The following is a 64879-nucleotide window of genomic DNA, read 5'->3' on the forward strand; positions in this document are numbered from 1 at the left end:
GTGATGTCCCGTTGCCTGGAAGCGGTCCGGGTCTGGATGGGGAGAAACAGGCTTCGTCTCAATCCTGCCAAGATTGAGTGGCTGTGCATACCGGCATCTCGGGTCAACCAGACTATTCCATCTCTAACAATGGGGGGGTGAGGTGTTACCCCCCCGTTGATAGGGCTCGCAACGTGGGCGTCCTCCTGGATTCACGGCTCAATTTTGAAGATCATATAGGAGCCGTGACCAGGGGGGCTTTTGCCCAGGTTCGCCTGGTGCGCCAGTTGCGACCCTACCTGGACCGAGATGCCCTATGCACAGTCACTCATGCGCTTGTGACCTCCCGTTTAGACTACTGCAACGCTCTCTACATGGGGCTGCCCTTGAGGACCACCCGGAGGCTTCAGCTGGTGCAGAATGCGGCTGCGCGAGTCGTGATGGGGGTCTCCCGATACTCACATGTAACACCTCTACTCCGCGAGCTGCATTGGCTTCTGGTTGCCCTTCGGGTGAGATTCAAGGTGCTGGTGATGACCTATAAAGCCCTAAATGGCGAGGGTCCGGGATATCTGAGGGAACACCTGCTACCAGCATCAAGCTCCCTTCGTCCAGTGCGCTCCCACAGGGAGGGTCTTCTCAGGGTGCCGCCGGTTAAAGATTGCCGGCGGGTAACACCCAGGGGTAGGGCCTTTTCAGTGGGCGCGCCTGCCCTTTGGAACTAGCTGCCCGTGGAGCTTAGGACTGCCCCCGACCTCCGTTCATTCCGCCGGGACCTGAAGACCTGGCTCTTCGAGCTCTCTGGCCCAGGCTGAGAATTTTTAATTTTAACTGGGGTTTTTATTTTCTCTCAGGGTTTCATTTAATCTTTTTTAAATTGTTTTAACTTTTGTATTGATTTTCTTTTAAACATCCTGTAAACTGCCCTGAGTCCTTCGGGAAAGGGCGGTATATATATATATATATATATATATATATATATATATATATATATATATATATATATATATATATATATATATATATATATATATATATATATATATATATATATATATATATATATATATATATATATATATATATATATATATATATATATATATATATATATATATATATATATATATATATATATATATATATATATATATAAATATTGTATGAACTCTATCACTAGTTGCACTTGGTCATCATCACATCAGTGGTAGGTGAAATGAAGTGTACAAATGATAGAAAAAATAAGGTAGCTTTTCTTAGCATTTTGCTGTTGCACCCAAACAATGGGTGGGTCATACAGAATTGTATTAGGCAGGCTTGTGTGCCCTGGATTTCTTGCTCTTGTGCCCAACAACATTAATTTGAGAAGATTCTTTCTCGTTCCTGCAGAATCAAAGCGTCTAAGAAGAGCTCTCTTCCATCCTTCGCTTCCTCCGCCCCGTTTCTTATAATTAACCGGTTGTCCCAATTCGAAGGAGACAATCGCACCTCCCTTTGTTCCACTTTCTTCTGTCTCTTTAAACCAGAAAGCGACCGCGCTGCCTCTCCACCTATGCATTTTTTCCGCCACACTTAACATGGCCGTTTCGGCGCTTCATTTATTTATTTTTTTCCCCTCCCTCCGTGGGCAAAAAAGGAGGAACCTATTCTCAATACTCCCATTTCTACAGCAGTTTTTTAAACAGCAGCGGCGAAAGCCAATGGAAGAAAGGAAGGGCCTCTTTGTACCCAATGGGAAGCAACGGCATGGGTGGAGTAAGGCTCTTGGGGTACGCTCGTTCCCGGCCAGACTCACAGTAGTTGGGTGAAGTTGGCTGGGGAGCGGGGGGTGGGGGGGAATGGAGCGGAGGCTCTTCGGTGCAATGGCTTTGCTCCTCTTCCAGGCCTTGCCCGAAGCGATGCCGGCGAGCACGGAGCCTGCGCAGGTAAGACGGGTGTAACGAGGAGGGGGAAATCGGGGTTCAGGCCGGGAGGTGAGAAGAGCGAAGGGCAGGGCATAGAGGCTGGAAGGGGGTCGGGTCGGGTAGGAACAAGAGCGGAAGGCAGGGCGAGGGCAGCGGAAACCGAGGCCAGGCCTCTGCCCGCATGGGAGTTGCATTTCGCTGGGAGCCTTTAGAAACCGGATTTGGGTCCGCTCGAAAAAGACCTCCGAAGCTTGGAAAGAACTACTTGATTCAGAAAGCGTGATAGTGGCTGGATATGAAATTTCCAGCTTATAGGAAGCGTTGTATTATCTCAGGCGTACAGGATCTGAAATGCAAACCAGGCTGTAGTTGGGCAACGTTAAGTGCAGCACCTCGTCGTCATGATAGGTTGGAACAAAGTCGGCTCTAAACTAAAAACTACCGCAGCGTTTCCCAACCTTAGGAACTTGAAGATGCGTGGACTTCAACTCCCAGAATTCCCCAGCCAGCTATGCTGGCTGGGGAATTCTGGGAGTTGAAGTCCACGCATCTTCAAGTTCCTAAGGTTGGAAAACGCTGAACTAGCGGACTTCATTTCAGCCTAGCGTTTTGGATAAACCTATTGTTTTTGGGTAGCTGACGGTTCAGTGCTTTGAATAAATTAGGAAGACGTTAACCCGGGCCAAATCTATGGTAGAAACGCATATTTTCACGATTGTTTGTGATTCGGCTTGTAGATGGTGGTTTCTGGTTTAATATGCTTCTGAGTCCATACTCGTATATGTGGTAAACTAAGGATTGAGGAAGCTGTGGTTTAGCATAATGCGTGGGAGCAACTACTGTTGCAATAAAATGGTAGACCAAATTGTGATCGTTGGGAATCAATATGTTGTGTAAATGATAATAGAATTAATTAGTAAACTTATGATTCACTAAACTCTGGACGGCATGTGTGAACTGTACTACTGGTGTGTATGCGTGCACATAAAACAGGTGCGATCTCTGCAATCCTCCTTAACTGGGAAGAAATTGTGTCAAAAGTGATGCTGTTTAATTATTATTTTTGCAAAGCTTCATCTTTAGCTTTGTGTGAAGAAGTCAAGAACTCACAACTGCTACTATAAAAATGTGATTATTAAATAAGAGAAAAATGATTTCTCAATCTTCATTTGATTCAAGAGAAAGAAAGCTGGTATTTGTGTGGTGCTGTTGGTTTTTGCCAGATTCTAGAATCTAGATCATGAATACTGACTTTACTGCTGTTGTATTTCCCGTTACCCCAGTAGGGAAGCACTCTAGGTTCTAGTTATCTTCAGTTATCTTTGATCTTTCCTCAAAGAGGAAGGGCATGGGATAATTGAAGCTCCTAAGTGCTGGCAACTGGTCTGTATGACTTCCAAGTACCACAATTTTTGACTTCTGGTAATAGGAGGGGCTTATTTGTGGACAGTCTAGGCTTCCATATTTTCTCTTACTTTGTTTTTTTTTCTTTCCTTCCCCTCCTTTTTTTCCTTTCCCTTTTAAATGTACACATACCATTCTGTGTTTTGCTATTTCTTTGTTGTAATTAATTGGGCCATAAATACTAGCAGGGCTTCAGCAAATAATAGACTTAATATAAGGTGCCACACTTTACATTGATGTAATATTTTATAAATTCTAATATGCAGTTTTATAGTTATCTATCTTAGTTATTTATAGTATTTAGATTATTATAAAAATTAAACTTTAGATAATTTATAGGATTCTCTTGTGTTTTAATTCCTGTACTCTGTAATTTTATGTTCATTTTATCTTTACCTTATTCCATGGATATAATTTCTTTTTATTTCTATTTAGAGTAATTGTTATTACAATATTTATATTAGCCTGTGACTTATAATGACTAAAAATGATTGGTTGTGGACAGCCAGCTACACCAATATGTTGGAAATTCCCTATCTGGAACTTGTATACTAAACTTTTGAAAAAAGAACAGTTAATGTCCTTGTGTTGGTCTCATTAACTTGGCAAACAAATTTGTACACATTGGTAAAGAATTCTATCACTTTCAGTCTCCTAGACTATTGTTTTTGTGTAGGCTCCCATTTTGAGGGGAGAAGATTATTTAAACAGCACATATATTGTCATAAATTGTTTTTATGTAGTATTTTGCATTTAGGTGGAGAAATAATGTGCCTTTGCCTATGCTTCCTTCTTGTGAAGCTGATTCTCATTCAATTTGTCATTGCCCTCATTTTCTAAAATAATATATGAAATTGTGTGAACCCTAACCCTGAATAAAACTAATTATTTTATTAAGGCTAGGATGAGGCAACAAATATACTACTTAAAATAATTAGGTTTTTATCTACAGTCAGATTAAAGCCATGGTATAGTTTTGCATTTTTTTAAAATAACATTTTATTGTTTGAATATAATAAATTATAGTAAAGGTAAAGGTTCCCCCACACAAGCGTGCTAGTCGTTTCCAACTCTAGGGGCTGGTGCTCATCTCCGTTTCAAAGCCGAAGAGCCAGCGCTTGTCCGAGGACGTCTTCGTGGTCATGTGGCCGGCATGACTAGACGCCAAAGGCGCACGGAACGCTGTTACCTTCCCACCGTAGTGGTCCCTATTTTTCTACTTGCATTTTTACGTGCTTTCGAACTGCTAGGTTGACAGAAGCTGGGACGAGTAACAGGAGCTCACTCTGCTACGCGGCATTCGACCCGCCAAACTGCCGACCTTCTGATCGACAAGCTCAGCGTCCTAACCCACTGAGCCACTGCGTCCCTACATAATAAATTATAAAAGTGAATATTTAGTTTTTCATACAGTAATACTTTAATTCTGATGTAGTTGCTCCCGTTCCATGTACATTTTTAAAACTGATATTTGCCCTTCACATCAGAAACATTCAGAGTGGGATCAGGTTCTGACAGTGATTCAGCTTTGGGTATATAAATCATAAGGCCTGTGGATGCAAACCTGGGGCAATGTCAGAACTCAATCAGGGTCTTGTTTGGACAAGCCTTCTTATCTAAGGCAGAGTGAGAATGAGTTTGGGCAATGGAGAAATGGCGTATGCACACACAGCCAGATCTTTTGTCAAATCATTATCCAGATTTTCTTCTTTGCTTTGTTTAGCCTAGCTTGTATCTAGGTTGTCCAGGTAGAGCAGGAGTGTATTTTGATAAGACTCTGGCTTTGCATGCTCAGTTGGGCAGATAAAGCTGGAGCTCTGTCAGATCTCACTTCTACTTTGCCTTGACAAGTTGACTGTCAGTTATTCTACATTAAATTCTACTTTACACACACATCAACCCACCTTTTGAATTTGGAACCCCAAGAGTTTGAGGAATCCTGTTATAAGAGAGAGAACTACAAGGACCAGACCTTCCTAACTGCAAATTCTGTACTTTAAATGCTGCAAATAATATATATGTCTCCTTCATGTGACATGTATTTTACTTTAGACTATAAGCCAGACCTAAGTATAAAACAGGGACGCGGTGGCTCAGTGGGTTAGGACGCTGAACTTGTTGACCGGAAGGTCGGCAGTTTGGCAGGTCGAATCCCGAGTGCCGCGTAGCAGAGTGAGCGCCTGTTACTCGTCCCAGCTTCTGCCAACCTAGCAGTTCGAAAGCACGTCAAAATGCAAGTAGAAAAATAGGGACCACTACGGTGGGAAGGTAACAGCGTTCCGTGCGCCTTTGGCGTCTAGTCATGCCGGCCACATGACCACGGAGACGTCCTCGGACAAGCGCTGGCTCTTTGGCTATGAAACGGAGATGAGCACCGGCCCCTAGAGTCGGAAACGACTAGCACGCATGTGCGGGGGAACCTTTACCTTTACCTTTAAGTATAAAACACTCCATGAAAAGATCTATGGAAGAAATAGTAATGTAAAAATTTGTGTCACATCCAGAAAGAATAATTTTGAGACTAAGTTTCCATAGTTTTGTAATCAGATGTATAATGCATACAAGCGAAATAACACAATTCTTTCCTGAATGAGTGAATGCATGCAACAGATGAAAATCTCCAGAAATAGTAGAAACGTATTCTTCCTTAGGCATTTTATCTTTAGGTTGATATCCTTAAACTATAAGTCTGGGGATAGAGAAGCTTGAGAACTAGTATCAAACTTGTTAATTACAGCTATCTCATCTAAATAATGACTATATCACAAAAAGTCAAATGTATTTTAAACTAGTGGTGCTATTCATTACAACACTTAAATTATTTCTGGTGAATTACTGTTTTGCACATATTTAACTTGTTCAGGTTTAATTCTTTCCCAGGTCTTTAATTTGCACTAAGCTTTTTTTTGTCTGAGCGTATTTTTTGGAAAAGAATGACTCCCAAGACAGAATCAGAAAAAGGAGTTGTCTCTTTATAACTTGCAAACATACACACATTTTGAAGGAACTGTATGACTATTGTTTTCATGGCTAAGGTATGGTTTCTGGTTGCTAAGAGCAAGGTACTATTTCACTTCAACTGGTAATTCTTTTACCTTGGGAAAATTGTATACTTATTCACCTTTACAATTACCTTCTGCATTGGGTATTAAACTCTTGTTAAAGAACATTCATTTTTCAGTTATAGTACTTGGATTTTTTTATTGGCAGACTGAATCCAAAATATTTTTAATATTGTAAGTAGAAGGTGCAACTACAACTCTGATATTTACTGAAAAATAAATTCTGATTTTCTTAAAAACAAAAATATTGGGATGATTCCTGCGTTTTCTGAGTGTTATTTAGTGATCCACTATTACAGAAATTTTGAGAAAACTAAAGAAATGCAATTTAATTTGGATTTCTCTCTTTGTGATCTTATTTAGCCACTGCCTCAATTTGCTTATTGCATTAAGCTAATGGATCTCAAAATCTGTAGTGCTGCAATCCCTGTAAAATAATACTGACAATATTTGTATGTATATGAATAATACAGTATTGGAATTTTATGTGGAATTTTTACACTGTATTCTAGAAGCGTCAGATGCCATATGGCCAGGCATGATAGAATCTGAAGTTTTCTCCTTATTTGGAAGCAAGCTGGTTGGAGTGCTGTGGAAGCCTCACTGCTAAGAAGGCCAGATGGTCACAGGTAGCATATCAGATAGCAAGAAATCCCTGAGAAGATTCTTGGCAATGGCAAAAGCAGCTAAGAAAGCACACTGGTTTACCTGCAGCTACCCAGCATGTTGAAGTTGGTGCTGTGTTATCTTCCCAGTTCTGAAGTGTACTTGTCTTGGTCCTGTTTCCCATTGTGTATGACATGAGTTCCTTCCCTCTTGATTTTCCTAGGAATTGGAACTACGTGGGTGCTGTCTTCTCACATGTGTACAATCTTTCTGACTAGCCAGAAATTCTCACGCTGCTCAAATTTTTCACAACCCATTGTGATTAACAGTTTGCAGATTAATGGACTAAGAATATAGTGTGTTTTATATGGCTTTAGTTTAGCGTAATGAGGGAACCCAGCCAATTTTGGTTTAGTCATCAAAACATGGTTAAATGTAACCAGGCTTAAAGTGAAATGTTAAACCTGTCAATATAATTGAAAGTTCAATTATATGCATGATGTAAAAGTTTGCTGTGTTTAAAATATGGGGGATGCTTTTGAATTATTTGGAAGTAAAAGAAGACTTTTACTTAAGACTTTTCTTAAAAGTCACAAAAAGCCACATGCTATATATTTGGAATAACAAAATAATTAATGAAAGACAGTTTTATAGTGAGTCATGTCCCCAAATCAAGTTTCTTGATGGATATGAAAATCATATTGGGAAAGTTGCTGCTAAACTGAAAGATAAAAAGGACAAGTATAAGAAGTGGAAAGAGGGGCACATAACTAAGGCAGAATATCAGCAAACAGCCCGTGCCTGCAAAGATGAAGTGAGGGAAGCTAAGGCTCAAAATGAACTAAGGCTTGCAACCAAAGTCAAAAATAACAAAAAAAGCTTCTTTCAACATATAAAAAACAAGAAAAAAGTTAAGGAAATGATTGGTCCATTAGTGGGGGAAAGTGGCAAGAAGGTGACAAGCAACAGGGAGAAAGCATAACTATTTAACTCGTTTTTTGCATCTGTCTTTACACAAAGGGAAAAAACAGTCCAACCTACCAAAACCAGTGCCATAAAAAACAATAGAAACGCAAGTTAAGATAGGCAAGAAAATGGTAAGTGAGCACCTGTCCAGCCTAGACGAGTTCAAATCACCAGGACCAGATGGATTACACCCCAAGGTTCTCAAGGAACTGGCAGACGTAATCTCAGAACCACTGAACTATATTTTTCAAAGATCCTGGAGCAACTGGGGAACTACCAGAGGACTGGAAGAGAGCTGATGTAGTTCCCATCTTCAAAAAAGGGAAAAAAATAGATCCAGGAAACTACAGATCTATCAGCCTGACCTCAATACCTGGGAAGATTCTGGAAAAGATAATCAAACAACAAATCAGCAAACACCTTGATGCGAACAAAGTTATCACTAAAAGCCAACATGGGTTTGTCAAAAACAGATCGTGCCAGACAAACCTTATTGCATTCTTTGACCAGGTGACAAAACTAGTGGACCAGAGGAATGCTGTAGATATAATAAATAAATAAAATAAATTTACTTGGATTTCAGTAAGGCATTTGATAAAGTAGATCACAACCTACTACTTGATAAGATAGAAAAATGTGGGTTAGATAGCATCACCACCAGATGGATTCGTAGCTGGCTGACAGGCCATACTCAGCGTGTGGTCCTCAATGGAACTGCATCTACATGGAAGGAAGTGTGTAGTGGGGTGCCCCAGGGCTCTGTTCTGGGCCCAGTGCTCTTCAACATCTTCATCAATGATTTGGATGAGGGGATAGATGGGGAACTCATCAAATTTGCAGATGACACCAAGGTGGCAGGAATAGCCAGTACTCCAGAAGATAGGCGTAAGATACAGGAGGATCTGGACAGACTCGAACACTGGGCACTATCTAACAAAATGAAATTCAATTGTGAAAAAGTAAGGTTCTGCATTTAGGCAGGAAAAATCAAATGCACAGGTATAGTATAGGTGGTACCTTGCTCGATAGTGGTAACTGTGAGAGGGATCTTGGAGTCCTAGTGGACAATCACTTAAATATGAGCCAGCAGTGTGCTGCAGCTGCCAAAAAAGCCAACACAGTGCTAGGCTGCATTAACAGGGATAGAAACAAGATCACGTGAAGTACTAATACCACTTTACAATGCCTTGGTAAGGCCACACCTGGAATATTGCATCCAGTTTTGGTCACCACGATGTAAAAAAGATGTCGAGACTCTAGAAAGAGTACAGAGAAGAGCAACAAAGATGATTGGGGGACTGGAGGCTAAAACATACAGATTGTTGGGGGCAATTAAGCTGACTTTGTAATAATGCCGCTTGGGGTGTGTGTGAAAGCCCTAATAAGCAGGCATATACATAGAATGAAGGCTACTGCTAAGCTTGTAAGCCGCCCTGAGTCTTCGGAGAAGGGCGGGATATAAATGGAATTAAAATAAAATAAAATAAATATAGGGAACGGTTGCTGGAATTGGGTATGTGTAGTTTAATGAAGAGAAGGGTGAGGGGTGACATGATAGCAGTGTTCCAATATCTCAGGGGCCGCCACAAAGAAGAGGGAGCCAGGCTGTTTTCCAGAGCACCTGAGAGCAGGACAAGAAGCAATGGATGGAAACTAGTCAAGGAGAGAAGCAACCTAGAACTAAGGAGAAATTTCCTGACAGTTAGAACAATTAACCAGTGGAACAACCTGCCTCCAGAAGTTGTGAATGCTCCAACACTGGAAGTTTTTAAGAAGAGACTGGACAGCCATTTGTCTCAAATGGTATAGGGTTTCCTGCCTTAGCAGGGGGTTGGACTAGATGACCTCCAAGGTCCCTTCCTCCTCCTCCTCCTCCTCCTCATTATTATTTTTATTATTATTATATCAAAGGATAGATTATGATTTTGTGATCCTGTCTTGTAGATAATGGGATTCTATCAATCTGTATACTGCTAAAACTCATCTGTTTGTAACTTTTAATTGCAAAATCAATGCATCATAGGGTGACAATTTTTGCAGTACTTCAAATGTGCTAACTTACAGAATGCATCCAAAATCCTGAATTCATGACTCCAGTAGAATTGAAATTTGACAAATTTTTAAAAACATTTTAAGGTATAAAAATTATAAAACATTTTATAACATAAAACTTCTGATGTTTGTGCTATACAGTTCAACATGAGCTATTTTTAAGGCAGATTTATCTCTGAACTTATAAGAACCTTTCTAGTGAAGACAGTATACTAGAAGCTCTCCCATTGTTGTTGTTATGTGTCTGGCTCTTTTCAGTCCTGTGGGAAGCTGGCAGCAATTGAAGATTTGCAGGTATATGGTAAAGAAATATTTTTGAAACACTGATACAGCAGGTCATATGTTGTCTAGTGCCTGATAATGCTGCTTCTCAATCTGAACATGGGCAAACAACTGATGATGATTTTTCATTATCATAGAGATTTTAGTTGATTTTCTTTTGATTTGTACACATTTTCAATAGCAGTTAACATTTTTCTCCTGGAATTGGAGAACCAGGATTTCCTTTGACTCACTTACATAAGATAACCTTTTATTCTCATGTGAGCACATATTAAAAATGAAATTCTGTTGCCTGCTCTCAGAAGAAAGTATATATCTACCCATACTCATACATAGCACACTCATACACATGCTATATACATATATACATTTATGAGCCTTGGTGGAGCAGTGGGCTAATGCCTCCTTAAGTAACACCAGCTGCCTGCAATTAGTGCAGGTTCGCATCCCACCAGGCTCAAGGTTGACTCAGCCTTCCATCCTTCTGAGGTAGGTAAAATGAGGACCCAGATTGTTGGGGGCAATTAAGCTGACTTTGTAATAATGCCGCTTGGAGGGGGTGTATGAAAGCCCTAATAAGCAGGCAATATACATAGAATGAAGGCTACTGCTAAGCTTGTAAGCCGCCCTGAGTCTTCGGAGAAGGGCGGGATATAAATGGAATTAAAATAATATATATATATACCTACACACATGCATACATATATATATTAATCACTGTCCATTTTGAATACATAGCAGAAAGAGGAAACTTGAGAGTTCACAAGGTAGATACTATGGAACAAATAGTATATGGAACAAAACTGAGTGAATCTAGATGTTCTGCTTTGGATACCACAAAGCCTCCTCCCAGAAAGTAACAAGGAAAATAGGTCATGAAGAGGATGCGTAGCATCCCAGACAATGGACCCTGCTCAAGCATTGCTTATATGTCTATATATCTTCTTCATCTATAAAAAGACCTTTTTGACTGGTTGGAAACCAGAGTCCACCATGTTGCAAACACAGTCTCCAAGGGAATAGATAATATTTTCTTGGCAAACAGGGCCAAATAAGAAATTTTTCTTAATTAATTAGAAGCAGTTGGCTCTCCTTTTGCTTCTGGGGCATGTGAGTCCAATAAATGCCTAACAATCAGTGAGCTACTGTATGCTTGAAATTTTTAATGATTTATTCGCAAGACTAGGTGAGAGCCTGAACATTTGTATTAAAATTAGTTCTTAGTCACAGCCTATTCCTCCTTTTTGAAGATCTGCACCATGTTTGAGACTTGCTTATTGCTAAATGAGAAAACAAAGATATTTTGATAGATGAGTTACAGTTACAGATAGATGAGTTATGAGTTTTGATAGTCTTTGACTTACAACTCGTCATTTAGTAACTGTTCCAAGGTACTTATAACCTGGCTTTGAAGTTAGGATGACCTGTGGTTATATAACCACATTTTGGGTGTTTGACAACCAAGCTGCATTTGTGGCTGTTTGTAGCATCCTTCCACATGATCATAATTTATAGTGTTTTTGCTGAAAACCAATGTTTACTTCCAGTTTTCTGCAAAAATGACCCCTAGCAAACGGGTTCACTTAGTGACCACAGTGTTCACTTAATGACTTCCCCCAAAAAAGTTGTAAAAACAGATCCAGTCACAGCTCCTGCTTTACAGTTGTCACAATTTAAGATTCTAATGAACTGGCTCCATATGGTTGTAAATTGAGTACCTGTATTCCATACATTGATGCAACCTAAGATAAAATTTTCTGTGTGCTTGTGTTTTTTAGCCATAATAGAATGTTATGGAAGATACAATGTGTAAGTAGCTCTAAGTAATTTAGATGTGGAGTGTCTTTTGTGTAATTACTGTACTATTTTTTTACCTATTTAGATATTCAGTGTTATGAATTAGATGGAAAATATTGACAATTGTGTCTTCCCATTTTATATGTGACAAAGAATATGAGTTACAGTAATATTAAAGCAGAAGGAGTGAATCTTGTTTAACTCTGGTTTTCAGCACTTGATTTAGGTAGAAATCCTAATAGCAGAACGTTTTACTTTCTACATTCTCCCTGAATTAATTTGAACATACTAGGCAAACAAAATATTCTACTTAAAAATTCCTGCAAAATGTAGCAGTTATATCTGTATATGTTTCCTTTACCAGAAGATATAACAAAAAATCCCTCTGAGTAGAGCAGAAAAAAATATTTTTTGAGTAATTGCAAATGTCAGCATTATTTTGGCAAATAAAACAGTTTTGACAGATGCAGCAATACTTAATCATAACCCAGTAGCTGAATGGCAGGAAACTAGCATAGAGTTTCCCAAAGTTAGCTCCATTTGATAGTATTGGAATCAAGGGATGTTTCTTTACAGATAAATATATTTATACTTGCTTACTTATAAATGCAGTTGTGAGATATATACATTATGCTGTTTCCTTTTTCCAATCAGATATTTAACTTAGTTGGAATTCCCTTTTTTCACTTCTCTTTTGTTACATCATGCTTTTTTTTTAGTTTTCCTGTAACTAAAGCAACTTTTGAGAATCCATTGCCCCCAAAAGTAGTTTATTTAACAATTCAATTTTAACAACTATTCAATTTCAATTATTCAGCTCAATTTTTTTACATAAAAGTATTCCAGTTATTGAGTTAATTGCTTCTGCTTTTTGTTGGTTCTTGCACATTTGGTCATGTCCAATCTTGCAAACAAAACTGGGTCAGAGCAAGTTAGCCTTGAAATGCCAGTATCCAGCAGGTGGCATTCTTCAGACTGAATATTGAATTCTGTACTTAATGTCTAGCATTTATTATCATTATAAAATGAAACTACATCAGGCTATTTACAGAAGTCTGTTTTTAAAAATGAAAGGAATCCCACCCACCCCCTTTGTGTTATGACATTTAAGTCTCGCCTTTCAGTGTTAACATTCCCAATCCAAGGGAACTATGGATTATGCAAAAGAAAGTGAAATGGTATATTTCTAATTTTAATCAGAGATAGCCTGGTGAGCTCCAGTTCCCAGCAGTCCCAACCAGCAAGGACAGTATGAAGAATTTAAGAGTTTAGAAGCCAGATTGTATATCTTTTTCTAGGCCTGACATATATATCACACTTAAGTTTTTAATATAGTATGTTATGCAATCTTAGCAAGTGTAGTTCATAAACCATTGTGTATGATTAGGATGTTGCTTGAATCCAACCAAGCTGAAAAACAGTTCATTTGTAGGACTGCTCTAATCTGATAGAAAACATAGATGGCCTCAAGCTGACAGTGTACTAATGCTACTACTCTCCTGATTGATGTTGAGACTTTCAAGTTAATATCTTAACCGAGATTACCTAACAGATTTGAAGAGTACATCTGTTATAGCTGGTATAACCGTGGTCCAGACTAGAATGTAGTCTTCAGAAGTGAATCAAGTTAATCTGGCATTTCCTATGCTGAGAAACCAAGCCTCAGTACCAGCCCTGAAAAAACCGGGCACAGAGTGTATTAATCTCAAATGTGATACAGGCCTGGAACTGGAAACAAAAGACCCGATGTCTTTAAGAATGTAAATATCAATAGATGCACTCCAGATGTTAAACCAATGAACCACTGATCCTTGGCCGCGAAAGCTCCTGAGGATAGTTGAAACTTTGTAAAATCACATAATAGCTAAATCAAGAGTAATTCCTAAGTGGCATCCGAGTGGATATTTTTTTGTGTGTTCTCTTAATTCATTTTATCTTTTTCTTGCCGCCTTGCCGCTTCTTTTGCTGCTGTTTTGATGGGTATGATCGGGCTCAGTTTGCTCTGTGCATACTCTGGCCCCTTCAGCTGCTGTTAAATGTTCATATGCTGCTTGAGCCTTGTTCACCGATGCTGTGTACCCACTCTTCTCAGTTGTTTCAGTGCTCATTTCTGGTTCAATGAGAGTACTGTGGTTACCAGAGCAGCTGCCATTCTAGGTATCTTTCGGTTCTTTGAAAGCGCCATCGACATCTTTCTTGCCAACTTCTACAAGGAACAAGGAAAAAACTACCAATTTTTTCTTTTGTAATATTATTCATTGCAGCTTTCCTTGGACACTTTCATGTCACCAGAGGATGGAGTTGGCAAGCATCCACTGTTTTTCTCTGAACTGTAGAGGTACGGTTGAAAGGTGGGAAGGGTATCTTTTGAGTAGGTGGGAAGGGTATCTTTCGGAAAGAAAGGAAGCTTCTTCATCCTGCCTTCTCATTGCATTTAAGTTAACCCTTTCCTTTATTTTATTCTACTTTATTGTTTTGCCCAGTCAAGGTTATATGTTTATTTGGTATTTGACATATCCTGCCTTCAGGAGCTCCAGGTGGTGCAGATGCTTCTCCCACCTGTTTTTTCCTCACCAGAGCAACCTTGTGGAGTATATTGGACTAAGAGAAAAAGACTGGCCCAATATTGCCCAGTGAGCTTCTCTGATTGAGTGAGGACGAAACCTCAGATTTCCCTGCTCCTAGTGTAGCAACTTTAAATACTATGCCAGGCTACCTGTCATAACAGCTTTGGGCTCCTCTGGGCTAAAGCATAACAAAATTAAAATTATTTTTTTGGGGGGAAAAAAACCAACTGTGACAAGTTTGATGCGTATATTGATTGCCACACTGATTTAATAGCTTTCACTTCCCATTGAGAATGCGAGAAATCGTTTGAGATAAGAATTCCTTGTAAATAACTTCCTCACTATTTACGCCACAAAACAGAAGTCCCCAGGGGTTTTTTTGGCTAGAAGCTATCCCAGTTTGAATAGATTTAAAACTAAATGAATGCCGTCAAGTAGGCTGTTTATTTCAATGTAGCAAGCTGAATTTATCTACTAGACAAACTTTTACATTTTTGGAAAACTCCCAGGGACACAGTGATCTACTATAAACAAAAATAAGCATCTCACCATGTTTTAGAAATCGTAACATGTGGGGTCAAGAATCCCACAGCGTGAAGTATATCTTGTAGGCAGTAGCAGTTAATTCCAGGCAACAAATACTCTTTTCTCATAGGAACTTAGCCTAGAAAAGAGATTTGGAGACTGAATTTGTTCTGAAGGGAGCAGACTTATCGTTTTGAAAATTTCACATTAAACTGTGATAATTTTCCCCTCCAGGTTCCTGTAGACTCAATTTCATTGAGGGCCACATCAGCATTGCGGTTGCCCTCAGGGGGCCGGGTGGGTGTGGCCTGGATGGGCATGGCCTACTGGGGGCATGTCTAAAGTGCATATGGCCTACTGGGTGGGCGTGGCCAGCTCTACATTGTTCGCATCAAGGGTGCCTATGGGGGCCTGGGCAGGAGTGGGACAGATCTGAGGGTCTCTGGCAGGAGGAGGGTCTCTGGGCCAGGGCCAAGGCAGTGGGAGCCGTTCCCTCACTGTTTCCAGGATGGCTTCGCGGGCCGCATGAAACCACTTCATGGGCCAGATCTGGCCCCCGGGCCTTGTGTTTGACATGTCTGCTGTAGTTGATGATGAATTGAAGATACAGGAGACTTGATAAAACTCAGTTTTCTACCATTGTGTCCTTAATGACACTGATCCTGGCCCCATGTTTTTTTATTTATTTTTTTAAAAATGAAGTTATTCATTTAGCAGATAGTATACAATGACAAGGAAATTGATACGTGCTAGACAAACAATGCGCTTCAGACAGCCTAAATTGCTAGATCATTCTGTTCAACGCTTGCACACCTATCCTTAGTGCACCGCAGGGGGCAAACTAGCTTACACTAGCTGAGTTGCAGTACTCAGGTTGCTGGCTCTTCTGGGCTCTTCCACCAGCCTCACCTCGCCTCGCAATGCCTCGCATCTGGTTAGGTCCAGCGCTGGCTTCTCTCCATACACATGAACGCAACCCTGTACTTTTTTGAAAGCGCAGGTCTAACCAGTTGCTTAATGACTGTTTGAAGTTAGGATGGACTTTAAAAAAAGCTACTTATAACTTATCCTGAAAGTTACAATTGTTGCGCCATTACCACCACCACCACCACTCCAAAATCACGTGACCACATTTCAGGCTCAGGTGACTGGCCCACATTTACAACTGGTTGCAGTATACTGCAGACACATGGGTCCCAATTGGTGACATTTTTTGCCATCTTCCTCCAGAAAGCAACAAATAAAGCCTATTGGAAATGCTGAATTTGCTTAACAACTATGTGATATATTCGTTTAAGTTTACTGTGACTATCAGTATCCTGAAGAGCAAAACTTAAGTGAGATTTTAGCTCTAGGTGCTTGAAGCATGGGGTGTTTGGAATCAGCCTGGCAAGGGCTGCTTTGCAGAGGGACAGTGGCAGGCAGCCTTCTGTTCTCAAGCTGGGTGAAAAAGATCCATCCCAAAATGAATCCCAACAGACCGTTTTCAGTCAGCCATCAGGAAGCAGAGAGACGCCTGTGACAGTGGTTTGCAAGCTTCCCTGCCAGCTTCCCTGTTGATTTTCTGAGGATGCTGGCTGGGAAGATTGCAAATAGCAATCACGTGATCACAGAGTGGTTGGAAACTTGTCATAAGTGCAAACCAATTGCCAAGAGACCAAATCACAATAATGTGACTACAAGGGGAACCGATAATCAGAATGTAAAATCTGGGTTGTAAGTATCCTGAGTTAGGCCCATCATACTTTTGCACAGTCACTAAGCCACCAGTCTTTAGTCGAGGACTACCTGTAAGCTGGGATGAGTGAATTTAAAATTCTTAATAATTTACAAAAGTATATTGCAGAAACTTTTAAGTAATTCATAGTAGTTTTCTGATCATGCTTAGTGGGGCCTTGTTTATTGGGAAATAGCAACATTCCTGCTGCCTCATGATCTTTTAAATCTCTGCAATGAATCATGTAACTGTATCTTTAAACAGCAATGGTATATTACTGGAAATTGTGACTAATGACTGTGTCAAAAATATAGAACTTTGTTTAAAAAAGATGTCAGCAATTGAACTTCTGCAATTGGTAGAGAATATTCGTTTACGTAAGTCTGAAAGGACTCTGAGTGGTATATAAAGTTGAATCTGAATAATGTTAAAACCAAAAAATAATCATAAGCAAACATAACCCCCAAATAATATATTTTAATGGGTAGTGCAATAAATTATTTTCTTTTTAAATGTTTGCTTTAATCAAAATATGCACCCACAGAAATCTTGAATAATATATGTGCCTTTCTCCATATCCTCATGTACAAATATGTTTTATTTTATTTGATGCATAGAGAACAATTGTCAGAAAATTCTAAAAAAATCATAAGTAAGCATTAATGGTGATGTTTTAAACTTTTCTCAAGGAGACTGTAAAATAAAATTAAGAGAACATTTAGTAACAAAGATATACTTCTAGTCAATAGTTTTCTTATGTACATTATCTAGGGCTTTTTTTTCTCATTGAACGCTCAGAACGGCGTTCCGGCACAAAAAAGCTGCCTCTATTGGCTTTGGAAAGCCTATTGCAGTCTTGGCTCTTTTTTATGACTCATGGACTTCAACTCCCAGAAATCCTGAGCCAGCCACGCTGAGGGGAAAGAGAGAGGTTTCCAAGCTGAGCCATGCTGGCTCAGGAATTCTGGGAGTTGAAGTCCTTGAGTCATAAAAGAGCCAAGTTTGCCTACCCTGCAGTAGATGACATTGAAATTATTTACAAGGTTACTTCTTTAGGAACTAAACTTTTAGAATCTAAAACAGCTAATTCAAAAAAGCCAACAGAAAAGAACCTCACATTTTTCATCTGCTTCTGTCTTTTTGAAGGTAAAATTAGATAACAAAATAATATATTTCCTATGTTAACATCTCTTCAATGAAATCAATAAATAAGGAAAGAAATGAGAAACATTTTTCTCAATGTAATATGTCTAATTTAGCTTTTGCTAGAAAAAAAATAGTATCTTTTGTAAATACTCGTGAAAATATTTTGAATTTATAAACATCTATTACAACTAAACTACTTTAAACAATTCTTAAGAACGAAATATTCTTAATTTGGACTTTACTTTTACTGTTTGGACTGTTGTGTGTTTTGAAAAATAGATTATTTAGAATCTAGTTATGTTGCACTTCAGTCTTTAAATAATTAACCTAGTATATATAACAATATATGATGTTTTCCATGGTGAGCTTAACATCAATAACAACATTTATTAAAAAGGCTAAAATAATTTCTGGTGGTATTATCTGTACATTAAAATTTTGTTTAGTCACAATCTTTCACTTTTCACATTCTGAGCAAGCAGTAGTCATGTATCCTAGCAAAAAAATGTTACATATGTGCATAAGCATGGTCAGTAGTATATGCCTTTTTAAAAATATCAAACATGCAAAGAAACAAAAATAAGTCCAAAATATCTGTATTACATCCAGAAATGCCAACTTTGCAACCAATATTTCTCATCCATAACTATGGCCCCCTAAGGATACCTGCATACATGCAATGCTTCTCTGGGATCAGTAACGCAGCAGGGATTGCTTTTTCCTTCCAATAACATATACCTAAAAACAGTTTATTGCATTTGGCAATTGTACTTAAAAAAAATCTCATTGTCAACTAATATAATTCATTTAATTTGAAATAAAGTGAAAAATTGATTTAAATTGTTTTATTAAAACAAATTAATGGCAATTCTTTTATAAGAAGTTGCTTCAAACAAAATGGGTTTGACATGCCTGCTCTAGATAGCTGAATGCTCCAAAATAAATTCTAGACCAGGCCTGTACGTGTATCCTACCAAGCACCCTTGGACAGAGCACAGACTTTTTTAAAAATAATAATAATAATAAAATCACCACCACTGGCCTGAAAATCATGTTGCCTAGTGCCTCCATAGCTTACCATGACCACGAGATGCTCCTCTAGTCACCAAATCATTGATTAGCCCACCAGCATTCTTTTGCAGACCACAAAGATTTTTAATTTATCAGTATGGGCCTTTCCCTTCTACAAGTTGCACAGACCTCTTCTAGATTTTCCTCTTGCCTTTCCGAGTTAACTCCTTGGTCTGTCACTGAGCAAGAATTGACTTTGTAGGGAAGCATATTATCATTTGATGCATATTTAACATATGTTCTACCTTTATTTACCGATTATATAATATTTGTATGCAATCCACATGGCGAGGTTTGGGGCAACTTACAACAGAAAAAAATATATTTTTAAAATCAGAAGATTAAAACATAAATGCATGGCTTTTTTTCTCGTGGAACTCTCAGAATGGCATTCTGGCACATTTTTTGCACACACACAAAAAAGCTTTTGCACAAGCTATGCTACTCCCTCTATTGGCTTTGAAAAACCGATAGGAATTGCTGCTGAGCACGCCAAAAGACCTGGCCGGCAAACGTTGCACCGGCAAGTTGTCTGCAGCGAAGGCGAGTTGGCAGGAACTTTGCATTACTCCCTGCTGCCCAACTACACCATCTCAACTAGGTAAGTAAGAGAGGACAAGGAGTGGGAGGTGGATTCTGTGGAGTCCATGTGCACTCCTTCCTTGTGTTCACCCATGACAGCCAGGCTGGTGGCCTACCCAGTGCTGGACCTGCGCCACCATCGCCTCGCCCTGCACGCCTAAGTGGCCGCCTGCACAGCCCCGCCATATAGAGCGGGCCCTGCTGCTCCCACAGCACCAGCCGCACCGGCTCCGGCCCCAGGGAAAAGCCCTCCACCAACACCCCTCGCAACCGTGACTGCAGCAGCGCCACCACCCCCCGCCTCCTGCACCCGCCAAGATGAGAGTTCTGGCACCTTTTTTTTTTTAGAAAAAAAGCTCTGACATTATCAAACGTTCATAGAAAATTTTATGTTTTTGAACATCATACAACTGAGTTTGAAGTAAAATCATATACAAATGATGAACGTGTTATTGCTAAAATGTATAAACTTTTGTTGAAATAGGAGATAGAAGAAAAGTGAAAGAATGTATGATAAAATAGGCTAACAATTGACTAAAATATATACAAATAGATCACTGGGAAAATATGTAATTGCAAATATCAAAATTTACATTATGTTCTAGTGTTAAAGAGATTTTTTTATAAAATAATGTACTGTTTGTATTTGTAACCAGAAAAATTTGTTTGAATATATGAAAGGAAATGTAAACATGAAAAGACATTTTATCAGGTCTGATGCAAAAAAGCCAAAAAAAAACTTTGGATAGAAATAAATACATTAATTCAGAAGATTTTTAAAGACTCATGCACAGTTGAAACCAGACTTTTCTTTTGGAATCATTGAACAGACACCTAGAAAAAGCATGGGACTTGTGTTTATACATGAAAACTGTAACAAGATTATTATACAATATACAAATTAGGTGGAGAATTGTGTTTTAATATATTGTGCAAGGGGCGGAGATTTCAGATTCCAGCTTGTTGTCAAGTTTCCCACGTATGGGCTTTTCAAGTGACTCTGAGGCATTGTTAACCTTAAAAGTCCTTTATTAGCCTAATACACCGGCAAATGCTTGCTCAAAGGAAGCTGGAATATGAAATCTCCGCCCCTTGCACAATATATTAAAACACAATTCTCCACCTTTCTAATTTTGTCATTAATCATATTCTCCAATTAATTTAAAGAATTTCCCTTCCGTTAGAAAACCTGCCAAGGTCTTATCTTCTTTAGTTAGAGATGGCCTTGAAGGTGCAATCCTACTCATCCCCCCTCCCAACCTTAAACTAAATCTCTTAAAGCAATACACAAGTTTAACATGAAATGGCTACTTCTTCATCTCTTGTCAAGCAATAACATTCGATGTTAGCAGCGTTGACACAGTGCAGTGGTTGATAAAAATGGTTGATAAAAATGATGTAACTTGCAGAGATGGCAAAATTAACTTCCTTGATTAGAGAAAAGTCAATGTCTACATTTATGGTTGATTAGAAACCCCTGTTAGGTTTTTTTGTATGAAGCAAAATGCACATGACTAGTGGTTTTGATTATTAAAAAAATGTATAATAGAAAAAAATGAACTTTTTTGTAATTATAAAGGGAGTCAAATTATATTTGCTGCAAAGGAAATTGTAAGCTTTCTTACTTTTGGCACTTTTGTTTCGTTGAAAGAAAAATCAGGTCCAATTCTAAGCTAGGAGTAAATAAAATGGAGGCTAAGACGCTGGAAATAAAAATGGAAGCTGTTTAGGAAAGAAGGTTAATTGATGAGCAGAACCAGCAACAGCATGTGTTTCTGGAATAGTTGACCAAATGGAGTTGAGAAGTGGGCTTTGTATTTGAGGTGACTGTTCAGTGCAGTGTATTTTGACCTGAGCTTGAGTGTACCCTTTTGGTATTCTAATGGTGGTGGGTTAATCCTATTATGTCCTAAAGATCATGTCCTGTCCTTGGAGCTGGGTGGGGGAATGTAGATTTTAGGAGTCCTTGTTTTTCTAATCCCTTCAGCTCCAGCCTTCCTGGCCTCAGTCTTCCTGAATGGATTATCAAATCTGCATTTCTAAAAGCTAGCCTCCTCAGTTTCTGTTTGAGGCAGAGACTAGGGCTGGTTTCTGCCTCCCTTAAGATTTTTTCCTCTATTTCTCTTTCATGGGAAATATTCTATCCTGCCTTTTTTTAATATTCCCTAAAATAATTCGTTCTCCTGGGGGGTAGGGTGTTCTGACTCCCTGCAGTCTTTTTCTCATTTTCTTTGTTTTTTCTGTATTAGTTTGTGTTAATTTTTATGTTCTTTTAATTTTGGGAGGATAAAAGTTACAGAAAAAAGAGAATACATTACTTTAAATACAGAATTAAGCTGCCTCAAATTTGGTCTGGAGATAAGACTGTGTTATGGGGCCATGCTCTTTAAAATTGTTATTGGGAGGGGGTCTTCATGTCTTCCTGCTAAGGGAATGTTGATACACCTTGTATATCCATTAGATTAGTATCTTAAACTTTTTTCAACCAAGTTTATACTTCATGATTTATTCATGTTTTTAAGTAAACTAAACTACCGTACTTAAATCAAGACCTGAAATTGAAAAACAATATAAGAGGGAACTTCCCATACTCTGGTTAAAATGTATTCTGTATTTCTAGACTTGGGAGTTGTGAGGCTTCTAGACCAGTATATGACAGGCAAGAACAGCTGTTGGTTTAAGAGAAGCACAAAAATATTGCTACACCTCTGCTTTAAAGGCTCAGCAGAGTTAAATTTAGATCACTTTCATATCTATACTGCTTTGAAATTTGATGTATTCTGTTGCTAATGCAAACACTGTTTTATTCATATAAAATAGAGAAGAACTTGAAATAGATTTAGAATTTTCTTTTGAATAATTTATATCACTCCTGATGAAAATAGTGAACGGGGTGTTTTTATTTATTCAGCAGTGTATTGAAAAACAGAAGTCTTGCTGTATTTGAACCCATGACTTAATCATTGAGCATTGAATCTAGTTCAGAGGTAGCCTTGTCATGCTCACTCTTCTACTAATCTCCAAGCATCCATGTCTGTTTTCATTATTCTAGTATGCTTTCAAATTTTTAAAAAAGGGGGATACTCATTTATGTCAGTGCAAATCCATTTCCTCTGTCAAGCGCTGCAGAATCGGAGGGGGTTGCAACATGGGGAAAGGGTTAATCTTTTCGTTCATACAATTTTCCTTCCCCCTCCCCAGTTTGTTCTTACACAGCAAGTAAGCTCACTAGGGGGGAAAAACCTGTGAGCATATTGATGTTTCCATAGGTCACTTCACCACATAGTGTGAAGGAAGAAAAGAGGATTGGCTGGAGTGAAATAAGTGTATTTTATGTCATTTTAAAAACACTACTTGGGCACTTCGGTTTTCCAGTGTCCTGTAGTATTAGTATGAACATCACATATCCCTCTCCTTTTTGAGAGACATATTACTACACAGTACTCCAAATTTCATTTTGATACATTTTAAAAAGCATGCTTGAAAGGCTTATTTAAAAAAAATCCACATTTATTATTTTTGTGTTGATTTTGATGGAACAGATCTTCTATTGAAAATTAAATAAATGAAAAATATTAATAATTAGAAAATTCCATACAAATTTTATGCAAATCTGTATCCTTGAGGGTTTTATTTAGAATTCTATTGACATCCTTGTGAATTTCTGTTGGCATTACCAGTCAGGCTAATATATAGAGAATATATCGTGTGTCCCCAAAAATAAGACCTGGTATATTTTTTTGCCTCCAAAAGAGGCACCAGGTCTTACTTTCAGGGGATGTCTTACCCGCTTACCTTAGGACCGGTGCAGTCAGGCCTCCCACACCCCTGTTGCACTGCTGCTCTGGTCCTTCTCTGGCTGCTTGCAGCTGCACGTCCCGTGGCGCATCGTGCCACTCATGCCACAAGACCGTGTGGCTCATGCCAGTTGCGTTGCTGCCGCCACTTGCAACATGAGGCCACAAGGCTCATCGCGCTGCTACTGCTGTTTGCGATAGGAGGCTGCGTAGCTGCTGCCACCACTTGCTAGCAGGTGCAGTTGGCAGGACAAGCCTCACGGCCTCCTGCTGTGAGTGGCAATACCGGCTCGATTACTGCAGCTTCTTGCTGTGACTGGCAGCAGCAGCAGCGCGATGCACCATGTGTCATGCAGCTGCAAGCAGCCGCAGAAGAACTTGGGCAACAGTGCGACAGGTGTCAGGGCGTGTCCCCTACCCCACAGCTTGATTTTTACGCGTGCGCCTCGCCCCCAAAATCCCTAGTTTTGGGGTAGGGCTTATATTGGGTGTATGTGTAAAAATCAAACTAGGGCTTATTTTTGGGCAAACACAGTAGTATATGTATGCGAAGAGGTTTGTTAGTACTTAAACAGCATTCCTAAAATTCTGCAAAAAATTAACAGAGCCAGTTTTTCTAAAACTGTATTATGCTTTCCTCCTTCTCACTCAGTCATTCAGTTCAGGGGCATTTTTTCTAGCATAATTTTTTGCCACAATATAGACTTTAGCTTGCAGGTAGCTTTTGAAATTGGGCTGAAAGCTTCAGACTGTCCACTCCAGGTTCGATATGATTTAAGATATATTTCTTTATCAGCTACCTTGAGCATCAGATGGCCAGCTAGGCCCCAAAATTGTGTTTCCACTTTTCTGCCTCAAGCCCTAGATGTCAGGGTAGAGAGCATTGTTGTTTTTAATATTTCTGGTTTTGGTAAAACTGTTTCCAGGTGTTCTAGAGAATAGATATATATTTTCATGATGTATTGGTCCTGAAAACATGTTCCAGGTTGTTCAAATATTACTTTCCTTTAAAAATAATGAGAGAGAAAAGTCATTTTGAGTAGTCATTAATACTTAATCCAAGCATTTGGTTTTAAATGTTTTTCATTTCCTAAGTACTGTGTATTTTTTCTAGGTAGTAGGCCTCTTTGAATTGTTAATCAGCAGCTGTCTAAAGAGTTTGTTTTTTTTCCCCTGGGCAGTGCTGCTAGTGATGTCACTTCCCCCTTGGCAAACGGAGGATAGCTCTGTTGTTTCTGAAATTGGTTTCTGGGAGGGGAAAGAGAGAGAGTGAGAGCGTGTCATGTCCTGGGACCCTGTTTATTTAACATTCCCAGCTAAGGAAAACCCTACTTTAAAAAAGATTGTGCATGCAGTCTTTCTGTATCAGATGAAGAAATGAGTATGCGGTTTTTGAAATTTCTTTGTTTACACTCTTAGCTTGGATTATGAGTTTGCAAAATGCCTTTCCTTTTGGGCCTGCGACAGGTAACTTGTTTTTGGATTCTTGTTTTTTACTGGTTAGGCGTGGAGAATAAGAAGTTTTGCTGGTTTTTAAAGCTACCGGGCTTCCTTGTCAAGTGAGTTGCCGATTCAAAATTCACTTTGATCATATTTCCAGTGGGTGTGTTAGAGAGGAAAAAGATATTTATGTCACAACACTGAAAAATCCTGAAGATTGAAAAACTTTTTTTAAGAATCAGAGTCAGCATAAAAATGTGTTCTCCCTTTCAAATATTTCTAAATCTCTTCTAAATTTGAGTTGTTTGTAAGATTTTGTTTACAGTTTTCCTGTAAATAAAACAAAAATTACTTTCAGAGTTAAGGTATGCTTTTAAAATATTTGTGAAGTTTGTCTTTTTAAAATACCAAATTAATTGATTCCTAGTCGGCATCGAACACTGCCAGCTTACTCTTCTTGATGCAGAATTTTGTAGAGTAAATTTAGTAAATGACAGCTTAGGAATTATCCTGTCCTTTAATTAATATTGCTCATTTGTTGTAAAAACAGTAATGATTCTTGCATATTTCATTTAACCTGTATTTATTTTGTAAAAAAAAATAAATCAAGTGATGTTTGATGTGGTGAACCTTAAATGTTTTGTTATCTAAAATATTTACTACCAGCAAATTATTTGATAAAAATTTATAGATGCCTAGTTTTTAAAACACAAATAATTAAAGTAAGAATTATCTGTTCTTCTGCAAGGATTACCTGAAGCATGGCATTCACATTGTTTTTAAATTATTTATACTATTTTCTGTAAAAATAAGATTATGGAAATTTTAATATGGTAATGACAGACCATTTTGTATTACATATTAAGTCTTGTATCAGCAAATTAGATCCCTAGAAAATATATGGGAGATAAACTTGGTGACCTCTGAATACTTTCATATCAGATGCACCTCCTAAAAGGAAATGTGGATACCTTCTGCTTATGTGTTCTGTTCAGTTCTATTACTGGTAAAAAAGATTCAATATCTGAAACAAGTTTACTTGCCTATTTTTGGTGTTTCTGCATTTAATTTTATTGTGTGGCTTAATATTTGCACCAGCTTTTTGTTCACTAAATCTTGCAGCTTTTTACCAGAAATCTAGGTAAATTTGCTGTATTACCCAGCAGCTTTGTACATATTTTCCCCTCCTTGTTCTTTGTGCTCTATTCGTCCACCTTTTTTTCTAACTATGTAGTTATATTTCTTATTCTGTTCTTTTTTATTGTTTATTTTATTGCCCTATTTCCTTATTTCTGTTCATACTCATTTCATTTCTTCCTTTTGATTGTTGTAAGCCACTTAGAGTAGCCCCATGGCAAGATAGGCAGCAAATAAATTTAACAAATAACAAGTGGTCCCTATTTTTCTACTTGCATTTTTACATGGTTTCGAACTGCTAGGTTGGCAGAAGCTGGGACGAGTAACAGGCGCTCACTCTATTACGCGGCACTCGGGCGTCCTAACCCACTGAGCCACCACGTCCCTTAGAAGAGAATTAGACATCCCCAAATGCCTAAGTGTTATTGGAAATAACTAAGTTTCAACAAAGCAGATAGAGCTGCAGTCAAAAGGACTAACAAGAAAGTGACCAGATATAATGCATTTTCTTTTACAATTTTTTTCTCAAGATATCTTCAGATTTATTTAGCAATGTAATACTAATTTAATTTCTTAACCCGAAAAAGCTATTGATATATAGTGTAAAGCAAGTGATGCTAGGGGTTTTTGTTCTTTTTTTTTACAATTTCAGTCAGTTCTTGTGCTTTATGAGATCAGCCATTAGGTTGTTAAAAATATGTAAACTTGCTAAATTAATGTTTTACTGAAATATGTGATATGTTCTCTTTATCTGAAATTGGGAAATAGAGTAGGCCAATAGGAACAGTTATATTTTAGTAGTGTTTCATTAGCTAATATTTAATACGTAACACTAAAGCTTTTATTTCTCATCTAAACGACATCATACACAAATTCTTTTATTAAACAGAGGCAGGTAATTTTCTCAGTTTTTAAAAGGTTCTCTGCTGCCAGTATCCCAGAGGTGGCAAGAGGCAAGGGAGTAATGCAGTGATTTAACTAATGGGTTTTTGTTCTTTATGTCATTTGGCATCTTAAACCAGCCAAGCGCCAGTTAACTAGTGATTAAAATTTGAGAAAGGAAAGTAAAAATATTTCCAGCTAAAAATGGGCCATTTGCTATAGAACCTGAATACTGCTTTTCTGGGAAGCCCTGGAGGTTACAGAAAAGGGCCTCCAGGGTGCACGTATTACCCATTTCTGAACCAAGGTTCAACAGAAACCTGATCCTGCTTTTTTTAAAAGGAAAGTACAATTGAATGTGAAAATGTTTTGACCTATTATTTAAATGTACTTTTAAAACTAACATTAGCTTTTCAAACAACATAACATGGCATAAGTTCAGACTGTCCTTATTCTACAAGGATTTCTACAGAAAATATCTCACTTATCAATCAACATAAACCATAGTATATGAAATCTGTAATTAGTAGTTTGAGAACAGCTTCTTCTTGAGCACTGTAGAGGACTGTAGAGCTCGTTAGGGATTTAGTTGAGGGTGAGCATGCGGACCTGCCCCTTCATGGATTACTGCCTTGTCGTGGCGAAGGGGCTTGCGTAATTCAATGAAGCTATGAGCTATGCCGTGCAGGGCCACCCAAGACGGAAAGGTCATAGCAGAGAGTTCTGACAAAACGTGATCCACTGGAGAAGGAAATGGCAACCCACTCCAGTATCTTTGCCATGAAAACCCTATGGACAGTACCAAAAGGCAAAACGATATGACGCTGGAAGATGAGCCCCTCAGGTCGGAAGGCGTTCAATATGCTACTGGGGAAGAGCAGAGGGCTAGTACTAGTAGCACCAGAAAGAATGAAGCGACTGGGCCAAAGCCGAAAGGACGCTCAGCTGTGGATGTGTCTGGTGGTGAAAGGAAAGTCCGATGCTGTAAAGATTTTTTCTCCATAGGAACCTGGAATGTAAGATCCATGAATCAAGGAAAGCTGGACGTGGTCAAACAAGAGATGACAAGACTGAACATCGACATCTTAGGCATCAGTGAACTAAAATGGACAGGAATGGGTGAATTTAATTCAGATGACCATCAGGTATACTACTGCGGGCAAGAATCCCTCAGAAGAAATGGAGTAGCCTTCATAGTCAACAAAAGAGTAGGAAAAGCAATACTGGGATACAATCCTCAAAATGACAGAATGATCTCAGTTCGAATCCAAGGCAAACCATTCAATATCACAGTAGTCCAAGTCTATGCCCCAACCACCAGTGCTGAAGAGGATGAAATTGACCGGTTCTATGAAGCCCTACAGCACCTTATAGAACTAACACCAAAAAACGATGTCCTTATCATCATGGGGGATTGGAATGCTAAAGTAGGAAGCCAAAAGATAACTGGAATAACAGGCAAGTTTGGCCTTGGAGTACAAAATGAAGCAGGGCACAGGCTGATAGAATTTTGTCAAGAGAATACGATGGTCATAGCAAACACTCTTTTCCAACAACCCAAGAGACGGCTCTACACATGGACATCACCAGACGGTCAACACAGAAATCAGATTGACTATATGCTCTGCAGCCAAAGATGGAGAAGCTCTATACAGTCAGTAAAAACAAGACCAGGAGCTGACTGTGGCTCAGACCATGAGCTTCTCCTTGCAAAGTTTAGGCTTAAACTGAAGAAAGTAGGGAAAAGCACTAGGCCACTCAGGTATGAATTAAATCATATCCCTGTCGAATATACAGTAGAGGTGACAAATAGATTTAAGGAATTAGATCTGATAGACAGAGTGCCTGAAGAACTATGGACAGAGGTTCGCGACATTGTACAACAGGTAGCAACCAAAACCATCCCAAAGAAAAAGAAATGCAAGAAAGCAAAATGGCTGTCTGAGGAAGCTTTGCAAATAGCTGAGGAAAGGAGGGAAGCGAAAGGCAAGGGAGAAAAAGAAAGATACGCCCAATTGAATGCAGAATTCCAGAGAATAGCTAGAAGAGATAAGAATGCCTTCTTAAATGAACAGTGCAAAGAAATAGAAGAAAACAATAGAATAGGGAGGACCAGAGATCTTTTCAAGAAAATTGGAGAGATGAAGGGAACGTTTCATGCAAAAATGGGCATGATAAAGGACCAAAATGGCAGGGACCTAACAGAGGCAGAAGAGATTAAGAAGAGGTGGCAAAATTACACAGAAGAACTATACAAGAATGAGCTTAACGTCCCTGATAATCACAATGAGGTGGTCACTGACCTCGAGCCAGACATCCTAGAATGTGAAGTGAAGTGGGCCTTAGAAAAGCTGAGCAACAACAAAGCTAGTGGAGGTGACAGTATTCCAGCTGAGCTATTCAAAATCTTAAAAGACAATGCAGTAAAAGTGCTACACTCAATTTGCCAGCAAATTTGGAAAACTCAACAGTGGCCACAGGATTGGAAAAGATCAGTTTACATTCCAATTCCAAAAAAAGGCAATGCCAAAGAATGTTCAAACTATCGCACCATTGCACTCATTTCTCATGCTAGCAAAGTCATGCTTAAAATCCTACAAGCTAGACTTCAGCAGTATGTGGATCGAGAACTACCAGAAGTACAGGCAGGATTTCGAAGAGGCAGAGGAACTAGAGATCAAATTGCCAACATACGCTGGATCATGGAGAAAGCTAGAGAGTTCCAGAAAAACATCTACTTCTGCTTCATTGACTATGCTAAAGCCTTTGATTGTGTGGATCATAACAAATTGTGGCAAGTTCTTAAAGAGATGGGAGTACCAGACCATCTTATTTGTCTCTTGAGAAACCTATATGCGGGTCAAGAAGCAACAGTGAGAACTGGACACGGAACCACTGATTGGTTCAAAATTGGGAAAGGAGTCCGGCAAGGCTGTATACTGTCGCCCTGCCTATTTAACTTATATGCAGAGCACATCATGAGAAAGGCAGGGCTAGATGAATCAAAAGTTGGAATTAAGATTGCCGGAAGAAATATCAACAACCTAAGATACGCAGATGATACCACTCTAATGGCAGAAAGTGAAGAAGAACTAAAGAGCCTCTTGTTGCAGGTGAAGAAGGAGAGTGCAAAACTTGGGTTGAAACTTAACATTAAGAAAACCAAGATCATGGCATCTGGCCCTCTCAATTCCTGGCAAATAGATGGGGAAGAAATGGAGGTAGTGACAGATTTTATTTTCCTGGGCTCCAAGATCACTGCAGATGGGGACTGTAGCCAAGAAATTAAAAGACGCTTGCTCCTTGGGAGGAAAGCCATGGCAAATCTAGACAGCACACTAAAAGGCAGAGACATCACCCTGTCAACAAAAGTGCGTATAGTCAAGGCTATGGTCTTCCCAGTTGCAATGTATGGCTGTGAAAGTTGGACCATAAGAAAGGCTGAGCGCCAAAGAATTGAGGCCTTTGAACTATGGTGCTGGAGAAGACTCCTGCGAGTCCCTTGGACTGCAAGGCGATCAAACCGGTCAGTCCTAGAGGAGATCAATCCTGACTGCTCTTTAGAAGGCCAGATCCTGAAGCTAAAACTCAAATACTTTGGCCACCTAATGAGAAGGAAGGACTCACTGGAGAAGAGCCTAATGCTGGGAAAGATCGAGGGCAATAGAAGAAGGGGACGACAGAGAATGAGGTGGCTGGATGGAGTCACTGAAGCAGTAGGCGTGAGCTTAAATGGACTCCAGAAGATGGTAGAGGACAGGAAGGCCTGGAGGAATGTTGTCCATAGGGTCGCGATGGGTCGGACACGACTTCGCAGCTAACAACAACAACAATGCGGACCTGGCTTGCATCACGGAGACTTGGTTGGGCCCAGAGGGTGGGGTCCCTTTGGTTGACCTCTGCCCACCAGGCTTCCGGGTGCTACACCGGCCACGAGCTCATGGTAGGGGTGGGGGAGTGGCGGTTACTATTAGGGAGACGTTATGTCCGCGGGAGTCCACCGTTTCTCAGATAGTCGGGTGTGAGTCTCTCTTTGCGAGATTTGGTTCTGGGGCGCAGTTGGGCTTGCTGCTGGTGTACATTTCGCCTAGTCGCACAGCGGCAGCCCTGCCCGAGCTGCTTGATATCCTCTCGGGTTTGGTGGTTGAGTTTCCCAAACTTATAGTTTTGGGAGACTTCAATCTACCATCCCTGGGAGGTTCATCTGAGCTAGCTCGGGAGTTCATGGCTTCCATGACGGCCATGGACCTGACGCAAGTAATTTCAGAACCAACTCATGAGGGAGGCCACACCCTTGACCTGATTTTTTTATCTAGACGGTGGTTGGATGATCTTGGTGGGGGCTCTCCATTTATTATGCCCCTGTCATGGACCGATCATCATCTCCTGCGGCTGGTCTTCCGTTTTGCCACCCCCCGCCGTGGGGACACGGAACCAATTAGATGGTACCGCCCCAGACGCTTAATGGATCCTGATAGTTTCCAAGCGGCGCTGGGGTCCCCACCTGCCTCCATTGCTCACAGCTCGGCGGATGCCTTGGTGGAAGCCTGGGAAAGGGCAGCCACTGAGGCACTTGACCGGGTTGTACCCTTGCGGCCCCTGACCCGGCGCAGATCCCAGCGAGCTCCATGGTTCTCCGCGGAGCTCCGGGAGATAAAGCGTCGGAAACGGGGCCTAGAGAGCTGTTGGAGGTCTAGCCGATCCGAACCCGACCGGTTGCGGTTAAGAACCTATATTAGGTCTTATCTCGCAGCGATGAGGGTGGCGAGGTATAATTACTTCTCCACCCTCATCGCGTCCGCAGATAATCGCCCGGCCGCCCTGTTTAGGGTGACTCGCTCACTTCTTAATCAGGAGGTGAGGGAGGATCCCTTGCAGGGTCGTGCCGAGGAATTTAGTCAACATCTGTCGGATAAAATCGCTCGGATTCGGACCGGTTTGGACTCCAACTGGGCAGAGTCAGGCGATCAGGACACGGGCGGTCTTGTCAACGTTACCTGGGAAGAGTTTGACTCTGTGACCCCTGATGAAGTGGACAGGATTATGGGGAGGCTGAGCTCCTCCACATGTTTGTTGGACCTGTGCCCTTCCTGGCTGGTTTATGCAGCTAGGGAGAGGACACGAGGCTGGCTCCAGGCGGTTATATCTGCTTCCTTGAGTGAGGGCTATTTCCCCACCGTCTTGAAGGAGGCGGTGGTGAGACCTCTCCTCAAGAAGCCTGCCTTGGACCCGGCTGTTTTGAACAACTTTCGTCCAGTCTCCAACCTTCACTTTCTTGCGAAGGTTGTCGAGAGTGTGGTGGCGCATCAGCTCCCTCTGGTCCTGGATGAAGCGGATTATCTGGACCCCTACCAATCGGGTTTCAGGCCCGGGTACAGCACGGAGACGGCATTGGTCGCTCTGGTGAATGATCTCTGGAGGGCTCGGGACAGAGGATATTCCTCTGTCCTAGTCCTATTAGACCTCTCGGCGGCTTTCGATACCATCGACCATGGTATCTTGCTGCGGCATCTCAGGGGATTGGGAGTGGGAGGCACAGTTCTTCAGTGGTTCTCCTCCTATCTCCTGGGACGCTCGCAGTCGGTGTTGGCAGGGGGGCAGAGATCGGCCCCTAGGTCTCTCGTTTGTGGAGTTCCTCAGGGGTCGGTTCTCTCGCCTCTCCTGTTCAACATCTATATGAAACCGCTGGGTGAGATCATTCGTGGTTTTGGAGTTGGGTATCATCAATATGCCGATGATACCCAACTTTTCTTTTCGACCCCAAACCACCCCAGTGATGCCCTCGCTGTGATGTCCCGTTGCCTGGAGGCGGTTCGGGTCTGGATGGGGAGGAACAGACTTCAACTCAACCCTGACAAGACTGAGTGGCTGTGCATTCCGGCATCCCGGGACATTCAAAATGTTCCATCTCTTTCTATGGGGGGTGAGCTTCTACCCCCCGTGGATAGGGCTCGCAACTTGGGAGTCCTCCTAGATTCACGGCTTACCCTGGAAGATCATATAGTGGCCGTGACTAGGGGGGCTTTCGCCCAGGTTCGCCTGGTGCGCCAGTTGCGGCCCTATCTGGACCGGGATGCCCTGTGCACGGTCACTCATGCGCTCGTGACCTCTCGCCTTGACTACTGTAATGCTCTCTACATGGGGCTTCCCTTGAAGACCACTCGGAGGCTCCAACTGGTACAGAATACGGCCGCGAGAGTTGTCTTGGGAGTTTCCCGGTACTCCCATGTTACACCTTTGCTCCGCGAGCTGCATTGGTTACCAGTTGTCTTCCGGGTGAGGTTCAAGGTCTTGGTTATGATCTTTAAGTCCTTACATGGCATGGGTCCGGGTTACCTCGGGGACCACCTGCTGCCGGCGTCAACTCCCCTCCGCCCTGTGCGTTCCCACAGAGAGGGCCTCCTCAGGGTGCCTCCAGTCAGGGAATGCCGACTGGCGGCCCCCAGGGGGAGAGCCTTCTCTGTGGGCGCTCCGGCATTATGGAACCAACTGCCGGTGGAGCTCCGGATGGCATCAGACCTCCGAACTTTCCGTCGTGGCCTGAAGACCCACTTATTTGAATTAGCTGGTCTGGCCTGACGGGGGATTATGGGTTTTAAATTGTTGTTTTAGAATTGTATTATTGTTTTTAACTGGGCATTGATTTAATCTTTTTTAACTTTTGTATTGTTATTTATATATGCCCTGTGAACCGCCCTGAGTCCCTAGGGAGAAGGGCGGTATACAAATTAAATAAAACTGAAACTGAAACTAAATTTCTGATTTATATTAATTTTGCTTTGGTTTTTGTTTACATTTCTGTAAAATTATGGTTTGACTATTTCTCTGCAAGAGTTTGGGGAGAAACCTTAGCAGGTATATCCATAATATTGATTGTCCAAAAATGCTGGCCACTGTTTTGCTGTTTTCTATGAGAAAAACAAACAGCTGAAGGGTTTTGGGGAAGTGGAGGGTGTACCTCATTGGACTCTTGCCATCTGAAAATGTTCCACATACTTTTAAAAGTAGGCGCCAAGCATTATTCCTCTGCATAATTCTTAATTTTAGTGATGAAAAGGCCAGCTGGTACAAGACAGCATCTCTTCCTGCTTATGTGTGTGTGGGGGGGGTTGGCATATAACAAGAAAACACGTGCATTTACCAGGCATCTGCCTGGCATCCCTTAGGTTTCCTCTTAGCTTTGCAAGTGGGGAAATGGAAATTGCTTCACAATTTTGTGAGTAATCCTTGTCGAGATTCAACTTAAATACTCATTATATTTGTTACTAGTGGTTTCCACATTCACTGTGATTAAAAATGGCAAGTGGATTAAATCAGATAAATTAAGTAAATAATTAGAGTCCAAAATGTACTTTTTAGCTAGCCAGTGTAAGCAACGTTTTAGAGCAGACATGTCAAACACAAGGATGCGGCCCGCAAAGTGGTTTCATGCGGCCCACGAAGCCATCCTGGAAACAGTGAGGGAACGGCCCCCACTGCCTTGGCCCTGGCCCAGAGACCCTCCTCCTGCCAGAGACCCTCAGATCTGTCCCACTCCTGCCCAGGCCCCCATAGGCACCCTTGATGCAAACGATGTAGAGCTGGCCATGCCCACCCAGTAGGCCATACACACTCTAGCCATGCCCACCCAGTAGGCCACGCCCACCCAGGCCACACCCACCCGGCCCCCTGAGGGCAACCGCAATGCTGATGCGGCCCTCAATGAAATTGAGTTTGACACCCCTGTTTTAGAGGAATTAAGTTGTGTTTTTTAAGCCTATAGCCCATCTTTTTAGGAAGTAGAAGAAATTGATGTTAATGATTCATGTAATAAAATCACATTTGAAATACAGTATGATAAATCATATTTGGAATATCTAGTTTGAATGTGCCATCCTGATAATGATTAACATGAAATTAGAGTGCAGATGATGTTTGGATGCTTCAGCATATCTTCAATAAAAATTGTTTAAAATCATCGTATTGTTGGACATGTAATTTAGACCTGGGTACATTAACTTGTATGCTTTGGTCATGTCTTATTCTTGCTTGATCACTGTACATGTGCTCTTCCTGACTACACGTAGTCCTCAATTTATGACCACAATTGAGCCCCAAATTTATGTTGTTAAGTGAGACATTTAAGTGAGTTTTGCCCCATTTTATGACCTTTTTTGCCCCAAGTGTTAAGTGAATCATTGCAGTTGTTAGCAACAAGTTGTTAAGTGAATCTGGCTTCCCCATTGATTTGGCTTGTCAGAAGGTCACAAAAGGTGATCACATAACCCAGGATACTGCAACCATCATAAATATCAGTTTTGGTCATATGATCGTTGGGATGCTGCAGTGGTCATAAGTGTGGAAAAAAAGGTCATAAGCCACTTTTTTCAGTGCTGTTGTAACTTCAAACGGTCACTAAATAAATTGTAAGTCGAGGACTACCTGTGTATTCATTTGGGGACATAGGATTAACTAAAATAATTATTTTGTAATGCTCAAAAGTGAAAGGTACACCTGACTTGCAACAATAAATTGTTGATAATGTTTGTCAACATTTGTGCTCACCATTTTTGACAAAGATGGTTTTCAAACAATATGATCATTTTAGAGTAGTTCATTTTATAAAACAGTTCCATGCCTTTATTTTCCTTTGTTACTTGCTATAGATTTTGAGGTTAAGCCTTTAATGTTGTATGTGTTCATACTTTTCTTTTGTTGATATAGCATAACAAAATAAAAAAATAGCCAGGATTATATATATGAGTACATTTTAAAATCATAATCATTTCAAATAGCCATATAATAATGAATTAAGGATTTAGAAAATTTAGAATAAATTAGATTTTCAAAGAGAGGCACAATCAGCTTCAGTCAGCAATTTTTGATTAATAATTAAGGTTAACCAAAGCATGTGGATTTCCAGTTATGTTCAAAGTCACTTCTCCATCCTCTAGCATTTCATTATTTTCTCTGAGCATCTGAAAGTACAGTATTTGAGGTACAATTTGATAAATAAATAAATAACCTTTTCCCCTCCTTACCTTTTCTCTCCTCCTTCTGCCTAAAAGTGTTGCTATTCTGAACAAAATAGAACCTTAAAAAGAGCATTTCTATTTTGCTTTTAATCCTTGCATTTTATTATTTTAAATTGTGAGGACTTTTTCTAAATTAGTATTCTGATACTGTTCAAGCCAATTTAAAATAGGGGAGAAGCACTTTTCACCAGTTTGCCTTTTGGTAAATAGCTATTTCATCACTTTCTTTATGTCAACTCTGCTATTTATTTTCTCAGAACATTACAGTCATACCTTGCCACTCTGCTTCAAAAGTCATTGAATTCGGTATACGATGCATTTTGAAGCAGATATCTTGCCCTAGCACTCGTCTTTCTCCCAGTAGTCAACGCACAAGGAAGATCTTGCTGACATTGGCTCCCTCATGACTCACTCTTTCTTCTGGCTGAAATAGCAGGTCAAGTGGTAAGTCAGGTGGTTTTCTTGGTACTCGACGGTTTTAATATTCATCAAATCTTCCAGAATGAATTTTGACGAGTATGGAGGTACCACTGTATAACAAATTCCCCAAATTCTAAAAATGGTTATTGGCCAAAAGAGTTATCTTCCTTTACTATATCATATAGCATTTAGCACTAGCATTTTAGGCTTATATACTATCCATAGACTTTTATAGCACTCCTTGGGCAGTCCCCAATGATCTAGATCCTCATTTTGCCATCCTTGGAAAGATGGAAGGCAGAGTCAACCTTGAGCCCCATCAGGATCAAACTCCAGGCTGTGGGCAGAGTTAACCTGCAGTGTTGTTAGTTGCGAAGTCGTGTCGGACCCATCACAACCCCATGGACAATGTTCCTCCAGGCCTTCCTGTCCTCTACCATCTTCTGGAGTCTATTTAAGCTTACACCTACTGCTTCAGTGACTCCATCCAGCCACCTCATTCTCTGTTGAGAATGCAATACTGCATCCTAAACACTGCACCACCAGGGCTCATCTATCATAATGTCAGAACTTAAGTAAAATCATAAGAAATAAAAGTTATTCTATATCAGTCTTGATTATTTGTTCATCTAGCCCAGCATTATTTGTTCTGATTGGCGATGGCTCTTTAGAATTTCAAGCCGGTGATGTAGCATGTTTCCTACTTTATCTTTTAACTGGAAACATAATAAAGGTAAAGGTTCCCCCGCACATGCGTGCTAGTCGTTTCCAACTCTAGGGGCCGGTGCTCTTCTCCATTTCAAAGCCGAAGGACGTCTCCGTGGTCATGTGTGGCCAGCATGACTAGACACCAAAGGCGCACGAAACACTGTTACCTTCCCGCTGTAGTGGTCCCTATTTTTCTACTTGCATTTTTACGTGCTTTCGAACTGCTAGGTTGGCAGAAGCTGGGACGAGTAACAGGCGCTCACTCTGTTACACGGCACTAGATAAGCACAAAATCTTCTCCAAATGAAGTAACTCTACCACAGAGTTAGAATCCTTTTTTCAGAGTTCTCTAACACATATTGTTTTAAATTTTCAAGTAGCATATTGAACACATTGAACATTTATAATGGAAAAAACAGCACAAAGGAACCCTTAAAATGTTTAAATATGTATGTTTCAAATATGTTGCTATTTATGCTGGTTCCATGAGGGAGCATCCTAAGTGGAGAAAACAACCTTCAGATTTAAAATAGGTTTTTGTTAAAATTATAACTTTTTAAATGAGAATTGTTAAATTTATATCTAGTAAATTTAATAAAGTAAATTGCAAACAAAAGTATATACTTCCTATATTTTCTGTCTAAAATACTATGATAGGTTGTGCCTCATGCTGTGTTTTGTTATACAAGAGGTATGTAATAGCCCTTGAAGTTTGGGGGAGCTCTATTTTGGAAAACGTTGAGCTCTGTAACATGTTACTACCATTTAAAAGCTCTGCATCTCTATCTTCTCACCATTAGGACCACATTGCTTCAACTAGTTTTGAAAATTGCTTTGTCATTATACTGTTGGCAGATATTCAAGGTTGGTCTGGACAGTACACAATGTGATTGCCTTGTTCACTGCCCAAGACAGCCATCTTCCTGAATCATTTAAAGTGAATGTATTTGCAGTTCGAGTTTCATGTACCACATTCTTAGCTGCACTAACTTACTATAAATTATTACAAGAGGGTTACTATAGTGAATGAACTAGCCATCATTCCAGAAGCTTTCACATAGAGGCAAGGCAGAAGGCCATTTTACAATTATGTCAGATGGCTAATATCTACATAGTATATACCAGTGATAGTGAACTTATGACACATGAGACAAAAGTGATATGCCAATGTTCACCAACACCTAACAACCGTTATTGTAAGCACACCCATTCTGTTGTGATATTTGAAGGCTGTGGAGGACGCATGAGGAAGAGGTGTGCTCTCGCACAGTCTCCAGACCCTCTGAAAATCATGTGAGAGAGCATGCTCCTGCATGGCCTGCTACACCTCCAAAAATCGTACAAGAACAGAGCATGCTTTCGCATGATTTCTGCAGAGTGTGTGGAAGAGCGTTCTCCAAAGCCACTTCAAGAACAACTTACAGCAGCCTGGGTAGTAGGCCAAAGGGGCCTGTCAACAGAAAAAGAACATTCCCTGGAGGTAAATGGAGAGCAGCAGATCCTGGCAATGCCGGGCTGCAGGGGCATTTTCACCATTCACCAAGGCTTCTGCATCTTGGAAAATGGTGCAAGGCAGTCTTTTTCAGGGACAGCAGTGGAGCTAGAGTTGATGTCAAGGCCTGGGCCTCACCTTCATACCCTGTCTTGGTGCTGCCGCCAAATATTGTTCAGATGTTATAGTAAAGATTGTTACTCTTTTTTGTGTGTGTGTTGGGGTGACACCAGCAAAGTCAAGTGTTTGAATGCTGAGCTGAAAAAGTTAAACATCACTGTACATACTGTACCATATTAAGGAATCAACAACTTTTTTTCATCAGTAGAACTTCCCTGGTAGCATGTACGCCAGGGAAGAAAACATCCCACTAACCCTCCCCTTTAACAAAATAGAACCCACCAAAAATGGTTATTTGGAATCCTAATTTCAAGAAGGGAGGGATCAAGAAAGTTTTGCCAAGGCAAAACTGAAAAGGTCTCCCTAGCCCTACCTAAGCCTTATCTTGGGAAAGGATAGGAGAATTCTCTGGAAGTCAGATTGAGATAAGCTTTTGGCAACCAGGTTATCCCACTTAGCACAGTGTTGTGATTTGTGAAGGAGAAATAATGTCAGTGTGTATTCACACACAGTGAAGGTTTATGTGAACTTTTGAGCTTGTTACACATTCCAGGGAGAATATTCCATGTAATATTCCTCCTCCCCTTTTAAAAAATGGTACTTTGAGGTTGGCACTTTGAAAATGATGCCAGCTGTCTTGCTTTTTGTGATGAGTGCTAACTTCTTTTGGGGTAACATGAGTTGGTGGAACTCTTTAATGCTAAGATTCCTGATTGGATTTAAATGTATAATGAGTCTCTTTAGGAATAACAGAATTGTTCTATTTACATGATCTAAAATCAGTTTGATGATTTGAAAAAAAGCAGTGGAATAAATTTAGTTTGACATGTTTGTTTATATAAAATTTCAAGGGATTTACCAAAAAAAAAATCTCAAAAGATTTTTGGGCTTGTTCCAGGTGAGACTTTTACTCTGAATTTTGAAGAGGTCCAGCTTAATGTCATTTTTTTTAATCCTCCCATGTTTTTCTAGTCTTTATTTATTTCTTTTCAACAGGAAAAAGCCTCCTTTCTTTTGACTGATAACTGTGATGCTTTCCAAATCAGTGTTGTATTAAAATCTTTCCTAATTATGATAATGCTAATTTATTTAGTCTTTCATATTCAATATTCTGAAAAATAGCCACAAATGCTATTTTTCTATTATCAGTTATATTAAAGCATGCTAGTTGGTATCTTACATTGGTTAATCAACAAGCTAAGAAATTCTTAGTTCAAATCATATTTATATATCATCTTAGTAGCCTTCCTCTGTTGCCTTCCAGATGGGTTAAATTTCAACTCTTTCAGTTTCCAGGAAACATTTTGTATAAACTCTATTACTTGCCTCATCGCTTACTCTTCACTTCACTTCCTCTCTTTGCTTTCTCCTCATTATTATTCTTTATTGTAAAGATTGAACCTTTTTGCTTATGATCTAAGGCACTATGTGCTTTAATGATGCTATAAATATAACACCAAACCACTACCTTGCCTTTATTATTTATCTAACTTAGTGCCTTTTGGTACTATAGCTGTGTATTGCTAAGTAGATAGGAACTATTTCATAATAGGATTCTATGGCAGTAAATATTTGAGCTAAATTAAGGCTATCAAGTTAAAAAAACTATTATGTTTGGATGTTTTTGTGCTCCCCAATGCATTAATTTAAAACATATTTTATCTTGAAAAGACATCTGAATATTGTATTATAAAGCTTACAGCCTGGTCTGATCCAACTTTAGGCTGCACCTTTCCTATGTGGATGCTGCATGGTCTGGGAGGAAATTCTTATACTTTTCCCAGCTTGTTAAAAAAAGATTAAACACACTGAAAATATACCTAGGATAAACCTTGCTAAAAGTAGCTTGAAACAGATTTAGAAATGAAAGAATTGGAGAAATATCCCTAGTCACCACTGATCATGTTGACAAGGAATTCTAATTGTTGCCCTGTCAACATATGAATGAGTTGCCAAGTGGCTGAATTTTTATCATGTGACCATAGGGATGCTTCAGTGGTCTAAGTGAAAAGCCGTCCTAAGTCACTTTTTCAGTGCCATTGTACAGCCGTTGTAACTTTGAACAGTCACTAAATGAATTGTTGTAAGTCGAGGACTACCTGTACAGAGGAAAACTGATTTTTTTTCTTGCAGAAATTATATATTATATTATATTATTAGATTTATATACCGCCCTTTCCCAGAGGACTCAGGGCGGTTTACAGGGCATTTTAAAATCATACCAATACAAAATACAAGTTAAAAGACAAATAAAAGATTAAATTATCCCTGAAAATAAAACCCCAGTTAAAATTCTCAGCCTGGGTGCCAATGTTTTATTAAAGAAACATACAAAATTTTTGTTCACTTTCTGTACTTTAGAGAATATAATTCTGGTAGTTCATTTCTGCCCATTTCTGCTGCACATACAGATCCACAAAGTAGAGAGGGGGGAGAACGAGCAATGGGACCAGATAGATATTTATAGAAAATATTTAATTTTAATGCAACTAAAAACATAGCATTTTTTTATTTGATGATATTAAGGAAACAAGTTAATAAAGGTTTTCATTTCATTTCCAAGGGTTATTTAACTTTGTGTGCTTTTCATATAGCTACAAGCTACCCATAACCTATAGAAGAAGTCCATAATCTGTATCCAGAATATTGACAGGTATTTAAAACTTGGGCTAATACATGCCTCACAAACCTTAGTTTGTGGGATTAAGACTCACATGAGCCTCCCCACTTGTCAAATTGCTGTGTTAGTAACATATTTCTTTCTTGTGTTGTAGGACAAGGAAACCTGCATAGGAATCAACAATCAGAGTTACAGTTGTGAAACAGGCCATTGCTGTGGACAGTCTCAATGCTGCAATTACTATTATGAACTCTGGTGTAAGTTTTTTAAAATTCATTTTATAATGCAAATCATAACTACTCTTGGGTTTAGAATCTGATTTTATCCCCCCCAAATAAATGTTTTTATAGATTGAAACTGAAGCCTGGCAAAACTGACTATAGGTAGTCCTCGACTTATAACAGTTCATTTAGTGACCATTCAGCGTTACAACAGCACTGGAAAAAGTGACTTAGGACTGTTTTTCATAGTTATAACCTTTGCAGCATCCCCATGATCATGTGATCAAAATTCAGATGCAGCTGGCAACTGGTTCATATTTATGACCATTGCAATGTCCCAAGGTCATGTGATCCCCTTGTGTGACCTTCTGACAAACAAAATCAATGGGGAAGCCAAATTCATTTAACAACTGAGCTAACTTATCAACTGCAGTGATTCTGTTAACACGAGACAAAGGTCGTAAAATGGGGCAAAACTCACTTAAATGTCTCACTTAACAACAGAAACCTTGGGCTCAATTGTGGTTATAAGTCGAGGACCACCTGTATATATGGCAAAATGTCTAGTTCAGGGGTGTCAAACTGCCGGCCCACAGGCCGGACGCGTCACAACAAAACCGTGCCTACCCCATTGCCGGCAATGGGGAAAAAGCTCCGATACGTCGCGCAATGTCACGTGACGTCGCGAGTTTGACACCCCTGGTCTAGTTGGTATGCTTCAATGTAAGATGGGAACTTCTTAGATCACACTGTTTGATAGGCTTTGCAAAATATATATAGAGGAATGGTTCCTGTTAGTGTTTTCACTTTTTGGGGTGGGCTTCAGTTTCGTCCTGTGAGATTAGGAGTAAGTACTTCTGTTTGAAAGTGATTCTACTTTCGCTAGGCGCTTCCAGCAGATTATGACTGTATTCCTTATTAGGAAATTACTCTGTTAGTTGCTAAAGTTTTTATTCTATTTTCTATGTTGTTTAATTTTGGAAGAGGTCATCCAAGATTTTTGAGTTCATTGATATCATCCAAATATCTATATCTGTCATTTATTGGACACTGATAAGGCAGCAGAGACTTTGAAGTTTATCATGAAAGTTTATTTAACACTTTTAACAAATTTTACAAGAAGAAATATGCAAAAATGGGGAAAATAGAAAGCATAACAATAGCTAATATAACAATAACAAAACAACAAAAAGGAGAATGCCATGTGTTCATAACACAAATCCATCACATATTAAACAATATTTCAAATTTTCTTAATCTAGATTAAAAGAAATGATTATTGTTACAAAACATCATAAATCTATGTGGAAAGAGAACATATTGTGTCTTTATTATTATATGAAATTGCTTTTCAAAAACATAAAATTACATATCTTTTGAACCCAGTACTTAATATCACGGATAATACTACTTTGCCAATTTCTCACAGTAATTCTCTTAGAAACACCCAATGCCTAACATAACCATAACTTCTCAAGCATCCTGTCAGTCCGTTGGTCCTTGATTTTTTTTATGTGTCCAACAAAGACTATGTCCATTCTTTAATATACATCTTTTGAGGTTTCCATTAGTCCTTTTCATTTAAGATTTTATTATCTCTAGATTATAGTTTTATTTGTTCTAAAGATAAAGATGGTGGTATTAATAGTTGTTAAGCAAATACTTGAGAACTGTGAGCAGTTCTCAACCCATTATTCTTGCTATCTTTCTTTGTCTCTCCAGGTTGCTACCTAAGGCAGATTTAAGTATTCCCAGTTCAAATTCCCATTGCTCTCTTTTGCTTTACAACAGCCCCGATGCCCTAGAGAGCAATTCACGAGTGCAGCTAGAGAAGGATGCTTTTGTGTATGCTATGGTTCTTATAAACTAAAGTGGACAGGGTTTAAATGCAGCCATTTTAGGATCAGTTCTCCTAAAACCTGTTTAATTGCAACAATTTATATGTTTCAGTGGGGACTCTGTACAGTTTTCTCCAAGGGTAATGATTACTGTCTTAGGAACTAACCTGAATCCTACGCAATTCAATAGGTGAATTATATAATTTCAGATTTATTATTGTTACTTTTAATGTTTATTTGTAGAGATACTAATTGATTCATACCACAGTTAGCAAACTGAGATAACACTATCAAATACTTTCATATTATTATTTCTGTAATCTGTAAAGCCTGTAACCATGGAACATTTTCAGCAATTTAGTCTAGGTAGCAAAGGAGCATCTTCTGTGCCCATAAAATACTTTATGATTACACATAATGATTATGATTAATATAAAAAGGGTATGCTTTTTATAAAAAGGGTTGACAAGAAAGCATGGAAGATTCCCACTTATGACCATTCTAGCAGCAGCTGATTCCCCCACAGGTTCAACACACAAACACATCCTGCCTGGATCAGGTGCTTGCAGAATCCTCTCCTGCTTTATTGAGAAGCCACCAGGGCGTTGGACCTGACCACCCATGCAGATTTTTTGGAAACAAAAGTGTGGAATCTCTCTCCACAGCCAGCATTGCAACCACATACAACCCACACAACACGCCTCCAGTTTGACACACTGGCTGAGTGAGAGGTGAATTTTCTGCTTTAGCCAGTGTCACTGCTCCACTTGCTTGGCAATCCTCATGCAGACATACCATAAAATGGAGAGCAGAGGGGAGATCCCACCATTTTCTACATTGTCAGCTTAATCACAATACAGCAAAGCTTATAAAGTAAGAGGAGGTGAAAATTTCAACTGTAATTCAGAAAAATTATAAAGCCAGCTGACATTACCAGAGAGAAACGTGTCCTATTAGCCATCCTCAACTTGAGTTTAGGAGAATATGTAAATGTGTCTTCTGACTGTATTTTTTCCCCATCAATTTGCCTTACTTTTCAAAAAAAGAAATAAGTTGCTGTTCTATGATACCTTAAGACAATGAATTAAGGGTGCTTTTTCTCTTCATATTTTATTAAGAAATACTGAATATAAGCATTTCATGGTTTTGCTTAGAAATGCATATTTTTAGATGAAGATGTTCAATTAGAAGATATTCTTTTGAAAAAACTAAAGCACTGGAAACCAAAATTAGTTTGCACAATTTTTATTGAAAGATTTCTTATGATTCTTTGCTTTTATGTAATTTTTTCAGCCAGTACTATTTTCCATATTTTAGCTACTACTGATCCAAAGGAAGATATTACTTACCGGTACATTTTTAGTGATTTGCAATGGGAGAGCTTGCAGTTAACAGAAGACAATTGAATTAATTGTTGTGCTACAGTTGCCATGAAAAAAAAATTATAGTTGAGTTAATTAACACAGATTACTGAGTTATTTTCCCATGCCTCAAAACCTTTGCCCTAAATGAGTAACTGAGCATTGCCACCAGAAATAGTAGCATGTACCAATTTGATTACAGTTCTTATTTTTCTTAAGATTACATAATTTATCCTAAATTATATTTTTTGAAAATGTAAAGTACTTTCCTTTGTTCAGAATCTAGCTGTACTGAGGTCTCAAGTTCAGGCATTATATAAGAAGGAAAAAACAAACCTATGCACGCACACGCACGCACGCACACACATATTTATATTTATATCCTGCCTTTATAATTTTAAGTAATTCAAGGCTGTAAACATACCTAATACTCCTTTCTCAATCCTGTGAGGTGAGTTAGTCTGAGAGAGAATGCCTGGCCCAAAGTCACCCAACTAGCTTTCTTTTTCAACATTTGGTATAACACTTCTATGATATTCTCCATTCCCTCCCTCCCTTCTCTCTACTAAACATTGGGATTTTTTTAAAGGTATTTCCATCTTGTAATTCTACAAACGGAAAGCAAAATTGCTGGTAATTTTGGCTGTTTATCATGAGCATTTTACTACCTTAAGGATACTTTGTTATTTCTTAACAAAAGAAACAATGTTTTTTTATAATAACTGTATATTTAATGTCTTGGTTATCTCATCTTTCTCTCCCATTCATACTTAATTGTTTTTCATCTTACCTGGTATGAAGTCAGCCTTAAAATATTCTCTCTTTTCTGTCAGAAACAATAGTTCTCACTTGACTTCCATGATAACAACTGGTGGCTTGCCACAGGCCACTTTCATTCAAATCTTCATTTTTAAGTCTTTGTGATGACTTTTATTTACAGTTGACTGGAATAAATATGTAAAATTACTCGGTAACTCTGCATGTTGCTTCTGTTTATGTCTCCTGACAATTGGTCTATTGACAGATCCAGACTCTCTGCAAATGGTTGCACACATATGCAGTAATTATAGATAAAGCTTTTTTCTGAAGAAGAACTGCTCTGAATAAAATTTACTTTCCCTTCCTCCTTTTTCTTTCTTCACAGGGTTCTGGCTAGTATGGACAATCATCATCATTTTGAGTTGCTGTTGTGTTTGCCACCACCGACGCGCCAAACACAGACTTCAGGCACAACAAAGGCAACATGAAATTAACTTGATTGCCTATCGCGAAGCTCATAACTACTCCACCCTGCCATTTTATTTCCGTATGTACTGCATGCAAGGAGTAGCTATCTTCAAAGACCAAGACCAAAATATTGCTATATTGAGAGGGGACATGAATACAACAGGGCTTTTCCCCCCACCCCAGAAAAAAAGTGACAGGAATAGTACAGAAAGGTTGGTTGATGAGCACAGAGTACAGGTTTATACTATCCTGAGAGGCTGTGCCCTATTCTTTTTAGCTAACCTTTATTGCTATGGGCAAAATTTAAGTTGTGTAGGTGACTGACTGAAACACAAAGATAAAACCATGAGCTAAATTTGTATCAAGCATGGTAGCGGTATATTCCTTTTTGAGTTATTTTCCTGATTCTGCTGCAAAAAGGAACGAGAGGTGCTGGTTAGTCTGAACAAAAGCAGAACTAGTAATAAAAGCTGAGCTGTTTTTATTTTTCATATTTTTTCCTCTGTGACTGATACAACATCAGGGTCATGGAGCTATAATAAGGAGTTGTAACATATCACTAGAATACAAAAGGAGCTTGATGTCTAAGATCTCTTGTTATTAGTATTTGTAATAGTGACTGATGCCATTTTTCTGTCTGTGTTCTACTAAAAATATATTTAGTAAATCAAGAGCAGGCAGCTTGAGAATTCCCAATGTTCCTTAGTAAATTCCTATAAATCCTAGATAATATCACAGATTATAAGAACTGTAATCCAAAATATCTGCAGGACACCAGTGTTACATTTGATAAGGGATAAGAAAAGGAAATACGGAAAGAAAAAGTAAGTAAAGGGAAAGTACATACATGTCAAATTTATTTCTGAGAAATACTAGTTAAATGGATCTCTAGTTTTATAATGAATGGTAAGATATCTATATATTTCCTTTTCTTCTCCAGAATGTTGTTTAGTCATGGGTCAGATAACTAATTTAGCAACACTTGTATCAAAGGCTACATAAATTGCTTACATGAATTTCTGGGTTTGAATATTGCCTGCATATTATTGCATAAGCAATTGCTGCTTCCTAAATGAAGCAAGAAATTCAGATTTTGTAAAAAGTAAAATCATTAGAAAACTACTTAAATGGGTCTTAATGTGATTTAGATTTCATCTATACAGAAATATGGAAGTAACTTGTCCTCCCTGCCTCCCCATTTAGGATTTTTGCCAAATTATTTACTACCTCCCTATGAGGAAGTGGTGAATCGACCTCCAACCCCTCCCCCACCATATAGTGCCTTACATCAGCAATGCATTCCACCTGGCAATGGCAGTGCAGCACCAGATACAAGAAACCTACAGCCAGCTCAGGCAGGCACTCTGTCAGGAGCAGGAAGCAATAATGGAAATACGGATAGCACTGCCTCCCCAAGCATCGGGCATTCTGAATCCTCCAGTCCTCCAGTTGAGCAATCAGCTACCAAAGCAGCATGTGGTGAGCCAAGGCATTCCAACAGCAGAGTGGAATTAGAAGACGCGGCTGACCATGTATCTACTTCTGATAAGGAGTCAGAGTGCAAGGAAGAGTTGCTTAAGGATTACAACTCAGAAAGCTTAGATCACAACAGCGCTTTTTCAGATGCTAAAGACAAGACACCAGGCAGGCACCGAAGGTTCACTGGAGATTCAGGCATTGAAATCTGTATCTGTAACCAGGACCACCATGATAATGATCTCAAGGAGTTAGATGGGTTCATTGATGATGGATCCATGGACTTCTGTGATAGTTGCAGTGGCCATCCACCCCATGGAGATGAGGAAGAAGGGCTTTTCAGTGCTTCAGATGAACAGCATGGAGAAGACAACCACCACCATCTCTCCAGACAACCTGTGTGTGTGCTCCTGAACACCATAAATGAGCAGGACTCTCCGAACTCTTATGCCAATACGTCTCCCAGCTAAAACAACATCAGAAGGGAAGATCTGCAAAATTATAAATATAACCAAAACCAAATTGGTTCATCGTTTTCTTCAGATGTAACTATGGGAGTAACGTAAAATCTGTTGAGGGGGCAGACACGTTTAGGCTTTTCTTCTTTTTGTGCTAAAATTGCCGCTTCTGTCCTCCGACTGGTTAGGGACTTGATTTAAAGTGATCGTTTATATAGAGAGAAAAGGGGGGAAAAAAACTTCCTATTGCTGATTTTGGTGATGTTTATTTGGTTGGTTGTCACCTTAAAAGTTTTCAGGATCTGCTTTATTTTCTGATCAGAAACTTCAAACGTGTGAGAACAAGGATTACTAGTGTTTAACATCCCTCTCCTGCCCCCTCCCCCCACTTATTAGTGTATTTCCCCTACCCCTTTTTTTCAGGTGTCTTCCCAAAAGCTTGTGGCATTTGATAGCCCTGGCAATACATTTAGGTAGTACTATGGAGAATTTGAAATAAATTCCCAAAAGAGTGGGTTCTTACGGTTTTTTTCTTTTGGTCAATAGAATGCATCTCCGATGCATTTAGATTACAGCAGTCTGTAATACATGTTTTCTTCTTGAAGCTGGTAAAGGACCAGTTTCTTCCAAAAAAAAATGTTAGCCAAAAACACAGCATTTATGCAAGAGGGGCCTTCAGACATTGCCCTTTGTTTTATTTTTAAGGCAAATGTGTAGCTATAAGTTGAGACTCCTTGAAGAAGTCCTCCTTTTCCAGTACTTGGTCTTTACATAACTTGCAACTAGTATGCTGCAGTGCAAAAGGACGGGTTTTGCAATTTCAGACCAGCACACTAGTTAAAATGAGAAAACCAAAATATACAAAAGATCAGGGCTGTCTTCAGGTGCCTTCAGATTTCAGCGATGCTTTTTGAACAAATGGGGAAATCAGTGCATTGCAAATGGGTAATTTGCAACGTTAATGTGGAAGACCTGTGCAGTATTTTCTTTCCTTAGTCTAAAAGTTAGTATGATTCTAACAAGTGACCACTTAAAAGAACTGAGTGTCTGTGTTTTGTTTTCTTGAAAGCGGCACGGGCTACTTGTACAATGTCTGTGAGTTTGTGTGTGTGTGTGTGTGTGTGCGCGCGTGCATGTGTGTTTCCTACTGGTAAGATGAAATTTGCTGCTGTAAGACTGCAGGAAAAAAAAGACTGTTGCTTTGCTTTAACCAAACAATGGACTTTTTGTTAGTAACAACACCAAAGGGAAGGGAAAGAAACTCAAAACAACTGAAACTTAACATTCCTCGGAGTGTTCCTGTGGAAGAGACCAACCCTTGGTTTCTATATTAAGTGTGATAGACATCTCTTTTTATTTTCCCCTTTCCTTTTTCTTGAATTACGGTTGTCTGGGTCATTTATTGTTATAAAATAGACTTTCAGATTTGATTGTTTGAAACCAAAATCAGTTTGAAATATGGTGTAAACCCAAATATAATGCCTTTTTTTCTGATAATTCCTTGTGTTTCATTTTCTTTGGGGAAAATAGAGCAGAAATATCACAGTGAAAAATGTTTGTTTGCATTTGATCATGGAATTGTGAACATAATACAGAGTAATCTAGATACAACTTTATGCTTAATAGCTATACTGTCAGTAGCAGGTATCTGTTTATATACAGCTATAAAGTGAAAATAGCAATACCGTAGAAGCAAGAGCTGCACTTCTTCACTACATTATTCTTCCCATCTTGCTTACTACCAGGGAAAAACAGTGACAAATAAGTAGATATCAAATGTCTTACTTTTGGAAGAATATTTTCCATTTAAGAATTATGTAGAAATAGAAAAGAAACCTGATGTTATTTGTTTTAATATTTGTTCATCAGTGATCAAAATCCCACTCTAACTTTATGATTTGAATTGCATTACATGAAACTGCTTGGTGAAATTGAGTTTAATTTCAGATCTGGAAAAATCAGAACATGATTTATATATAGCTAGTGAATGGAAATGGACAATTGGGATGGGCAGAATTTCATTTGCATCAGAGCTGTTGTACATGCTGGTCCTTTGGTGCATAGCTGTGCTGTTATGCACTTCAGAGCCATATCCAGCCATTTTATCCATATAGCACTTGGTCCAATAATTCAAGAAAGCACTACTGAAGAGAAACACAAACTAATCTATAAGATGACAAGGCACTCTGGTACTTTGTGAGAGTTGATTCTGTTCCCTAATAGATCATAATTATTAGACCCTTTGTTGTGCATCTTAAATATACCTGGATCAAAGTAAAAGAAAAATATTCACCGTACATATGATCTTCTGGGTCCTACATAGTTTTCTTCCCCATTATATGCTGTATGGGTAAATTTTAATGTATTATTTAAAAAACTAATAAGTAATCCATAATAAGCAATTTTGTACTGTACATCCATAGTTGTATTAGTCAGGAGGAACAGATTGCATAATATTTTGCTATTTTATTGCAATAATATTTTTCTTCCAAAAATGAAACCTCAGAAATCATTTTGTAGGAACACTTCTAAATCAGACAAAAGTTCGATAATCCAACATCCTTTTTTTCATAGAACATGTTTTGGGTCTGTCTACAAACTGGTTTTGAAAGAACAGCTTTTCATAGTTTCAAACTGAATAGTATTTACAACAATGGAAGTTCCATATAGCAGTCATGACCAATTGGCCTTAATAGACTTAATTTATGCACTGAATCTAACACAGCCTTCCTAAATTGGTACCAAAATATCATGATTTTATAAAAGAAGATTGTTGAATTTCATTGTCTTTACTGCTGGTACCAAAATATCATTTTGGTACAGCAGTAAACACAATGAAATCCAACAATCGTCTTTTATAAAATCATGATAAACATTAGTGCTGGTAACATTTATAGGATGTTTTTTTAACCCTAGAAATGTAAAAGAACTCCAGGAACTGAAAAATTGCTTACATTTTAAATTTTTTGCCATCTTCCTGAACATAAGAAATACACATTTATAACGTCTTGACAAAATGTCTTGGAGATACACCAAGAGGAGTATATGCATTCCTTATCACTTTAGTTATATTGTCATTCCTGTAGATTTCTATCCAAAATGTGGTAATAATAGACAAACCCAAATCACATTTCACCTCCCAAACGGTATCCATAGCAACAAAATAATTATAACTAACTCATACTGAACATTTCCTGTCATGTTCTGTACATATGAGACAAAATGTTCCATTGTGTTAATTGCATATTAACACTAAACTAAACAACTTCCACAATTTAAAGAAAATGTCTGCTGTTGTTTTACAAAAACTGATTATTTAATCTCATTTTTCCAAATATAGTGTAATTTACCTACTTTCCTCTGAAAACTAAGTATTAGGTTAGAAGTTAAGAGATCAAATACCAATAACAGTCTGGTATTTTAGGAATAGCAAATACTATCTGGTTGAAAAAGTTTGAAGAGATCCAGTGAATGTTGGTCTACAACTTTTAATATCTATCAGTAACCAGAAGTTTCCTACATTATACATTGTGCAACATGTCTAATTCAGTACTCTTGGCCATTGGTTGAAGAAAACTCATATTATTCTTTTTACTGTGCATATTTTTTATAAATTCTGTGTCCAATATTTTTTTTAAATCCCATTTATATCCCGCCCTTCTCCAAAGACTCAGGGCGGCTTACAATTTAAGCACAAACCAATGTGCTTAGCAATAGCCTTCATTATCGTTCTAAGTAGTTGAAGTAGTTGAAATATTTTCAAATGGATTTTTGCTTTGAGATAGTTCTTACATTAGACTGTAAGACTATCAGTATTTCAAATATGATTGCACTGTAGCTATACAAAAATGCAATATAAATTTATTTTTCATGCTCAAGAATTCCTCATACAAAATTTATCTTTTTTATTGCCACCATGACAAAGTTCACATATTTTGTCTATTTTTACCATAGTCCATTGAAACCTTGCTGGTGGCCTAATTTATTAACTATGGAGGTTGATTTCACATTTGCTAACACAAGCCCAAATGAATGACAGTTTGGCTTAATATGAAACGTCAACTCTGTTACTAAGTTAATGTAGCAATTAGTTACTAATGCCAAGTTCTTATCTATTTTCAGTTAAGACATTGCTAAAACCTTTCTCCCCAAATGTATGGCAAATGTACACTTAATGTTGATTGCCTTATTTGTGCTTTTATTGCGTCTTCATCACGTTAGATCATTTTGATCTTCACAGCACATTTGTACTGCACTTGAATCGTAGAGGGGCCTTAGAATCACAGAGAAATAATATAGAACGCAATATGTTCTGTGAATGATTTGTGATGACAGTACAAGTGGCTGTTACTTCTGGAAAGCCCACATGAAGGAAATCTAAGCTCATCCGAAAGGTGCCAAATTCCTCTGTATATCTAGGCAATTTATGCTTAGTGTACATATCTAAGGGTAAGTAAGCAAAGCAGCACTAACTTCCTCAGTGCCAAACCCTCATCAGTACATTTGAAATATGAGACAAGAATTTATTTGTGGATTTATTTGTAATTGAAGAGCAGCTGTGTTCCGAGGTTGTGTTTTTCCAGTTCACTTGGCTACATGCCCAGATTAGGGAGCCCACAGGTATTTCAGCGTTATTCTCCATCCCTTATTACTGTCCTCCTGCATGGGCTAGAAGAAAATAACCTTTTTGTCATTGCTTAATATGTCCCCTGGGCCTGTTATATAACATGGGGAGAATTATCTCAGGTGTCTGACGCATACTCACCCTCTCCTCATGCAAAACAACAGGCTATTGTTGATAGCTCATTGATTTGGGAGGCTGCTCTGTATCAACAAGTCAACTGCTGCCAAGGGGGAGACACACACCCTTCACAACATTAAGGAGCTGTTTGTAAGGCAGATGTACAAATTCTTGTAATTAGGACTTGCCCTGATTTTAGGCAATCGCATAAAATTGGTTTACTCTTGACATCCTGTGCTCTGTACTTGTGGAATTACTTTGAAAATTAGGTTTGTCATTTCCACAGACAACTGGAATACATTTTCCTCTTTCTGAGGAATTTTGTTTATAAAAATACTGCAGCACCTTAAAAATGCAAAAGTTCTGTAACTGATACAAGATTAGTTTTGTATGCAACAAACTTTAGAGAGCTAAATCTGAAAATTGTTTTAAATGCATTTTAGTTTGACCAGTGATGCATTACCATCTTTAAGATGCAAAATTACACTACCCTAAAAGTGTCACTCCCAAGTTTCTTGTATTACAGGAAATGCTGAAGTGTGTATTAACTTATTTCAAAAAGCTAGATGGATGTTCTTTTCAAGGGCCAAACCAGAAAAAATGCAGTTCTTGCAAAGAGTTCAAATTATCAGGGACTATGAAGTGACCTTTCCTATATCTGTCTTTGCTTTCTATATATTATTGAATGAAAGGTTGATAAATTCTACATTATTTAATAGGTTGAGAAAAAGATATGGTGGGCTTCAATAAGCTATCCCATATTTCAGTCTCTTTCCAGTTTCTCTTAATTATGCCTGTTTGTACTAACAGCTGTGCTTCCCATTTTCCTTCTGCCTTGGATAACTTGCAGATGTATTGAAGTCCTGCAAAGATACTGTTTTAAATGAAGTTAGCAAAAGACAAATTCCCCAAACATCCTTCCTCCCTATGGAAGATCTGCTGTTCTTTTGGAAATTGCAGGCAGTTGTGTAAGAAGGATACAAGCTAGAAAATTTGTTCCTGACCTTTTGATAAAAGGCTATAATCATAAGATGCTGGAAAAAAGTCCATACAAGTGCAGTGGGAAGTTTAGCTACATGTAGCTAATCATCCTAAGTAATAGCTATCAATTTTAGTAGGAGTATTGGGCAAGTTTATTTTGACTTGTTTTTTAGACTATTATATATTGGCTCTGTATAAATTGTGATGGTGTGTTTTTGGAATAACTTTATAGCACAGTTGCTCTCTTATAAGTAAAATGCATCATGTGGTTTCCTATTTTTCTATGGGAAATCCTTTTTAGAAACAGCATGCACCACGTTTGAGCCATACCCTTTCACATTCTTTGAGTAAGCTGTAGTGTGAATTTAAGAATCAGGTTATTGGTTGTTTACTTTTTAAAAACTTAAAAGTTTAATAAATGGTTATAAAATTGGGCCTCTCAAGTTTGGTCCTGCTCAAAGGAGATAGGAATAAAAAGGAAAGGTGCAGGGAGGAGAAATAAAGCATGGGGAAACATTTTTTAAAATGTTTCTAAGATGGAGCATTTTCCTTTCTGCACTCTGAAATTGTTCTCAGCATTTGTTCTACTTCATAGATCTCTCTGAGACAAATCGAGGTATAGGAGGGGTGTTGGAGCCAGCAGGACCCAGCAGCGTTGGTTTGTTCCAGGAGCTGGGATGCTTTCCTCTCTTTGGGGTGGGCCTCCCATTTAAACTATAATGTCAAATCATCCATCTTACTTGGGCCATCCTTCTCTGTATGGGAGATGCGTGAGGTATTCTGATGTTCCCCCATTCTTTCATATTTCAGCGTGATCCAACCACATGCATACAGGACTATAGCTGGTTGGCTGTGCAAGCGTTTTGTTCTATGTCTTGCCCCTCATGACAATTTATGGTCAGTCTGCTTTAGCTCTTTCCCCTTGTTAAAAAGTTCCTGTTTCTTGCTTCTTTTGACAGCTTAGCATCTTTTCCTGTAAAATCTTTTTTAAAAAGAAAAACCTGAGAGGGTTTGGGAAGGCAAGTAAAAGGATGTCTTATGTAATTTTATAAAGTTACAGCAAAGTAAAACAAAAACCAACATTTTTGACATGTTTTCCTTCACTGTACATAATAGAGGCAGAGAAAATTACACTGCGGTTCTGTAAAAAACTAAGAGTTTCATAGTTAACCAAGGCCAAATGTGAGGAGGGGGTTGTATGATGCGACTTACTTGATTTTGACTAAATAATTTTATGAATCTAGCCTTTGGACTATAAACCATGATTTATGGTTTGAAGAAGAGTAAGAAATTAGTAGCCAGGAATCATTTGACGTTTTGGGAGAAAGCTAAGAGCTTCAATAAGCAGATTGGTAATACTAAGTGAATACTGATGGATGAAGACATGATTTCCCATATTTCCTGGTTTTACAATAGTTTGGGATATTATTTATTTTTAAAAAACATTGGGACAAATTAAGGCTGCTTTATAAAATTTACATTATAATATGTAAAGATATTCCCTATCTTTAAGAAAGTCAGCATGCTATCAGTTGTTGGTGGTCATGTTCTGAAAAAGACTGGAATCACAAAAGGCTTAGGACACGGGTCGGCAACCCGCGGCTCCGGAGCCGCATGCGGCTCCCAGCCGCCCGGTGCGCACGCACCTCTCCAAATGGAGAGTGGCACCGCCCGTTTGGAGAGGTGCGCGCGCACCTCCCCGAATGGGCGGAGGTGCGCGCGCACCTCCCCAAACCTTTGGAGAGGTGCGCGTGTACCTCCGCGCGAACGGGCCGCGGCGTCGTTCTTTGAGGAAGCTGCCGCGGCCCGTCTGCAAAGCTGCCGAAAGCGGCAGCTTTGCAGATGGGCCACGGCAGCTTCCTCAAAGAGCGACGCTGCGGCCCGTTCCGAGAGGTGCGCGCGCACCTCTCCGAACGACCGGAGGTGCGCGCGCACCTCCCCAAACCTTTGGAGAGGTGCGCGCGTACCTCCGGGCGAACGGGCAGCGGTGCCGCTCTTTGAGGAAGCTGCCGCGGCCCGTCTGCAAAGCTGCCGAAAGCGGCAGCTTTGCAGACGGGCCGTCGCCGTCAGGCAACCGGGAACCGGTTCCATCTCACTTTTTTAAAAAATGGCAACCGCGTGCATCCGCGCATGCGCAAAACGTTTTTTGCGCATGCGCGTGCATGGACACACGCACGCGGCTCCCAGTTTTTTGAATTTGTGATGGAACCGGTTCCCGGTGGCTCTTTTCCTTTTTTAGGTTGCCGACCCCTGGCTTAGGAGATTGCAGAATTAATCTAGACAAACAATCAAGCAGACAGCAATATCCCGATAGAGGAATTACCAAAGAGAAAAACACTCCTACCACACTGACAGGGCATGGAAAGAGGGAGCAACAGCATAATCACACTGATGGTGTTACCTAGTCAGGTAATGAAATGTCTGTAAGCAAACAACCAAGCTCAGAGAGCATCAAGGACTCCACAATTCAACCTCAGCCACATATATACATATTGATTAACAACATTGATGTAGATTCCTGAATCTTTGGCTAAAGTTTAGACAGCTACTATAATATATCTAAACTGGGAAAGCAGCAGGGAAGGACACCCCCCCCCCAAAAAAAATAGAATAATTTGATTCAGTATCAAGATCTGACTCAGTTTAATACTTGAAACACTCTTTGTTGTTGTTAGTTGTGAAGTTGTGTCTGACCCATCGCAACCCCATGGACAACATTCCTCCTGGTCCTCCTGTCCTCTACCATCTACTGGAGTCCTTCCAGCTTGCCTTGATTCATGGATCTTACATTCCAGGTTCCTATGGAGAATAAATCTTTACAGCATCGGACTTTCCTTTCACCACCAGATGCATCCACAGCTGAGCGTCCTTTCGGCTTTGGCCCAGTCGCTTCATTCTTTCTGGCGCTGCTAGTACTAGCCCTCTGCTCTTCCTCAGTAACATATTGGACACCTTCTGACCTGAGGGACTCATCTTCCAGCATCATATCTTTTTGCCTTTTGGTACTGTCCATGGGGTTTACATGGCAAAGATACTGGAGTGGGTTGCCATTTCCTTCTCCAGTGGATCACATTTTGTCAGAACTCTCTGCTATGACCTTTCCGTCTTGGGTGGTCCTGCATGGCATAGCTCATAGCTTCATTGAGTTATGCAAGCCCCTTCACCGCGACAAGGCAGTAATCCATAAAGGGGTGAAACACTCTAATATCCAATAAAAGACAATTCTAAATAGATCCATTTATTTCTGGAATTCATGTGCTTTCCTGTACTATTTATTTATTCCAGTTTATATGTTGTCTTATTGGAAGTTTCAAGGTGACACTGTTATTAGTCTATTGCTGTAATATTTGGGGTGAAAAAATATCTAGGTGACCAAAGAGTTAGTTTGAAAAGTTGCAAAAAACCCTCTCTCTTTCCTGCTATGTGTATGCGTGTGTATATGTGTGTACACACACACACACACATATATATAATTTTTGACATATAAAAGCAGACATACTCCTTGGTGAGGATTTTATCTGCAAGAATAGAACCCTTGTTCTCAAGATATTACAGAGCAATGTCTTATTTATTTATTTATTTATTTATTTATTTATTTATTTATTTATTTATTTATTTATTATGGGACTTATATGCCGCCCTATCTCCCAAAGGACTCAGGGCGGCTAACAACAATAAAATACAGAATACAAATATTAAAAAAAATTGAACTATCACAAAGCCCCACTAAAACCAATAAAAACATTAAAAACATAATTAAAAACCCTTATCAGTCCAGGTCAGCCTGTTGGAAAAGGTATGTCTTGAGGTCACGACGAAAGGACCGGAGATCTGGGGCCATCCAGTGCTCCCGGGGGAGCTGATTCCACAAGGCAGGTGCCCCCACAAAGAAGGCCCTCCCCCTGGGGGTCACCAGCCAACATTGTCTGGCGGACGGCACCCTGAGGAGGCCCTCTCTGTGTGAGCACACAGGGTGACGGGAAGTCTTAACCAAGTCTATCCTTTCTTCAATAAGCTGCAAAATGTAAAATTATTTAAATAAGTAATTTCATGATTCTAAATTAGAAATGTGTACAAATGTTAGTAATTAAAAATCAATAATGAAAACCAAAAATTCAGGAGAACTTTTTGGTATTAAGTTTTCCAAAGGTCACTTACACAAAACCATTTTAAAAATTAAAAGGACAAATTAAAACTAAAGCAGCACTTCTGATTAGGCTTGCAGGACTTCCTGCTCCTAAACAAACTGTACGTTATCAGAATTTGTGCTACTTTATTTTATGCAGTTTTGCATAAAACATGTCAGAAGGAATAAGAGTTATAAAAAGTATTATTTAAACAACAATTGTCAGTTGAAGATACAAACTTTTCTAAAAATCTTTGGCAACATCAATTTAAAACATTAATGGGAATATAAGTGATGAGTATAAAATTAATTCAAATGAATGTCCAAGATGGCAGGATATATTCCCCCTGCACCTCGCTTCATTATTAAAAGTTTCCTTTCATGAAGATTCTAAGAAACTTCCTCAGTGGAAAAAAACTGTGTTTAGGTTAAAAGATTTTATTTTTAACAGAACAAAAAAAAATGATTAAGCAAAAATCTCTTAGCACAGGGGTCCCCAACTGGGCTGTGAGCTGTTTGGAACCCGGCCATGGAAGTGGTAGGCGAGTGTGTGCATGCACTTACCAGCTGCTCGCATGGAACCATCCCCTCTCCCTCCCCCGCCGGTCTGCAAAGCCAGAAAGGTTGGGGAACTCTGTTTTAGCATACAAAGCTCTACTTTTAATTGGTTTCAGTTATCTCCAAATAAAAGTGCTGCAATAACTACAACAACAAAACTACAGAAACAAGAAACAAGCATTAAAAACTTAACTAAATTTGGAAATGTTATAACTCAACAGACTGAATATTAAATGAAATTTATAAATTACTACTGAAGTATTCAGAATCTGAAATAGTGAGGTATATATGATTAAATGGATGGAGATGTGATAGTAGGATTTACAGTGGAAGAATACTAAAATTACTTTGAACATCATACTTAGAATTGGTACAATTGGTTCTACTGTTGGTATATTATTCTAGTCTTGATTGCTAAATTGAATAATTTCTTTTCCAAAAAACTGCTGGAAACTAAGAGTTTGGATCTCTTCTTCCTAACTGGTGGTAATGTAAACTCAACAATACTAGAAACTGATTCATAGTAGAATGGAACAGATTTTGAAAGCTGCAGTTCCATTACAGCTAAGATATTCTTATTAAATTTCACTAAACCATATATTTTGTTCAAAGTACACTATTGTATGTTGACAAGTGGAAGGATTTAATGGTTTTTTGTTTTTTTTTTTGCTGGAAGAGACTCCTTTGGAAGAATGGTTAATTAAATTGTGGGAGTATGGTTTGATACCTCAATTTACTTCTTAGATAAAAAGTATATCTGAGAATTTAACTCTGACTGGAAACCATTATAGGTAATCCTTGGTTAATGAATACTTGTTTCAGCAACGTTCAAAGTTGCAACTGCTAAATGAAGGGTATTTATGGCCAGTCCTCAAAGTTCTGGCTGTTCTAGCATCCATGGTCATATGATCACAATTCAAGAGTTTCAACTAGCTTGCATTACACAACATTGCTTGCCTTGTCTATCCAGTCTTGCACTGCAGCATCCCCTTCCCTCCATAATGCACAGCACTCACCCATCAGCCTGTATGTGCCATCCAGGATTTGTAACTACCTGCCTTATTGATTTTGGTTGCTGGAAACTATCAGGAAATTCCAAGTTGCAGTCACATGAAGTCCTTGTTTAACAACTTGTGATTTCCAATTAACAGACAATCCACATTGCTTATCAATGGAAATTCTGATCCCAATTGCCATTGTTAAGTGAGGCCTATCTGTATTGGATTATAATGTTATATATGGGGTTGTTCTGCATCTGAAATTTGGGTTTTCTTAGCTATAGGATTATACCTTAATTTGATCTATAACTTAGTATTGATTTAAGGCATTGTTTAACGTTATAGTATTGAAAACCTAGGGAGCTTTAATTTCTATTTTTTTTCCTGTCCAGCAAAAGTCCTCTTGAAATTTTTATAAACATGTCCTTGCACTCACTGTGGTTGACAGAATGTGAGCTTCAGCAAACCACAGCTAGGGAATAAAATCCTGAAGTTGAATTATGAGAATTTAACCTGTGATGCAGCTGTTAGGGATATAAATACTGATACAAGTGATTCAGCACCATCTTCTTGACTGTCCTGTAGATCAGCATTCCATTAGCAAGATTTCAGAAGGCGTGTTTACTAGCTCAAGGGACATCCAAGGTCACTAAACATAGGCCAAAGAGATATCTGAGTCTGAATATTAAACCTAGAAGAAGAATATATTTCCTCTCGATTGAGATGAAAAAGGAATGTGGAAAATAGGGTGATGCAAATGTTAATGGCACTTTTGGGGAAAAACAACAACAGAGTGGAGCATAAAAACTAGAAAGAAATGAATCTGTTTTTTATTTTCTTAGCAATAAATCTGCCTTTTTATCCCATGTTAATGGTCCAACGGAAGCAGCCTTATCATGCGAAAGGTGCACCAGGAATGAATTTAAGGGATGGACTATTTGAGCATCTTACAGAATGTTGAGGCAGAAGATGAGTATGTTTGGAAATGTAAATGAAAAGTTGCAAAAGGGGAAAATCAGCCATTGATTGTAAGGCACTGTTTTTTGTCCATGTTTCTCTAAGTTGAAATAGACCACCTAGGCTGAGTTTAATTCAAAGAAGTCTTTTAATTCATAGAATTCTTTGAATTCAAAGAAGTTTGCATGGTGATCATGCAAACACCAAGACAAATTCTGTCACTTCTCAACATTTTATGACATTTTAGATAATCTTCTCAAGGATACTGTTTCATCTGCACTTAATTTTCAAGGTGTAACAGCATCTTCCTACACTTACTCAGCAGACGTATGCTGTTCATTTAGCGTATTGTCACCCCATTCCCTTAGAATGGAATCAAGCATACTGAATTTTATTCTGAGTTTAATCTGTGGATGTCGTGATTAAATGGAACAATGAGGGAAGAGCTTATTACAATTCAGAGCAGGAGCAGGTGAGAAATTAAGTACAGTGGTACCTTGGTACTCAACTGCTTCAAAACTTGTGGAATTTGGTACTTGATGCATTTTGACGCACAACTGTAGTCCTGGTACTCAGTGTTTGTTTGGTACTTGTCATGCTGCAAAAGGAAGGGGGGTAAGCTGCAGAGGGTAGATAGGAAGTCAGCCATGCTGGGAAGGTTGCTGACATAGGAAAAGGGACAGATAGGAAGTCCTTCCCAATCAAAACAAAGGGTCAGGTGGCAAGTCACAGGGTTTCTTTGGTGCTCATCTTTTTTTTAGCACTTGTTGTGCCTCCCAGAACCAATTAAAGATGAATACTGAGATACCACTGTAATGGTAAAGCTACTTGCTTTCGTAGTAACATTCTATCAAATGTCTGAAATTCCATTTTGATGCACAAATGTATGTCTTTAATGTGTATACACAGGTGGTCCTCATTCAATGATTATTTGAATTTGTGACAGCACTAAATGAATGGTAGCTATGACTGGTCCTAGAAGTTTTAGCTGACAGCTTTCCCACTGTCAGATGGTCACAATTTGGGTCCTCGGCATCTCACTCCTTATGTAACAACCTGTATGCTTCTCATTTAATAACAGTAACGGGGGAGTACCAGAACTGCTGTTGTTAACCAATGCAGTAATATGATGTCATACTTTATGATTTCAATGTTTAGCAATGGAAATCTTGGTCCCAATTACCATTGTTAGGCTTACCTGTATAAGAGTTTATAAACCCCAGGAGGTTAGTCTTTTGATTATGACTGTATATAAATATATAACTAATACAAAGCCATGCTACTTTATTGCAGACTGTTTTTACATCTATTTACAAATCATTACAATTTAATAATAGCTGAAGAATATGGTTTGGCAGTATACAGATTAATTAAATAATTTGTTTTATTTAGATGGAAAATTGTCTAGCATTGAAATTTAAACACTAAACATGTCTAAATATGTTGTTTGTATATATGTGTGTCACATGTAATTTTTTTTACAGTCTGGTGTTTAATGGGCGTATGTGAGGAATATTTTAAATGACCAGAGTCAACACTGTAGGTAAGAGACAGCATCAGCTTAAAGTCAAAGCAATTCAGCATACTTTTTCTGTTTTATGCATAGAAGATCTAATGGTTGTTTTCTACTGCATTTTATGAATGCTGTAAGAAAATCAAATTTAGAATGAGATAGCAGTGCCAAACAACAAAAATAGGAATTCAGACTGCAGTCTTCACTATTTTTAATAGCAAACATGACACAGGCCATTCACAGAGAAGATCACTTTAAGCCATCCTACAATGTCTTTACAGCTGTAGGCTTTGAAATGCTGAGGGAGAATGCAAAGGAATATCATTTGGTTCGGTCCTCAACCCAAGTTCCACAGTTCCTGAAGAACAAAAATCACCCTCACTCTGCACAAAATAGAAGGGAATAAATTGCTAATACCCACACATCCACTTTTTAAATTCAGGCAACTGCATGTCATAGGCAAAAAAAGAGTGTTTGCTTTACTTCAAAACTGCCAAGCCACCTTTCCCCTCAAATGACTAGTGAAATAATAGTATGTGACTGCCAGGTGCTCAGAAGAAAAGGTCTTGGCAAAAAGCTATGGTTGTAAAAGAAAAAAATAGGTTTTGCTCTGGTTTCAGACATAAATGAGGATTTTAAAAAATGATTTGGCCCTCAAATAGAACCTACATTGAATTGCCCTACACTGAATTTTTTCTGAACTTCTGAAAACACTCTATGAAAATACTCAAGAACTTCTCCAAAATTCAGGAAAACACTGCTCTATAAATTAAAAGTATACACAGCTTCTACCATAAGTAATTATGCATGTACTGAACATATGTGTAGTAAGACAACATTAAAATCCAGATTCTTGCACTACTTAAAGAAAATGTTGCCTTGTGCAGCATTGTACTGGTCTGATCTTCCTTGTTAATCAGTAAACATGCTCTCAGTCTGTGTGGGTGTAAGCCAAGACTTTACATAAGGTGTCCCACTTGTTTTGTCAACATAATCTTTGGTCAACTGCTGCTATTTCTGATCCAGATGATTTGCTATCTGGAAGTCTGAAACCTTACCTGGATCTGTCTCAGCACTTGGCAAAAAATAAGTTTTCTTCAACTCAGTACCCTCCCAGTAATTATCAGTCCCCAAATTCCTGTCTAGCCATGCAGAGTACAAGTTTGAAGAAGGCTTAGTCAGAAGCTGAATCCTTCGAAGCTGCATTATATAACCCAGGGGTGTCAAACTCAATTTCACTGAGGGCCGCATCAGCATTGCGGTTGCCCTCAGAGGGCCAGGTGGGTATGGCTAGGGTGGGCGTGGCCTACTGGGTGGGCGTGGCTAGAGTGCGTATGGCCTACTGGGTGGGCACGGCCAGTTATACATAGTTCGCATCAAAGGTGCCTATGGGGGCCTGGGCAGGAGTGGGACAGATCTGAGGGTCTCTGGCAGGAGGAGGGTCTCTGGGCCAGGGCCAAGGCAGTGGGGGCCGTTCTCTCACTGTTTCCAGGATGGCTTCGTGGGCCGCATGAAACCACTTCGCTGGCCGTATCCGGCCCCCGGGCCTTGTGTTTGACATGTCTGATATAACCCTTTCCAATAAGAAAATAGTTCCATATTGAAACATATTTTTAGTCCTGAATTAAAGAGGGACCACTTCCTAGAAAATATAACGGCTATGATAAATATAAGAAACCACATACAACATTTAACAAACTTATGAGTTATTTAACTGAAGGCTAAACTATCTCAATACGGATTAGATACTCAGTTGCTTAAAAAAAATCAAATGCAATGAATTTTGTATTTTTGTTATAGAAATAGTTTCTGTAAAAAGAAATACATAATATACCTGTTATTTTATGTATCTTCTCCATATAAAAGTTAAGAAAAAGGGATGAGCATTTGACTCTGATTCTATCCACATTTAATTAAAGCATTCAAGGGGCTAAGACAGATAGTAACTAAATACTCTACTGCACACAATGCTATGTGTATGCTGACTACATTAACACAGGCTGGGGAGGGACCAATTTTTCCAGCCTCAGAGGTCTTGTCTATAGAACTAGGGAATGGACAATTCTGCCACTTGCATTTGATGATCTGCTGTGGCAAAGGGCTTGTTTTTTTTTAATTTTACATTACAGGCAGAGGGGGAAAAAAGCCATCCAGTTCTGAGAATCTGCACCACTGCATAAATACAGCAATCTCAGCAGTAGGCTAATTCGTATTTCATACAGATAAGACTCGGTTGTAAATAGCAATGCATCTGGCACCCTCTAGTGAGTTCCAAAGTAATAATGAGGAATTCTGAAAAAGTTTAATATGCTGAACAGTTGTTGGGGGAGAAAGTTTAATCCTTGTTAATCCATAATTCTAGCATGGTTGACTGTGCCTGGCAGAATGTGGTTTCTCCTCCCAACATATATTTGGCAATTGCACTGAAAGATGGTTTGGTGTCATGATTGTGTGTGTTCACATCCACTTTCCATAATGGAAGCTCATTGCATGCTCAGACTTGGAGCTGGTTTTTTAACTGTCAGATCAGCTTCCCCGACAAGGTGGTTGTGTGGAATGTTGGAAGAGTGATGTGGTGTATGCCACCTTTTGCTTCTGGAGTAATGGAGGAATATACTTTTAATAAATATGTAAAATATTACCAACATTGTGAATGCATTGAAAATGTACTGGGGATAATTTTGGAGAAGTCAAAGATTGTAAGTTAAACCCAGTTGTTTCAATATTTAAAATTTGATGTTTTACTGAAAGAATAAAGAAAACTAGTGTAGATATCTGACTTAGGCTCATGTTCAGTTAATGTACTGTATACATCATCTCCATTATTTAGTTAAATATTAAGAGTATTAGTAATATGAAAAGTCCCTAGCCTTTTTGTAGACATGCACCTTGTACCCTGTGCTTGTATAGTCAAAATGCAGGTGTTTGACTTCAGTTTAATATGATATCCAGTGTTTAGCATAAACAGAATCTAGAATATCTATAAATGTGTAGATGGTATTAAATCTGTAGTAAAAAAAATCTAATGTAAATTCTGATTAAATTTGGACATATATTAATTCTGGAAGATAGGAGGCATTCATATAAGACAAATATGTACATCTGTTAGTCTGTCAAAAACTAAAACAAGAAGA

At 39.0% G+C, this 64879-nt stretch overlaps 1 protein-coding gene across 2 annotated transcripts; it reads left to right on the forward strand.

The window, feature by feature from the left end:
* The first annotated feature begins 1681 nt into the window (after nt 1-1681).
* On the forward strand, nt 1682-49461 carry WBP1L (WW domain binding protein 1 like). Of its 2 annotated transcripts, none has more exons than XM_081330053.1 (4): nt 1682-1904; nt 41445-41547; nt 45855-46016; nt 47141-49461. In XM_081330053.1, exons 1-4 carry the CDS (start codon nt 1818-1820, stop codon nt 47881-47883), a joined length of 1095 nt encoding a protein of 364 aa, XP_081186179.1. In that variant the 5' UTR covers nt 1682-1817; the 3' UTR covers nt 47884-49461. The 2 variants fall into 2 exon arrangements, with proteins under 2 accessions (XP_081186179.1, XP_081186180.1); XM_081330054.1 differs by lacking the exon at nt 1682-1904 and adding an exon at nt 24693-24924 and having other exon boundaries at nt 47141-49460.
* The last annotated feature ends 15418 nt before the right edge of the window (nt 49462-64879 follow it).

Source organism: Vipera berus (genome assembly GCF_964194415.1).
Source record: "Vipera berus genome assembly, chromosome: 5".
In the NCBI taxonomy this organism is placed as follows: Eukaryota; Metazoa; Chordata; class Lepidosauria; order Squamata; family Viperidae; genus Vipera; species Vipera berus.

Excerpts from the sequence above, each read along its gene's own strand:
- WBP1L (XM_081330053.1), top strand. The coding sequence starts at position 1,818 with ATGGAGCGGAGGCTCTTCGGTGCAATGGCTTTGCTCCTCTTCCAGGCC. Across the intron at positions 41,548-45,854 it reads TTACTATTATGAACTCTGGT|GGTTCTGGCTAGTATGGACA; the intron begins GTAAGTTTTTTA and ends CTTTCTTCACAG. Across the intron at positions 46,017-47,140 it reads CACCCTGCCATTTTATTTCC|GATTTTTGCCAAATTATTTA; the intron begins GTATGTACTGCA and ends CTCCCCATTTAG.